The 67,893-nt window shown below is 40.8% G+C and overlaps 1 protein-coding gene across 12 annotated transcripts; it reads left to right on the top strand.

Moving 5' to 3' along the window:
* Positions 1-10,440: 10,440 nt before the first annotated feature.
* On the top strand, positions 10,441-56,646 carry LOC106876253 (uncharacterized). Of its 12 annotated transcripts, none has more exons than XM_052975504.2 (4): positions 10,441-10,938; positions 22,799-22,921; positions 45,596-45,930; positions 54,214-56,646. In XM_052975504.2, exon 4 carries the CDS (start codon positions 54,219-54,221, stop codon positions 56,181-56,183), a length of 1,965 nt encoding a protein of 654 aa, XP_052831464.1. In that variant the 5' UTR covers positions 10,441-10,938; positions 22,799-22,921; positions 45,596-45,930; positions 54,214-54,218; the 3' UTR covers positions 56,184-56,646. The 12 variants fall into 12 exon arrangements, with proteins under 12 accessions (XP_052831464.1, XP_052831461.1, XP_052831465.1 ...); XM_052975501.2 differs by having other exon boundaries at positions 45,496-45,930; XM_052975505.2 differs by having other exon boundaries at positions 22,799-22,926.
* Positions 56,647-67,893: the final 11,247 nt, after the last annotated feature.

The raw sequence follows: 67,893 nt of genomic DNA, 5'->3' as shown, positions 1-67,893 counted from the left end.
ATATATATATATATATATATATTAAAGCATAAAGTTAAAGTCTGGTCATAGAGTGATCCGTGGCTTTGCATGCACAAAACCTACAGGCTTGTGGACAACTCATCAGACTCTATACAATGACAAATTCATCTTTTTACCTTGTGGAGGGGGAGAAATGCTAGGACAAACATGTCAAAAGAGCTAACAGAGAAAAAAGTTATCGAGGACGGGTTATCTCCCCTTTTTTAGGTTGTTGCTGCCTTTTTTGCTAACTCTGTATAATCTTTGTTTCAGAAAATAATAATGGCAGACCCTCAGCCTGCTCAAGAAATGAAGGCTGAGCATAGTGATTTTGAAATATTTCAATTTTCAAAAAGTCGCCAGATCTTTTGTCTACAAAGTTCATAAGGAGTAGAGACTGAAGATGGAAACATATCACCAGTATCAAAATGTAAAAAGCATTCTAAATGTTTTGAAATCATCAGAACATCTGAACATATCCAACAAGTTCCACAGGCTGTTAATTACAATCCCAGGAAATCCATGAGGTCAATTGCGAAAAAATCTCCATATATCAGAAGGAACAATCAGAAATGTTTTACGTGAAGACATCAGATATAAGTCTCATATCATGAGGAAAGGTCAATTTATGTCACAAAAAGCCAAAAAAAAAAAAAAAAAAAATCGCTACATCAGATCTAAAGGGCTCTTAAACAAACTGAAAAATCCAGTAGAAGAAGATTTTATTTGGTTTTTCTCAGACGATAAAAGCTTTGACCAAGATCAAAACGTTAGCAGAACAAACGACAGAAGGTTATGTGCAGACCCTTCTGAAGTTCCAAGTGTTATGCATACAAAATTTCCTGCATCTGTCATGGTTTTAGGGGTTGTCAGCAATGAAAGACATGTGATGCCTCCTTACTTCTTGCTGTTGTTCCTGTTCTTGTTCTCGTTCTTGTTCTAGTTCTTTTTGTTCTTGTTCTTGTACTTGTGTTTGTACTTGTACTTGTACATTTACTTGTACTTGTATTTGTACTTGTTATTTTACTTGTACTAGTTATTGTACTAGTACTTGTTATTGTTCTTGTACTTGTTATTATACTCGTTATTGTACTTATACTTGTAGTTGTACTTGTTATATTACTTGTACTTATTATTGTACTTTTACTTGTACTTGTTATTGTACTTGTACCTGTACTTGTACTTATACTTGTTATTGTATTGTACCTGTACTTGTACTTGTACTTGTTATTGTACATGTACTTGTTATTGTACATGTACTTGTTATTGTACTTGTACCTGTACTTGTACTTACAACTTTATTTGCACTTGTACCTATTTTTTCTTTCCCTATTTCCCTGTAAAATGATTTGGCATTGGATTTGAACATCTTATTTTGCCTGTAGAATCTGATTCTTTTCTCAAATCTGCGTATTCTCTGAGCCTTCGCTTGAACATTCTGTTTCAGTGTTTCATTCGCTGACATTAGTTCTTCTCTTGTTGAGAGTCCATATTTTCTCACGATCTTCCTGCCTTTTCTTGATCTTATATCATTTCCAGAGATGAGCTCAGTTAATATTGATATCTCCCTTCGCAACGATTCAATCTCAGTTTCAATTCTACTCCTCCAGTTTGATTTTCTTTTCGAATTTGATATTGTTGGCTTTTTGGGTGTTAAACAGCGTCTTTCGATTACCTTAGCAACAGAGTAAATAATTTCATTTAATTTATTAAGATCGGGTTTTAGTTGTGGTATGATCTCTTGTGTAACACAGTTGCCAATTTTTATTTGCGTTTTATGTTGGTGTGCATTTGGGAGTTTATGGAGTGGTTCCCTTTCATTCATATTTGTATGCCCTACAACTGCAAGCTCATTCAGAACTTCCTGCTTCATTTCAATGATAGATTTTCTGTGTTGTTCAGCAAATACGTGGTCTTCAAATTCTGTTTCGACATCATTTTCCTGGCCGTTTTCCCTAGGGTCATTATATTCTCCTTTTTCTTCAGGCTCTTGTGTGGGTTCGGCAGATGATCGCCTTGTGGTCCAACATTCCTCTCCTCTGCTTCGTTATTTCTTTCCTGACTTATATTTAGGTCATTCTCTACCACTTTTTTAATAGAGGTCAATTCTGCATCTGTGAGTCTGGTATTTCTGAGGATATCTCTTCTAACATTTGCTAATCTGTTTTCATCTAGATTTGGTCTGCTAGCTGGATTCCGGCTCCTCCAAATTCTGTAGGAGTTTGCGGTGTGGCAAAGTAATGAGTGTATATTACTTCTTTATATTCTTCCCGGTTCCATTTAGTTCTTTTACATTTTTGATTTTGTGGTCGTTGTGGTGGTGAACTTTGGGGGCTTAAGTTGAGACAAATCCCGTCTAAGTGACCTTCCAGGTTTGTATTCGGGGAAGATACTCTGCCATTTGAAAATTTTTCGCCGTCAGGCTGACAGCCTCCTGACAAGCGAGCTTCCAGAATAACCATTGGACAAGCGATTCGGTGTACTGTTTGAAATTTTCTTTTCTTTTTAAGTAGAGTTTAATTATTATTAAATTTTCATTTTTTTAAATATTTTTTATTTATTAATTTTTTAATTTGTTTTTTTTCTTACGTATTTTTTTTACCGCATACTTTTCCGCGTTAATTTTCGCATCTGTCACCGCTTCATACTCGTTTAGTGTCTCGCCAATCAGGTCAATATGCCTGTGGCTCGACACCATCACGGTGACGTCATCGGCATAGGCAGACACGCTCCTTCCACATCCCAGATCACGCGGGACGCCCCTCAAAGCCTCCAACTTCCGCAGTAATGGCTCGAGAGTCAATACATACAGAAGGGAGGAGAGAGGACACCCTTGGCGAACCGAACGCGAGATGTTGAACGGTTCCGATAGATGGCGGTTCACCCGTATGACCGAGCAGACGCCGCTGTATAAAGCAGCTATCCACCCGCGGAAGACCGGACCGAAGCCAGCTGCCTTGAGAACAACTGCCAGGTATCGATGGTCGACCCTATCGAAGGCTTTAGACTGATCTAAATTGATCAAAGCCCGCAAACAGACTTGTTTGCCAAGACGCCCGCAAACAAGTCTGGCATTGACGTATAAAGCTCGTAAGGCAGACCATCCAAACCCGGCGATCTACCTCTCGTGCAGCCTTTCATCGCTTCCTGTACTTCCCAGGCAGATATCGGTCCTTCGCAGCACTCGGCTTCGCTGGTCGAGAGTTGCGGCAGGCCGTCTTGGTACACACCGAAGTCTGTTCCGTCGTCCGTCCTACCGTCGTCCCGAACAATTGAGCAAAGTGCTGCTGAAAGGCTGCACACATCTGCTTCGGTTCCGAAATCTCGCAGTCGTTCTGGTCCACCAAAGACCGAATGGTCGCTCTGTTGCCACGCTTCGCCTCAACCACGCGGGCCCATAAGACTGCCCGCCAGCCTTGACAGCGGCTGGACGTGTTCCTCGCTGCTCTGACCATTCAGTAGCTGAAAGCCATAGAAATACTAATATGACCCAGCTGGACAACGGCGAACAAAAAAAAAAAAAAGAATAACTCTCAAAGACTGGAATATATACAATATCCTGTGAGTATTTAAAATTCCCTTCAAAATAAGTTAAGAAAGGACGCTGAGGAAGGACGCCGGCAAGAAAACGTGCTAAGGAATTTTCGGTGCATAACTGTGTTAAACACAGAGTTTAAGTCTTTGGTCAGGTTGTTAGCGAAAAGGTTAGCGATCAGTTAGTTGACATCCGCGACAACTGGACGTCAATTTCACGAGCAGGATGTCCCGTTCCGTTGATCAAACCAACTGGAAACATTGCCGGAACTGATGGAGTGCTAGTTAAGGTTATGTTTAAATAAAAAATTGGGGCACCGAAAATATTTAAATTTGTATACATTTTGTAGAATCATCGAAATCGCATATGTTTAAAACATTGAAATCTAATATGATCAACTTAAAAAAACTTTTTCAAAAATAGTCTTAAACTATTACGGAGATGTACTTGCATAGCAAGTGAACTGATCTGAGATCGTGTGCTGGAACGAAAACAATTGCAGTGTGGAAGGTGTTTATAAGTCATTTAAGAAATACAAAATAACCGTTAGATTCACTTCAAATATTATAACACCTTCCAAGCTGCAATTGTAGTCTTAAACTATGCTGATAATTAATAGCATGTAGGGTCACTGTATTTTGTTAGGCAACCATAATATACTACCTAGGATATTAAAGACTTAAAAGTAAATACTATATCCTACCTGTGCAATTCAATCACTTTTTAAAAAGTTATCTCTACAGATTTTCTATAGAAATTTGAGCCAGTACTGAAATTGACAACGTTTTGTATTCGAATACATCTTTGTAAACGATGGGATCAAAAATAGAAAAAGATGTATATGCATATTTCAGGAATTATTGCTTCTTCTTCAGCACCACACCCAACTCATTAACTATTAACAAACACAATGCCTGGATGGTTAATGGGTTGGATGTGGTGTTGAAAAAAGAGCAATAACTCCTGCTAGGTGCATATACATTCATTACTTATTAGAACCAGCACTGAACGTATACGCATATTCGTATACTAATACGCCTATGCAAATACTCGTATTAGTATACGAATATTCGTATACGAAAGACCTTAATCTTCAATGCTGGTTCTAATTTCTATAGAAAATCTTTAGAGATGACTTTAAAAAGTGAAATTGTTCTTTTACTTGTTTCAGTCATTTAACTGTGGCCATGCTGGAGCACCGCCTCAAAGGGTATTTTAGTCGAAAAAATCGACTCCAGAACTTATTCTTTCTAAGCCTAGTACTTAGTCCATCGATCACTTATGCTGAACCGCTAGATTACGGATATGTAAACACCAACATCGGTTGTCAAGCGATGGTGGGGGAAAACACAAAGACACACACACGCACACATACACACACACACACATACACACACACACACACACACACACACACACACACACAAATATATATACACATATATACATATACGACGGACTTCTTTCAGTTTCCATTTATCAAATCCACTCACAAGATTTTGGTCGGCCCAAGGCTATAGTAGAAAACACTTGCCTAAATGGTACTGAATCTGGAACCATGGTGATCAAGTTTTTAGGAGATTTACTATAATTTAAATTACTTCGCGATGTTACCATTTATTCCTCAAGTCTTCAAGCTAGGCAACGCCAGGTATTCCAGCTCGTTAAATAATATATGGAACTCGTACCAAACGTACTGAATGTCAGTTTTTCGTTCCCCCACTCACTCGTACACACACACACACACACACGCACACACACACACACACACACAAGCACACATACACACACATATAGAAATGCGCATACATCCATCTACACAAAAACATGCTTACATACAAACAAATGATTACATTACACATACATATATACCGCTATGATTGACCGCTAGCTCCAAAAGTTTTTTTTAATTCTCTCTCTGTTTATTTCACCCTGTTCCTTTCTGTTGAAGAGCGTAGGCTCGAAACGTAAAATACTTTCTCACCTTCTCGAGCATTAAACTAATACACCTATTTGTTGTTTATACACCTATCGTCGTCTTTTGCTTTTCTGAAAATTTCAACTATATATACATATATATACGCATAAATGTACACATACGTCTATCTATCTATCTATCTATCTATCTATCTATCTATATCAACACGACATGCCCCTGCCCCCTTCCGATTCCTCAGAACTTTCGTCGGAAGACGAAAGTAATGAGGAATGGCAAATAGCCCAAAAAGGAAGGAGGAAGAGGAGCAAAAAAAGAAAAGCAAACACCAACAAAGCAGGGAGATACACAACTCCCGAAAACACTCCAGACACCAACACAAGCACACACAACAACAACACAAGCAACAAAACCCCAAAAGTAAACACACACACTGCTCACTGCCATCAACACAAAAAACTCAGAGTTGATGGAATACATCAACACAAAAACAAACATAAACGAAGACATAAAAACCAGCAACCACCCGTACACAACACCGCCAGAACACATCAAAATACTACACATAACACCGACCCTGCACCACACGCAAAAAATCCATTTTTCCCAAGGCAGTTGGCAAATGCCAAAAATACCTGGCGAAATAACTGTACAGTGATCTCCTCGAAGAAAACCCGAAGGAGGAGACACACACACAAAAAAACTCTCGAACGGTAAGTGACTCTCTGTTCCTGTCTTTAGAACCTAAATACTCACATCAGGATTATGCTCAAGATTGGTTGTGTAAATGCGCGTGGCTTGGGGTCCCCTTGGAAACAAGGGCTACTACACGACATAAAGTTACATAAACTAGAAATCATAGCCATAAGCGAGACCAGACTCCATGATCCGCGGGCCCTAATGTCCATGTTTGGAAGACAGTTTAACATTTGTTTTTCTCCCTGTCTGCCGAGAATGGGCGGTAGTGGCACGGCGGTACTCTTTCGCAAGAGTCTGGATCTCGAAGTAAAGACAGTATTCATAGACCCGGAGGGTAGATTGGTTGTTCTGGATGTCGACGGCAGCGATGGGTGTGCTTTTCGACTCATATCAGTCTACGCACCACCTTTAACAGGTAGGCCGGATTTCTTTCGACGTCTAGAAGTATTCCTAGGAACGTCTCGTCCTTTACTTTTAGTGGGGGGTTGGAATGCTACCTTGGGCACGCATCTAGACTATGTGGGCAGAGATAGGAATAGACGGGGATGCAAATGCCTCAAAGACCTGCTCAGACGCTTTCAACTGTCTGACAGGTACCGACTCGACAACCGGAATGCCCCAATGTGGGCATGGTGCAACCACATCGGGTCGTCGAGATCGTATCTAGATAGAGTACTGTGTAGGAGAGTAGATAGAGATAGCATAGGGTGTCCACAATTTCACATAGTCAGCTACACGGATCACAAACGTGTACGCTAGACTTAGATAAGACACATAGGCAGGGCCCCGGTTACTGGAAACTAAACACGTCGAGACAGGTTTTCAGAGACCGGATCAGTACGTTAGTAAAGAGGGCTTTGACGGGAGCCATCATCAATAACAAATGGTGGTTTGCCCTCAAGAGAGCAATAAAAGCAGAAGCGGTTAGGTATAGCAAAGCTCTAGCCATAGACAGAAACAGAGTAGAGGGTGAGCTAATTAAGAAGCTAGAAGAGGCAATTAGACGTGGCATCGCATCCGCCGTTTTGGCGGCGAGGTTGGCCCTAGACCAACACTTCAACGCCAAACACGAAGGGTGCGTTGTCAGGGCTAGGATGCGTGCTCTAAGGAATGAAGGTGTCGGAGGCACAACAGGGCAACAAAGCCACCATTCGGTCTCTGATGGACGAACAGGGGCGCGAACTGCTTGAGCCAAGCAAAATGTGTGAGGCCTTTCAGCAGCACTTTGCTCGACTGTTTGGGACGAGTGGCGAGCGAGAACGCAGGGTGAACTTCAGTGCCTACCTGCACAACCTGCCACGACTCTCGGCAAGAGAGGCGGAGTGCTGCGAAGGTGCCCTCACGGCGGCGGAAGTGAGGGACGCGATGGCGGGATGCTCGAGGGACAAATCTCCGGGTTTGGATGGTCTGCCCTACGAGCTTTACAACTGTATGCCAGACTTGTTTGGAGATGTCTTGGTGGCGGTGTACTGCAACTGGCAGCAGAACGGGAGCATTCCCGGTTTTGTGAGCCGGGGAGCCATAACGCTGCTGAAGAAAGATCCAAACAAGGGGGACGTCATAGATAACTTTAGGTCCATCACTCTGCTCAATGCAGACCTGAAAATTTTGGCCAAGGTATTAGCCAAACGGTTGGCGCTTGTCATCGAGAAACTGGTCGGCAAGGCGCAAACTTGCGCCGTGCCGGGCCGGAGCATCCATGACAACCTCCATCTGATGCGCTACATCATAGAGCGGGTAGTTAAGGAATCTGGCATGGGTGGGGCCCTGATCAATTTAGATCAATCGAAAGCTTTCGATAGGGTAGACCATCAATACTTGGAGGCTGTCCTCATAGCGGCCGGCTTCGGTCCCGTTTTCCGCGGCTGGATGGCTGCCTTGTACAGAGGCATTCGTTCGGTAGTTCGCGTCAATGGACATCTATCAAGACCCTTCGACGTTGTACGTTCGGTCTGTCAGGGATGCCCCCTCTCGTCGCTCCTGTACGTATTGACTCTCGAGCCACTACTGCGGAAGCTGGCGACGCTGAGGGGCATCCCGCGAGAGTTGGGATGCGGGACGAGCGTGTCGGCATACGCGGACGACGTCACCGTCATAGTGTCTAGCCACGTGCACATCGAGCTTGTTAGCGAGACACTGAAAGACTACGAAGCGGTAACAGGAGCGAAAATCAACCGGGATAAGTCAGTGGGCTTGCGGCTCGGCACCTGGAGGAGCAAGCCCATGCCGTCCAGCAGCGCCTCCGTCGTGGGACGCTGGACTGACGGTCCGGTCGAGTTGCTCGGGGTCTGGTTTGGTCCGGACCTCCATGCGGAGAAGAACTGGGACGAGATAACGAGAAGGGTGGCCACTCTAGCCCGGCAATGGGCCGAGAGGAAGTTGTCCCTAAAAGGTCGGGTGGAGGTGGCGAACACGTACATCGTGTCCGTCATCTACTACCGCCTGACCGTCGTTCCTTGTCCCGACCCTACCATCACCAAGCTGGAGCGCAGCCTCTTCTGCTTCTTGTGGAAAGGAAGCGTTCCGGTGGTCAGGCGATCCGTTTGCTGCCAACACCCGTTAAAAGGAGGACGGAGCATGCCGTGGTTGATGATGCGCAGACACGCGCTGAGACTGCGACATCTCCGGCTCTACGTAGACAGCGGTGAACAGGTGTGGTCACCGTTTGTGCGGCGCGCTTTCCCGCAGCTCGTCTCCATGACCGAACTGCAGTCGTGGATCAAGAAGAGGCCGAGGAAGGGCGAATGACACCGTGAGTGTCGCGCTGCTCTCCGGCAAACCCCGGGTCGACCTTGAGCGACTGCATCACAACTAACGCATTCTATAGTGGATTAGTGGAGGGAAGGTACGACGATGATCTCGGGGCGAACCTGGGCGTCGACGAGGAATACCTGACCCGCCTGTTTATGACGACCTTCGGGCCGGGACCTATGGACAACTTCCAGAGATCCCTGGCCTGGCAGTGTTATCGAGAAGCACTACCCGTTCGAGGTAATCTCTACAGGCATGGCTCGAGAAACACGGGGCCAACCTGTCCGAGATGCGGGCAGAGCGACGAAACCGTTCTGCACGCACTCGTACAGTGTCCCACCATTTCCGAGCTGTGGGCTTACGTCGAACAACTGCTATCGCGTGTGGGACGAGTCGGTCTATCAGCCGAGTCTATCGTGAATATTGTCGCGCCTCCTTCCTTTAAACAGGAAGGAAGAGCTATTTTCATCGTCCTTGTGGTTACGGCGAAAGAATGTGTATGGTGGACGCGTCTGAAAGGTCTAGAGACAAAGACTTTCCTCTCTGGGCAATCTCTCATCAACTTCTTCAAGTATCACCTGAAGAGGAAGGTGAGAGTAGAAAGGGAAGTCTTGTCTAGTGAATTCTTCAAAAAATGATGGGTGAATGTAGCAAGAATGGCACGTGTGAATGACGGAGCCACCTTGAGCATAACCCTATAAAGGAGTAAAAAAAATCCAGGAAAAACAAAACAAAAAGGCAAAAGAGAGTCACTTACTGTTATAGTTTCTTCAATAACAGTGACAATATTGACCAAGGTTACCGTGGTCTTTTCCGTAGGCTTTTCTTTCCACGGCTAAACCTAAACTGTCCTCCCCTTTTTTTACACGAGAACATTACTGTGATACACGGTCCCTATTGATCGCTTTTTTTCCCCGATCCCTTTTGATCGAACTCCCCCCTTTTTTCTTTCCTACGATCCCTTTTGATCAACCCCCCTTTTTTTCTCTCCTTCCCCCTCCCCAAAAGAAACGCTCTACATTGTATTTGTCCCATTTGTGTTGAGCCCTGTGTGGCTAATAAAAGAATAGATAGATGGATGGATGGATATCCATCCATCTATCTATCTATCTATCTATCCATCCATCCATCTATCTATCTATCTATCTATCTATCGTCCGTGACAATTTCGGCTGAGTTGTTGCGTGATTGAGTGTATGTGTGTGTTTGCCTATATTTATGTGGGTGGGTGTGTATGTGATTGACTGAAGAACGCATCTCTCTGAATGACATCTATTGTAAAGTCACCAACCCTCTACCACTTCACTTAGCAACACTCCACACCAGTTCTCTTCATCCTTCTGTTTATCTGTTACCAGCCCTCTACCACTTCACTTAACTATCCACCTCACATCAGTCCTCTTACTGCTACCTCTTGTCCTTCAAAAGTTGTCCATCCGTCCATTACAATTTTATAAGTTCTATGATAAAATAATATGTGCTAAATAATGCGCATGGCACTAACAGAAACGCTGACATAGTCCATGCCGAAAAACTTTTATCAAAGTCAGTTTTATTTCGTACTAACTGGAGTGAAAGAACTCATAGTTGAGTTACCATTCCATTACTCACTTAGTTTGTGACATTTCTGCACACCAAGAATACATATACTCAAGGAATGGTCCCATGTCACCAAACAAGTTTAAATGAATGTTTTCCTTCCACTTTTACAACTCCTCTTAGTTCAGTAATTCCGTTCTTATCCTCCAATTCCACTCTCATCTCAATTTTTTCTTTCACCTCACCCTCTTCTCCTCCTCCTTTTCCTCCTCATACCGCTCACCTTTCCTTCTGCCTCATCAAGTTTCTCTCTCTCCAACTACATACAGTGCACGTAGGAATCTCACGTGGTCTTGCGTTCTTCATGAGTTGCAATCAGTTTTTCTAACATGTAAAACTCTGTTGTCTTTCATTTCACTCCTGTCGACTTTTACCTGGAAAAAGAGCTGGATTTTTCACTTTTGACGGCAAGTTCACTGTACGGTTTTTATCGATTTTACTATACATACACACACGCACCCCCACCCACATATGTAAGCATAGGAGTGCATATGTGTGTGCATATGTTTGAGTCAGTGTACAGAATTTTATGCATGCCTTTGTGTAGGCATGTATATGTATATGTGTATATATGTATGTCTGTGTGTGTGTGTGTGTATCTGTATACGTCTGTAAAAATTGTAAAAATATGCCTAACAGCGTGTCTCAGTGGTAAACAGTAACACTTATTTTAATGTGATGTTCATAAATGATATTCATCTCACAGGTTGAAGTACATTTTTGTCGTTGATTCTACCTTAACGGAGATATTATATATATATATATATATATATATATATATATATATATATATATATATATACATACATACATTCAATTCTCATTTTGCACGGTTTTGAAATAACACGGTCCAACAAAAAGAGCCGATTATTTATTTTTTTTTGCATTATTTTCTTTACTTTAACACGGTTTAAACATCTGTCCTTGTGTGACCACGGAATTTATTGCAAGTGGCAAGTAAAGGATTAAGTAACGTTAATCAATTATAATTTACAAAACGCCGAAACTCTACGTATTAAGTAACAATTTAGCGAAGTGAAATATAATCTAATCTATTATTTCCACATAGTGATCCCCCACTCTCAGGTGTGGGTACTGTACATACCTCTGGCTGTGTGTAACCGCTCCATCAGACGGCACGAGGAAGCAGTCGTTAGCATCGGGTCTAAGACGAAAGACGTGTCGCATGTTTCTTTCATCTTCTTCTATATTTTTTATTTGTGATCGTTATAGTGATAACCTACCCCAAAATGTCGGTTGACACATCTAAGAAAAATAAAAGAGCATCAATTTCTTTGGAGACCAAGATCAATATTTTGCATCGCCTTCGTGAGGGTGAAAGTAAGCTTTCTGCCTGAACGAAGCTACGATTAGAACGATCAAGAGGATTCATGCTGCCATTAGATCTGTAGCCTCTGGAACAAAATTATCTGCAAAGTCGTTGTCAAGGGACATGACTCAAGAAAAAATGGAGAAAGCTCTAATAATATAGATAAAAGAAAATTTTAAAAAAAAGGATACCAGTAGATGGTAAAACCACAAAACAGATGGTATTACGATTTTACAAGAAGATTAATGACCTGGAGTGCGTTACATCTGTCTTATGATAAAAAGAATGAATTTGCTGCAAGTTCGGGATGGCTTACGAAGGACACGCACTGCATAATATCAAAATAAGAGGTAAAATTTCATCTGTAGATAAGACTGCTGCTGAAGAATTTCTTCCAAAACTAACCAAAATAATTGAAGAAGTCGGTTACATTTCAGACCAAGTTTTCAACGCAGATGAAACTGGTCTCTTTTGGAAAAAATTGCCTAACAGAGAAAAGTTCTTGTTATGTAGCAACGCTTCAGGAGATTGTTTGTTAAAACCGATCGATTGTTTGTTAATTAATCGATCAGTTCATTGGCGAGCCAATAAAAAATCATGGATGACAGTAGAAATATTTACTGAATGGTTTAACAACTGCTTCGTTTCTGAAGTAAGAAGACATAAGATATATTATGAATGAACTAGAAAAAGATGATACACTTTCAATCTTTAAAGCATGGAAAAAATTTACTATAATTAATTGTGTTAATGATGCTGCCCTGGTTTTATCCAAATTAAAGCCATCCACCTTAAATGCATGTTAGAGATCACTTTGGCTAAAAAGCCTAAAAATCTCGTATCTAATACCAACACGAACGAATTACATTCTATCATCACTTTGTCACATCAGATTGACAGAGAAGATTTTGAAGAATTAACAATTGACAAAGCTCCTAATGAAGAACGAATTATAGTGAGTATTTCAGAGAATGTATATAATTCCACGTTAGTTTATAGTAGTGATGATGAAGAAGAGGTTCCACTATCTGCAAGTACAATTCTAGAAGGACTCCAAATAGCCAATAAACTTGGAAATAATTTTCTTACAAATAATAACGTAAAAGCTGAGACATGGCGAACAACAGTTAAGTCAAATAAGTAAATACAATCATTCATCAACAGATGCTTACGTAGTATATTTAAAATTAGATGGCCCAAACACATAAGCAATATGGAGCTATGACAAAGAACAAATCAAGTTTCGATTAGGGAGCAAATCTTTAAGAAAAAGTGGAAGTGGATTGGTAGCACAATTAGAAAAGACACACCAAATGTAGCGAAAAGTGCTTTACAGTGGAATCCAGATGGATAAAGAAAGAGGGGTAGGTTTAAGAACTCGTGGCGTAGATTAAAACAAAAGGAACTAGAGAAAGGGGAACATTCATGGCAGAGTATAAGTACAGAAGCGAAAAATTATGCGACATGGAATTCAATTATAAGTGGCCTATACTCCGCGTTGGAGGGTTAAAGGCAAGAAAAAAAATAACAATGTTGAACGAGCTGTGCAATTCCAACGTGATTTGAAAATGATTATGCACGTTATGAAGAATCATATAAAAAACTAATAAAAACAAAATCACAGCGTCTGATAACCGAATTCGTATTCAAAACAAGTGAAACAAAAGAAACCCAATATGTTAATTTTATTCAAGATGCACATGAAGATATATTACAATTAAATGTTTCCGATGACGAGAGTGATTTTGCGCCACCGAAAAACAACAGAAAGCGGGCACGTTTATATATATATATAAAATTCATTTAATTTGTATTTGAAAATTAACATTTTTTATTAAATATATTTGGATGGAATCTATCTCTAATTTTCATATCTACACTGTATATTTTTACACGGTAGTCTCTGAAACGTATCCCCCGTGCAAAAAGAGAATTGAGTGTATATATATATATATATATATATGGTACTACTAAAGCAGAGTGGTCCCGAACGCGCAGTCGCGCGTCCGCGCTAGCTAGTCGTGAGTGGTCGATCCTAACCCTAACCCTAACCATAACCCTAGCCCTAACCCTAACCCTAACCACATGTATTCATTTGCACACGCGCACTTTTTGTAGGATCGACCACTCATGACTAGCTAGCGCGGGTGCGCGTTCGGGACCACTCTGCTTTAGTAGTACCTATATATATATATATATATATATATATAAGCATAGATACATGTATGTATGTGTGTGTGTATATAGATTGATAGATAGATAAATAGATAGGTAACTTTCTTTATTGGCCACACAGGGCTGAACATAGAAGTGACAAATACAAAGTAGAGTTTTTTTTTTTCGGGGAGTCGAAAACAAATAAAAATAAAAAATAAAAATAGGGAAAACGATCAAAAAGGGATCAAAATCGTTTGGGATATCCAAAAGTCGAAATAGTACAAAAAGTTCCCAAAAGTGGGAAGTAAATCCGTGGAAAGAAAAACCTACGAAAAGACCACGGTAACCTCGGGCAGTAATGTCATACAATAACACATTTACAAGTATGTAACTCTCATTCTTCCTTTGTTTTTTTTTATGGTTTATAGGATTATGTTCAAGGTGGCTCCGCCATTCACACGTGCCATCCTTGCTACATTCACCCATCTTTTGTTGAAGCATTCGCTAGACAAAACTTCCCTCTCTACTTTCACCTTCCTTTTCAAGTGATACTTGAAGTTGATGAGTGAGTAACCAGAGAGGAAAGTGTTTGTCTCTAGTCCTTTCAGACGCGTGAAGCACACATTCTTTCGCCATAACCACAAGTACGATAATAATGGCTCTTCCTTCCCGTTTGAAGGAAGGAGGCGCGACAATATTCACGATAGACCGACTTGTCCCACATGTGACAGCAGTCGTTCGACATAAGCCCATAGGTCGGAAATGGTTAGACACTGCACGAGTGCGTGCAGAACGGTTTCGTCGCTCTGACCGCATCTCGGGCAGGTCAGCCAGGTGTTTTTCGAGCCATACCTATAGAGCTTATTCCAGACGGGTAGCGCTTCTCGATAGCACTGCAAGGCCAGGGATCTCTGGAAGTTGTCCATAGGTCTCGGCCCGAAAGTCGTCTTGAACAGGCGGGTCAGGTATTCCTCGTCGATGCCCAGGTTCGCCCCGAGATCATCGTCGTACCTCCCCTCCATTAATCCCATATAGAATGCTTTGGTTGTAATGCAGTCGCTCAAGGTCGACCCGGGACGGCATAGTTGCTGGAGAGAAACGTGACACCCTCGGTGCCATTCGCCTTTCCTCGGCCTCTTCTTGATCCACGACTGCAGCTCGGCCATGGAGACGAGCTGCGAAAAAGCGCGCTGCATAAACGGCGACTACACCTGTCTACGCATCATCAACCACGGCATGCCCAGCCCTCCTTTTAGAGGGTGTTGGCAGCAAACCGATCGTCTGACCATCGGAGCACTTCCTTTCCAAAGGAAGTGGAAGAGGATGCGTTTCAGTTTGGTGAGGGTAGGGTCGGGACAAGGAACGACGGTCAGGTGGTAGTAGATGACGGACGCGATGTACACATTCGCCACCTCCGTCCGACCTTTTAGGGACAACTTTCTCTCGGCCAATTGCCGGGAGAGAGTGGCCACCCTACTTGTTATCTCGTCCCAGTTCTTCTCCGCTTGGATGTCCGGACCAAATCAGACGCCGAGCAACTCGACCGGAGGCGCTGCTGGACGGCATGAGCTTGCATCTTCAGGTGCTGAGCCGCAAACCCACTAACTTTTCCCGGTTGATAGTCTTTCAGTATCCCGCCGACCAGCTCGATGTGCACGTGGCTAGACACTATGACGGTGACATCGTCCGCGTATGTGGACACGCTCATCCCGCACCCCAGTTCTCGCGGGATTCCCTTCAGCGTCGCCAGCTTCTGTAGTAGTGGCTTGAGAGTTAATACGTACAGAAGTGACGAAAGGGGGCATCCCTGACAGACCGAACGTGCGATGTCGAAAGGTCTCGATAGATGCCCGTTCACGCGAATTACCGAACGGATGCCTCTGTACAAGGCAGTCATCCAGCCGCGGAAGACAGGACCGAATCCGGCTGTTATGAGGACAGCCTCCAAGTATCTATGGCCTATCATATCGAAAGCTTTGGATTGATCCAAATTGATCAGGGCCCTACCCATACTAGGTTCTTTAACTATCCTGTCTACGATGTAGCGCATCAGATGGAGGTTGTCATAGATGCTCCGGCCCAGCACGGCGCACGTTTGCGCCTTGTCGACCAGTTTCTCGATGACAAGCGCCAACCTCTTGGCCAAAATTTTCAAATCTGCATTGAGCAGAGTGATGAGCCTAAAGTTATCTATTACGTCCCCCTTGTTTGGAAGAAGATTCTTTGATAAGAGAAAAGATAGGAGAAGAGAAAGATAGAAATGTGTCTGCGCTGCACAACAGAATGAAGGAAAAGAAAGATGATCACGTGAGGAAAGGAAAGATGGACGCAGCGTTCGCTACCTTACCTCGTCTGGGCCTGACGTCCCTCCCTGTTTGTATTCGTTTCGTTTAGTTTATTGTATGTCCTGTTTTTGTTACCAACTTTGACCCTCTGCAAATCCCAAATTTTATTTTGGTTCGCAGGTGCAACTGCCTTCAAAGTTCATTGCTCGGAATAAGGAGTAGAAGGACAGCCGACAACTGATGAAGGGTCGTTTTTATGTTACTGGCTTGTTTCCATTTGTTTCTCTCGTTTTTTGCGTACCCAACGTTATTTTCGTATTTCATGTTGCTTATACATATGTATGTATGTATATATGAGTCTGTATATATGCATACACACACACACACACACACACATACATATATATATTTATGTGTTATATTATTATTTGATTGAACGCCACGCAGCCATTTCCAAGTAATTTATATATATATGTGTGTGTGTATGTGTGTTTGTGAGTTTGTATAGACACACTTACAGCTACAGGCATGGATAGGCACTTTGAGCAAATGTCTTCTACTATAGCGTCAACCAAAGCCCTTTGAGTGGATTTGGTAGACGGAAATTGAAAGAAGCCCACCATATAGTATGTATCTATGTATGCATGTGCGTATGTATCTGGCTCAGTAGGAATGTAGATATGTATGTGTAAGTATATATATATATATATATATATATATATATATATATATGTCCGGCATTCGCCATGATAGATCGCTGACCACTACATTTATATTTTTTTCTCCTTGTTTCTCTCCTTGTTTCTTTCTGTGTTCCCTTCAGTTGAAGAGCGTAGTTCGAAATGTCAAAAACTTTCTCTATTCCCGAGCGTTAAACTAATACATCCATGTGTTGTTTACACCACCTGTCTTCGTCTGTTGTTTTTTTCGTAAATTCTCCCATATATACATATATATATATATATATATATAGGTGAGAAAGTTGGTATGTGAAAGCACGTGGTTGGATGTATAAAAGATAAACAAGAGTGAAAAAACTACAGAAGGCTTGTGTTACATGGTTAAAGTATATATTTAAATTGTTCTGTCAGAAAAATGTTACAAAATTTTGGGTATATAAACATTGTATTTGGAGAAATAACCGGTTTCGTGTTGTCTTTTCAAATTTCTCTACTTGTATCGTAACATGTCTTCGCTCCCGTGTGTAAAAAAGAGTTCTAGATAGGGGGAGGTAATCAGGGATTTCTTCCGGTATAAGGGAGATAATCGAAATGTAAGAGGTGGTAGATTTTGATTAATTTACCATGGTTTGGTTTAGAAGGAATAGTATGTTAGGTTTTGTTCTATATTTTTTCCTCTCAGTGAGGTGAATTTCCTTATTTAAAAGTATTAGCAATGGTGAAGTTTGGGTTTATATTTTTGAATGAAGAAGGTTTCCAAGCGGCACAGGAGATGGGGGGATTTTGCTCTACCCCAATGTGCTCGCCAGCGTAGGTCCCTGCTCCCGTAGCCTCTAAAAGAAAGAGGAAAAAGAGGAGCAGAGGACAGTCGGTGGATGCCCCTGTGCCGCAGACTGAATCGCTGGCGGGATGTGTGCCACCAGTAGAAAAGTGTGCCGCTGACGGAGCCGCTTGAGGCCCCTTCCCGTGAGGAGGAGGAGTTTGTCCTCCTTTATCACTGGAGAGGGCCTGTAAAAGAATTCTTGGACGGACTGTGCGACCGATAACGTAAGTACTCGGATTGCACAGCCAGTCCAGTATGGCCTCCGCAGGTGATTGCGGAGGTCGTACAATATGAGCTTTTGTCAAAGGTCGCCATGACCTTTGACAGGAATGAATTTACATTCTTCTTCACGGGCCCCGACTTGTCGGTGCAAAGTTGTCTGCAAGCGGCAAGTCAACTTGCTTGGGGGCACCGATGAAGTGGATTGAATTGAACCTTGAAACATTAATTGTGTTTATATTGATTGTGTTTAATATTAATATTAATTGTGTTTATTATTGAACTTATTGAACAATGTTTTCGAGGGGTTATCGGTCGGCGGGCGCCGGTTCCCTCCCATTTTTATTTTCTACTTTCTTTATCACCTTCATCTCATCAATGTCTGTGTCCAGCCCGCAGCTACTTTATGTCTGTCTGTTCTTGTTTGTCCCCTCTTTGTAAGGCCTAAATGGCCAATCTAAATGAAATAAAGTAGCTTGCTTACCAGCTACATGGTTCCGGGTTCATTCCCATTGCGTGGCACCTTGGGCAAGTGTCTTCTACTATAGCCTCGGGCCGACCAAAGCCTTGTGAGTGGATTTGGTAGATGGAAACTGAAAGAAGCCTGTCGTATATATATGTATATATATGTATGTGTATGTATATGTTTGTGTGTCTGTGTTTGTCCCCCAACATCGCTTGACAACCGATGGTGGTGTGTTTACGTCCCCGTAACATTAGCGGTTCGGCAAAAGAGACCGATAGAATAAGTACTAGGCTTACAAAGAATAAGCCCTTGGGTCGATCTGCTCGACTAAAGACGGTGCTCCAGCATGGCCGCAGTCAAATGACTGAAACAAGTAAAAGAGTAAAAGAGTATATACACATACTAAACCATCAATATATATATATATATATATACATCAAAATACACAGATGGATGTACACAGACTACATACATATATATGTAAGACGTAAATATGTGTATTTGTGTGTATATTCTTATGCTCCAAATATACACTTTACCTGTCATTATACCGAATCCTGTTTTATTGCATTATTTCTTTTATCTTACTTCCATTGTACTATTTCTAAGCATTTTTAATTATCATTATAATTTACCATACGCTCTTTATTATTATCATATTATATTTTTCCTGATTTATATAATTTTACCAATTCCATCTTTATTATTATCCAAATTCCTTTTTATAACCCCACCCTTTTTATTATAACCCCCTTTTTCCACTTAAATTTTTATCTATTATCATCTCTCACTTACTATTATCACTTTCCTTTCATATAATGGCTTATGGTATGCTATTGATTGTATACTTCCTTATTTATTTAACACGATGATTACCATCCTTATTCCTACCCTGGGTGCAGTTCTTTTTGATGTGACCAGGTTCCAGGCATTGGTGACACTTGGGGGGGGGGCGTCCCTCAAGTATCACCGGGTACCTGGCCCCGGCCATCACCAAAAATTCAGGGAATATTAGGTCACCGGCCGACTGGGTCCAAAGGGTCAGAACTGCTTTTGACCCAACCCAATCGGTCGCGGCTTCCACCCTGCCACCAAGGAACTTGGTTCCACTGCCACCCAGACCTCTACGAATGGTCTGTTCGATCCATTCGGACCGAACTCCGGGCAGCAGCCCACATACCCAAACCCTCATTATTTTCTTCCCACAATATGTGGGAAGGAGCAAGATCTTATCCCCTTCTAGGGGCTGACTTGCCGCATTGCAAGCTTCTTCAGAGGAGCCAAATAGCAACCACACCGTTGCATACTTGACCCCCCCTGGAGATGTAATAACTTTTAGCTGGCAAACAGCTTGCCAGCTCACTCTCAATTATATCCCTGTCGAAGAGGGCAATGGCGTCACGTGACCTCGAATAGGTCCGCAGTACCACTGTCCTCTTCTCCAGGTCTTCCAGCCACTGTTTGGGTGGGACAACCTCCCACTCCAACATAATGTTCTTTTTTCCTGCCATGTTTTGGGTGCAAGAAAACTAGCAAAAAGAATGTCAGTAAAGATTGTTGTTGTTGGCACTCCGTCGCTTACGACGTCGAGGGTTTCAGTTGATCCGATCAACGGAACAGCCTGCTCGTGAAATTAACGTGCAAGTGGCTGAGCACTCCACAGACGTGTGTACCCTTAACGTAGTGCTCGGGGATATTCAGCGTGACACAGTGTGACAAGGCTGACCCTTTGAATTACAGGCACAACAGAAACAGGAAGAAAGAGTGAGAGAAAGTTGTGGTGAAAGAGTACAGCAGGATTCGCCACCATCCCCTGCCGAAGCCTCGTGGAGCTTTAGGTGTTTTCGCTCAATAAACACTTACAACGCCCGGTTTGGGAATCGAAACCGCGATCTTAAGACCACGAGTCATTGCACCTCCACAATCAGTAAAGATAGAACAGCAGAAAGTTCGAAACAAAGAATTTAATCGAATAGAAAAAAAAGGAAGGAAGGAAGAATAAAAAAAATAAAAACAGTCCAAAGCACAGCAACTTCGATCTTCCGGCCAACTAGTATATCCACAGGAACACAGCAACCGGAGCAAAGGGTCACAAATTACACCAACAAAAATTGGTAGAAGAAATTCCACAATACAATCTTCCGGCCACCAGTATTCCAGGTGAAATAGCAGGAACACAAAAAAATCCTTCACAAATTGTTAGAATTTTCAAAATTTCACAAAAACAACAATTCTCGCAATTAAGTGAGACACAAAATTTTTTCACAAAAAGTTCTCAGTCCGCCGTTATGGTGACTCGAATACGCCCACCAATAACGACGAACGAGAAACACAATTTTGCTTACTGAGTGAGCAACATCTTAAATTCGCCGAAAGCAGAGGAAACTGCCCCAGAGCTGGGCGAAATTTACTGAAAAAAAATTAAAACACAGTAAATTACATCCATCTCAAAAAACAATTACATCTACCTCGGCTGACTTCACAAATTTTCAATTTAGGACGTGCAACTTCGTGGAACTGTAAGAAGCAACTGAACTCCGGAACCGGAAGTTAGCAAGCTACTTAATTTCATTGAAATTATCCACAAGGGCTGTACATAGAGTAGTAGCTGCGGGCTGGACAAAGACATTAATGTGATGAGGATGATAACGAAAGGTGAATAAAAATGAGAGAGGCACCGGCGCCCGCCGACCGATAACCCCTCGAAAACATTGTTAAATACAAATCCAATAAAAGTCAAAAGTTCAATGAAAGTTCTTTTTAAAGATCTAATCTTCCTCGCCATCACTGGATCTCGCACAGGCAGGCCCCGAATGACGTAAGTAAAATCCTCTTTTTGACAGGACCTCCATGACTTCACTATGATTTAAAACCTCCACAGCCACCTGTGGAGGCCAACATGGATGGTCTATACATACCGAGTCGAAACGCTCTCGGTCTAATAGGCCATCCAGATACTTTTCAACGGGCCCTCCCTTGGGGTAACAGAAGATATACTCCGTTTCCTCATCACCAGGAGGGACCGCAACCTGCTCTGTCAGTGGCGCAAATCCCATTGACAGAGCCTCCCGATCCATCTCCCGTTTCTCCTTTTTCTTTTTTTTTACTGGTTGTGGGGGTTGGGGCATCCTTCGGCACACCCGAGATGTCCTCCTCCTCTCCCGCAACCTCTATTTCTCCTGGTGAGCAACTACATTTTCTTTTTTCCTCTGCTCCGGGGCCTTACCTCGGCCCTTGGGGCAGTTCGTTTTTAAATGGCCGGATTCAAGGCACTTGTGACATTTGGGAGGACGTCCCTCAAGAATTACTGGGTACCTTGACCCAGCCATCCTTAAAAAGTCCGGAAACACCAGACTAGCAATCGACTGGGACCAGAGAGTCAACACCGATTTTGACCCCTCCCAGTCAATTGCTGGCAAAAATTTTATATTGACGAGCTTGGTTCCGGTGCCGCCTAGACCCCGGTGGTAAGAATCCCCTATCTACTCGGGTTTTATTTCAGGTGGCAACCCGCAGACCCAATCCCTCGTTATTTTTTGTCCACAATATGTGGGCAGAAATAAAATTTCTTTGCCCTCAATGGACCCACTCGCAAATTTGCGAGCTTCACTCAGGGAGTCAAAAAGCAACCACACGGTTGCGTATTTGACTCCCCTTAAAATATATTTAAAGTTTGTATTAAATTTTTTAAGTTCTTTTTCAATAGTGGTTTGAGGAAAGACAGTGACGCTATCCAACACCTTTGAGTAGGTTTGGAGCGTCACTGTTCTTTCGTCCAGTTCTTTCAACCACTGCTTGGGTGGGCACAATTCCCACTCCAAGACAGTGTTTATATTTTGAGGTGCCATGTCCGTTTAAGAAAAATAAGAGTTCAAAATAAATTTTAAAACAGTTCTAAGGGAAAAAATATCACAAAAATTAAAAGGATGGAAGAAAAAAACTAAACAAAAGGAAGAGACAGAATAGAAATAGATAGTAAAAATAAAAAGTCACAGACACTGAATCTTCCATATGGTACTCCAAATAGGTGCTCCGAGTAGGTACTTCAAACGTTTTCGGCTAAAAATGCCAAACGAAAAAAAAATCTTCACAGCTGTAGTGGAGCGAACACGCCCACCACAGACAGCAAACACGCAATTTTGTTCGTAATGAACACACATAAAAACTCGCCAGAGGCAAGCGAAAATGCCACAGAGCTGGACAACAGTCTACTGAAAAATAAATAACAAGCAATAAATTGTTGCCCAGCTGAGCAACAAAAACGACTTACCCTGGCGAATTCTTCAAATTGTTCTTTTTTCTTTTTTTTTTTGGACAGAGCCAAAACTCATGTTCACCTTGGTAAACTGTAGGCAGCAACTGAACACCGGAACCGGAAGTTAGCAAGCTACTTACCACACAGCCACTCCTGCACCTACTAATACTGTTGTAAAATATTTATGTAATGTAGCGTGAAAATTTTAATTTTAATTTTTAATGCATTAATTGAATTATATTTCGCATATAATTATTTTCAATATGTATTTTGAATTCGCTCTTCGATTTAAGGTTTTCTTCGATTTTTATAACAGGATGAATTTATATCAAATTCATTTATTTTGTTTATTTTATTCATTGCATGTTTAAAACTTAATTGAAAGGACCAATGAAACAAATCCATATTTAAAGATGTATCCTTTAACTAGTTTTGATTATATCGTTATTTCTGTTCTATTTTAACAAAACTGTCCGACGAACGGGAACGTGAAACTCTGAGTAACAGCTTTTGTTACATTTCTGCTGCTTTAAAATAAAGCATATATATCAAAATAAGCAACAAGGATATCCAGAGGTAATGCAGTACGATCGTTTCAAGCAACTCCATTTAATTGAACAATGCAATCATTACATCAATTTAAATGCAGAGTAATCCTCAGCTGCATAAAGACATAGAATTAAATTAAATTGTGGTAAGATTTGGTATATACTGAAAAGTATTCAAAAAATTTTTAATCCTTTTGTTATAATATTCTTCTTAATAATCTTCTGAATAACCCTAAATTTTAACTTTATACAATATGGCAATATTGTTTAAAATATTTAACTATAGTACTCCATGACAAATTTTCTCCCTTTAATTGTCAGCTAACATCTTGAGTTATGATTGCTTTACCAAATCTCATTATATTACTTCAAATTAATCTTGATGATTTTACGGTTATACCCACTATGATTTGTGTCGACTCCCTCATCCCCCTTCCTAACAGACACTGCTTCTTGTTCTTTGGTCTTAGATTTTGATATACAAAGATTTGATAAACAAGACTATAAATTAAAACACCCCAAAAAACAGTGCCAAGCTAGATTTCTAACTAGTCTTTCTTCCTGATACCTTAGTAGCTTCTAAGCTGAAATGAAGACAGCATGTTCTTTGTTTATCTCTTTACCTTCTTGGAGGTTTTAGGTAAAATTATACTAATGTGTCCATCTGTTTTAATTTAATTTAATTCTATGTCTTTATGCAGCTGAGGATTGCGCTGCATTTAAATTGATATAATGATTGCATTGTTCAATTAAATGGAGTTGCTTGAAACGATCGTACTGCGTTACCTCTGGATATCCTTGTTGCTTATTTTGATTTTAATCACCTTATTTTGAAATTGTATGGATAATACCGTACTAAATTCTGGTGCCTCAACTTAAGTAGCTAATTCATCTAAATCTATCTGTCTATCTATCTACCTATCTACCTATATATATATATATATATATATATATATATATATATATATATATATATTAATATTTAGCTGAAGTAACAATGTGATTCAACGTCCGTCCGTTGGCACTTATCAAACTTATATTAGGTTGTCAAGAAAGTTCTTGCGGTTTTTAACCTTTAAATTCAGAGGCACATATCTCGGCTCAAACAAAACTTTATTAATCGAAATAAACACCATCAGAATCAACACACTTTTGCCAACGCGAAGCAAGTTTATTTATGCCAGTAGCGTAAAAATCCTACGTTCTGGTGGTGATGAATTCATTGAAGGCGTGTTTGGCATCTTGGTTTTTGAAGCATTTCTCACGCAGGGAATTGTCGAGATGCTTGAAAAAGTGGCAGTTGGTAGGCGAGAGGTCTGGTGTCTATGGCGGATGAGGCAGAATTTCGTAGCCCAATTCGTTCAACTTCTGTAGGGTCAGTTGTGCGACGTGCGGCCGAGCGTTGTCATGGAGAAGAATTGGTCTTTTCTATTGACCAATGCTGGCTGTTGTTGTCGGAGTTTCTTATGCATTTCATCTATTTGCTAACAATACTTCGCTGTATTGGGAGTAGCCATGGGAACGAGAATTGGCCCGAACTATGTGAACGTGTTCGTAGGATATGTTGAGGCCCAAATATTCTCATGATTCACTCGTCCCACTCCCGAACTATACAGTTGTTTTATTGATGACTGTAGCGGTTCGACCTCACTCCTTCTTCTCTTTTGTCCAATCTTTCCATCCTGCCCTGAATTCTCCTGCACTATTTCCAACACTTCCGTCGCATTTCTCCACATTTCGGTCAAAATACATCACTCACTCCGCTCTCACTACCTCCATCCATAACAAACACACCGACTCACACTCCTACCTTAACTTCTCCTCCCACCCTACCCACACCAAGCTATCTATCCCCTACTTCCAGTTCTCCCGTCTGCGCAGGCTCTGCAGTGACACCATGACTTTGAGACTCAGTCTCAACTGATGGCTCGCCACTTCATCCTTCGTAGAGATCCCCTCACCACTATCCACACAGCCCTAACTAGAGCACGTTCCGAGGACGGGTGCTTCTGCTCTCTCTCTCTCTACTTGCACCCGTCTCACCATTGCCCGTTGCCCATTTTCCATCACATACCACCCCTCCACACTGCCCCTCCAACGCACCATTCTCCGAGCCTTCCTGTGACTCCAGTCCGAAACCTACACCTCGCACATCTTCCCTTCCTTCAAATGATCCCACAACCTGCGTGACCTCCTGGTCCACAGTTTCTTCCCTAACCCCTCCTCCCAGCCTGGCTCGTTACCAAGCTCCCGCCCACGCTGCCGCACTTGCCCCTACCTCTCCAACATCACCATCCTCACAGATACCCATCATCGTTATTATCATATCACCAACTCCTTTACCTGCACTTCTAGCAACGTATTTACTGCATCTCCTGCTCTTTCTGCTCTTCTCTGTACATCGGTCAAACGTGTCGCCGCTTGGTTGACCGGTTCGCGAAGCACCTCCGGGACATCAGACTCGGCAATGACACCCCGGTCTCGTGCCATTTCCGCTCTACCGGTCATTCACTACAACACCCGTCTGTGTTCGGATTGTCTTTGTATAGGGGCCATCCAGACTCCCGTCTTCGTATTGAACAGGAATTAATCTTCTCTCTTCACTCCTTTGCGCCATATGGGCTCAACTCCCCTCCTCTCTTCATATGATTCCCCTCACCTCCTCTCTTCATCTGATACCTACTTCCTCTCTTCACTCCTACTCACCTTGTCTCTTCATTGCGTTCTGGGAGACCCGCAACTAGCAGAACTGAGAAAAACATCGCAGATGTGCGTACAGCTGTGAGGGGAAATCGACGAATCACCATCTGTAACTTACCAGAGGACGTGCAGATTAATTACGGCTTAGTTCAGTCCGTCATCACCGAAAATGTGGGTATGAAATGCGTGTCTGTCAAGTTTGTGCAAAAACTGCTTTCAGCTGACAAAAAACCACTCGGGTTTGAGTTGCACAAGATCTCCTTGATTGTGTTGAGAACGATGAAAACTTTCTGAAAACTTTGCGTAGGTATCACCAAGCTTTTGGCAAAATTTGATGCAGATTCTCTGCTCATCTTTCTCTGTCATGGTCAATGCGACGATCACACGCTACACACCTTCCTTCCAAGCACTGGTGTAAATAGCGAAGGTGAGGTAGGACGTTAAAGCTTAGTGCGCGTGCACAGCAAAGTTCAAGGTCAATCTGTGCCAAACGGCTTCACTCTGCGTGCTTTAGCTTCGTTAATATGGCAGCAGTCCGGGTACTTATTGATTAGACCACATACGTGCGCCCCCCCATATATCCATATATATATATATATATATATATATATATATATATATATATATATATATATACGGTAGTACCTGGGTTTTCGAACAACTCTGATCACGAAGAAATCGTGATTTAACTCCTGTCTTTCTCATATCCATCCAGTTGAGTAGTGCCTCGGTTTACGAACGTCTCTGACCACGAATAAATCGTGCTTTATATATCTGTATATATATATATATTTATTGAACACAGAGGGCTAAACATAGAGGGGACAAACAAGGACAGACAAAGGGATTAAGTCGATTACATCGACCTTAGTGCGTAACTGGTACTATTTAATCGACACTGAAAGGATGAAAGGCAAAGTCGACCTCGGTGGATTTGAACTCAGAATGTAACGGCAGACGAAATACAGCTAAGCATGTCGCCCAGCGTGCTAACGATTCCGCCAGCTCGCAGCCCTACATATATATACAGAATAAGCAACAAGATATCGAATAGTGATGGAGTAGGACCGTTTCAAGCGGCTCCTTTTAATTGAACAATGCAATCATTACATCAATTTAAATGCAGCTGCACAAATAAATAAATGCTCGAAATGAGGAGTAGATAGACAGCCGACAACTGATGAAAGGTCGTTTCTCTGTGTTTACTTGTCCTGTTTTCTATTTTTTTCTCTCGTTGTTTGCGTATTTAACACATTTGTTTACGTATTTCATGTTGTTTGCACAGTTAGTGACGTTCAGTACCAATAATACATATGTATATATATATATATATATATATATATATATATATATATATATATATATATATATATATATATATATATATATATATATATATATATATATATATATCTTTATATATAAAGCTGAAGTTGTGTGTCTGTGTGAAGCCTTTTAAAAGGTTTATAGTAATCCACATTTTCCACTTTTTCGTAAAAATTTTTACATCAATGGAATTTTCTCGATCTGAACTTTCCAGTGCAGTAATTAGATTTTTAAAATTCTGTTTACTTTGTGTGATTTAAGGGAAATTTGACTGTTGTTTCTAGCAATTTTTATATTTCTTCCCTTCTACCTGGAACGGCGTTCTTACACACGCGCTCAACAGAGAGAGAAAGTGATACATACAACGTCATAGATTAAACTTTCTTCTCAGTATTCTTTACTTATTTTTCATAACATTGATACGTAAAAACACACACAACCACACATACGTAATCTGTGACAACAACATACACATTGCTCCCGTTCTCTATCTCCCCCTCTTCCTCTCTCGCTCTCTCAAACACATACACGTGGAAGTAAAAACAATCATTCACGTTCGTCAATGTGGCATAACTACAGAGTTGTACCCACCGAATTTGGAAGGTCATAGCTTTCAGAAAAATGAATATTTTTTTATGAAATTTTCTATGCATATATTATTTATTATGTAGATTCGGAATATACAAACATTTTCGGTGAAAGTGTTTTGGGAGGGGGTGGGGGACAATTTTCGGAAATTCCACTTAAATTCCTCTTAACTTCCAGTAAAATGAATATTTTTTCGTGAAATTTGCTACAAAAATACCTTGATGTATGTACATTTCGAGCATGTAGGAATCTTGAAGGAAACAACTGCAGGTTATTTTTGAGAAGTGTTCCCCCACAAGGTGATGTTTCGGAGCAAGTCGTCCATATTTGTTTCATTTTTCTCTATTATGTGAGTAAGTGCATCCATAGGTTTCTAATGAAGTAATAGGCAGTGAAGAGAAGCCGTCATAAGAAAACTTTTAACTACCTCTATTCCTTTCTCACCCTCTCTCTACCTCTTCTTCTCTCGCTCTCTCAAACGCATACACGTGCAAGTACACAATCATTCAGTAAAATATAACTCATGTTCGTCAATGTTTTGTAAATATACCACGATTTTCACTAGGGTATTAGGGTTAGGGTTTTAGGACCGGGGTTAGGGGTTAGAGGTTAGGGTTAGGGTTAGGATTAGTGCTACGGTTACGGTTTTAGGGTCAGGGTTAGGGGTTAGGGTTTAGGGTTAGGGTTACGGTTAGGGTTAGGATTAGTGTTACGGTTTTAAGGTCAGGGTTAGGGTTAGGGTTAGAGTTAGGGCTTAAGGTTAATGTTAGGGTTAGTGTTAGGATTAGGTTTAGGATTAGGGTTGGGTAATCGTGCGGGTGTTAATCTGAAAAATTACAGATATGTGAAAAGTACCGACCCTGCCATCTATTATAACTTTTGTTGTTCTGTTTAATATATACATAGATTATGCCTCCAAAGAAGAGAGTTTGCTGGGGAAAGAAAGCAACCGGTTTAAAATGACAGCAACAGACTGTAGCAATTCACCACATTCCAGAAGCTACTTTGAACATAATGCAAAATGGTGCATCAACATCTACTGCCCAATCTGATAGAATTCTGGCAGAACTGTGTAGCAACAGATCACCAGCAATTGCTTCATCACAAATTGCCGTCCTAGCTCCTGCGAAAAGGGATTACCCTGCTATGTATAATCAGGGCAGCGCAAAAAGTTGTTTTGCACAAGCATTTCTATAGCCAATTAGACGGATGAAATTTACATACGCTTAATAATGTTACACAAAACAGCCTTCAGACTTTCCCTATTAATTTCATCGTCTTTTGAATTATGAACATATTTACATCATAAAGGTTTTTTCGTTGTAAGGCTTTCTTTTTTAGTTGATTTTCACCTAGCAAGACTTATCGTAGATAGCGTAACAAGTCACACCCGGACAAGGTCGGGTTATACTGCTAGTATATATATATATATATATATATATATATATATATATATATACAAATCAAAAGTAAAAAACAACAAACGGAAATAGTTAAAACGTATCAAGCAAGAAAAGGACTATAGAACAACAACGGCAAACAGGACAAAACAAAATACACGTATCATTTGCAGCCAATTGCTTCTTCAGTCGGAGTCTGGAATGTCTACGTAGTTTGGCTCAATCCTCTTCGATCCTACTCGAAAGCAGAAAATTACTATTTCTAAATCTCACAACGAGAGATATTCAGCAATAGTACTTTGGAGTAAAGATTATTTGCAAACATAACATGGCAGTCCTGGTTTAGGACGAATGTTGCTTTGATTTAGCTCCAGGAGACATCGTCTCCAACTGGCTCCACGACACGATCTGTGTCCTTATATTTTTCGAACAAGGGAATCCAGCATCCCTACTCAGCTCAAAACAATATTTGTGTATCGCGATTTCCGGGTTATTTCCCTTCATCAGCACAGAATAATTGTTCGGCTAGAGGTGAATTTTTTATTAGGATAATTAATATCGTACATAGGGGGGACAAAACAGGACAATACAAACAATTATTGTTATTATGAGCTTGTATTATACTTAGTTTTTAAAAATATAGAATGATATATAATCAAAATTTGAATTTTCCTTTTTTTGTGGGATGGGATTAAACCTGATGGGCTGAAAAGCAACTATACCTTTTCCTTTTCTCATGAGGATTAAGCAGAGTCACTTGCACCCACCTTTCTTACCAGAGCGTTCCACCTTTTCTCGGACTCACCTCGCGACAGGCATCTCCTCTCCAGCCCTATCTTGTTCTTGAGATGATATCTGAAGTATGTCAGCAAACCAGGGAGATGAAGGATCCTGTCACGAGTCCTTGCAATTTTGTCTTCCACACACGCTCTTTCAACACTGCACCTGAACAGAGAAAACATGCCTCACCTTCTTTTGAGAGTCCGGTTGGCGACACAATCTTTATTATAGACTCAGCTGATAGCTGTACTGTGCCTAGGTGTGACAACACGTGTTCAACGTACATTATCGAGCATGAAAGCTTCCGGCACTGTACAAAAGTGTGCTGGACGGTTTATCCTCCAGCCCACATCTTGGACATGCCGTTGGCACTGACATTCCGTGCTTGGATAACTTATCGCGAACAGGCAAAGCGTTCCTGTAGCACTGCCATGTCAGAGAATTTCGGTAATTATTCAAATACTCCGGCCTGAAAGTTTTTTGGAACAGGTTGGCAAGTTGGTTCTCGTCGAACCCCAGCGCCCCTCCTAGGACGTCATCATTTTAAAACTCTACCAGCCCTTTATACAAAACCGACATGGTATTCCCACTGCCGGCCTTGCTCGTCTTGTGGATTAGCACGAGTGCCTGTCGACACTCCTTTTGCCATTCTGTCAGATTACATCTTTTAAAAAAACCGGGTTTGAATCTCTCCAAAGAGACTGGTCGCGGAAAGAATTCCTCCGCCAGCGGAATCCACACCTTGTTACCTGGAGGTACCTGGAGGTAGCGCCAGAGATGTTTCAGCCTCAACGCATGCCTGCGCATCATTAGCCAGGGCATCCCTAACCCATCCTCTAACGGTTCCTGACAGCAGACGGAGCGCCTCACAAGTGGCTTTCCCCCTTTCCACATTAAGCGGAAGAGGAGGCGCTCGAACTTGTTTAGCCACGAATCGGGGCAAAGGACATCGGTTAGGTGGTAGGTGATTACAGATGCAAGAAACACCTGTACCACCTTTGCCCTTCTTTTCAGGGACAGAGTCCATCCGGACCAACTCCAGACTAGGGCCTCCATCCTGACTGCCACCTCGCTCCAATTCTTCTCGGTCTGGGAGTCCGGTCCAAACCAAATTCCAAGCAACTTAACAGGACCATCTTTCCAGTGACTCTCGACACTCGACGATATCGACTTGCTCCTCCAGGTGCCGAGGCGCAAGCCGATTAACTTGTCCTTGTTAACTTTTGCTTCTGCCACTACCTCGTATCCTTTGTTAGCGTCCTCTCCACAAGGATGATGGTGACGTCATCTGCATAAGCAGAGACCAATTTATCGCATCCGATTTCATTGGGGGTACGACCCAAATTCCCCAACTTCCGCAGTAATGGCTCAAGAGCCAACATGTACAGAAGCGGTGACAGGGGACACCCTTGACGAACTGAGCGCTTGATCGAAAACGATTCAGACAGGATGCCATTTATCTGAACTGTGGATTTGATGCCGCTATACATTGCGGAGATCCACCTACGGAAGACCGGGCCCAGCCCAGCCGCTTCGAGGACCGCCTCCAGGTACTGATGGTCTACCATATCAAACGCTTTACTTTGGTCTAAATGGACAAGTGCCCCACCTTTGCCGGTTAATTTACCCAACCTGTCTAAGATGCAGCGTATAAGGTGAAGATTGTCATGCATCAACCTGCCTGGAATGGCGCATGTCTGCGCCTTCCCTACAAGCTTCTCCACGACACGCATCAATCTTCTTGCTAACACCTTGGCCAAAATCTTTAACTCTACATTGAGTAGAATTATGGGCCTGTAATTACTTTTAATGTCCCCCTTGCTCGGGTCCTTCTGGATCAGCGTCACCATTCCCCGACTCACAGAGCTGGGAATCCTCCCATTCTGTTGCCAGTTTGTGTAGACGTCTGCCAGCAGGTCCCCGAACAAGTCCGGCATGCTACGATAAAACTCATAGGGTAGACCATCCAACCCCGGCGACTTGTCCCCAGCGCACTTGGCCAACACCTCTTTGACCTCCACATGTGTAATCGGTCCTTCACAGCATTCTGACTAACGTGCCGAGAGTCGCGGCCCACCAGCGAGGAAGCCCTTTAGGGACTCCCCACGCTCGGGCGTGGAAGAGAATGGTGGTTTCTTCCTAATTATCAGGGTAAAAAGCCAACGAAGATTAGGGTGGGAAGGATCCAACCGACAATTGAGCCAGAATGGCCACTGGCAGCAATTTTTACTGCAGAAAATGAAGAAAACGAAACTGAGTTTTCTTATGATAACCAGAACCCAACAAGTAAATTGTTGGGGGTATGGTTTCGAGGTTATTATCACGGTAAGTCAAAGACTATATGAGACAATTCCGGAAACACTAGAACTGCTGAATGGAGACAAACTGGATATAATGTTGGAGAGGAGACTTCCAAAGTGCTATGAATGTGGCGAAAGAGGACACATTAGAAGAAGGTGCCCGAAAATAACGGAAAACGTAGAAATGGAAAGGCAAGACGGCGTGATGGATGGAAAGAAACAGACACAGGAAAAGGAACAAAAAGCCGAGTTTGTAGAAGTCAAGTCAAGGAAGAGAGAAAGGAAGGACTCATCGCCGAAAGTTGAACAAGGAAACAAATATAAATCACTGGAACAAGTGGGATCACCAAAGAAAGAGGATAAAAGCAGAACATCACTAAATAAACATACAGACTCGCAATCACACAAACAAACAGATTCACAGACTCGTAAACACACAGACATACATATACACGGAAGCATACTAGATAACACAGAGTTGCAGAAACCTAAAAGCACAGACACACAAACACAACATGCAGACTTACAGTCACAAAAAACATGCAGACCCGCAGACAAATAAACACACAGACATACAGTCACAAAGAAACATAGAAAAACAGACGTGTGATCATGCAGAGTCACAAAAACGAAAAAGAACAGACATGCAGACACAAGAGGTGCACCGGAACAGAATATATTTGATAACATATCGGTCGACACAAAAAATAGAACTCAGCGCTCCAGTGGTGAACAATGAGGAAATTAAGAACAATATAAAATGGTAAGTAGAGATTTATTTTGAAAAGAACTGTTGAGGACTGTTGAAATAATTGAAATAACGTTACCACCCCGGAGCGGGGCTAGGGTGGCCGTCCCATCTTCATTGTATAATTTCACTATTCCATTCTTTCATGTGTTAAATGTGCCTGAATGTGTGTATTGTCTTATTCATGTTTAGCCCCTTGTGGGTAATAAAAAAAAATCATTAAAAAAATTCATAGTATATTCCATCCGGTACTTCATTTGTGTCAAATACCATTTTTCTGCATTCCGCGCTTTCTTTACAGTCTCTTATTATTTTCATTCTGTATTCTGGCACTAATGCGCCTAAAACCATTCTTTCTTTTTTCATTCCCTTCATGTCTATCACTTTTCTATCTTTCCATTGTACTAACTATTCCACCACATCCTTTTTTACGCCTTTCACTAAAGCACAAACAAAACAAGTGGGAAGGGCGTTTTGCAATTTTTTTGTATGACAGCTGTTCTTTTTTGTGTCGGAGGGGAATACGTGGGTTTGGTGTCTGCAGGGGAGGGTGGGGTTGAGAGGGTATGTGTGGGATGGGTGCGGGCTGGGGTTCACTTAACCTGTCCTTTTCCCACTTCCTCTGTTTTCTCCCCGTATATTTCCATCCATCCTCCTCATTTCTTTCTTCTATCATTTCTGGTTCCTTCTCTGCTCTTTCCTGGGTTGGCTTATTTTTCAGAGGGCAGTCGGCTCTAATGTAGCCTTGTTGACCACATCTATAGCAACGAAAGGATCTGCCTTCTACCCACACTTTCATCACTGTTTCTCCAATTGTCACCGTTTCCACGAGCAACTCCAAGTTTTCCAGCTTACTCTGTATTATTAGTTCCAAAATTCGACCGCATCAATTAGTGGCTTCCGTTTCTGTGGCTTGGAGTACCGTGACCTCTTTCTTGCTTCCTAGAAGCACAGCCGCCGCTACCCAAGCCACATCCATTTTATGGGTTGATTCCCTCCACTCTGACCTTGGACGTTCTTCTTCCAAGGTATATGGGTAGAAGGATTACCCTTTCCGCTTTCATTGATTTTGTTGAGCTTTCCCTCGCTTTCAGCTTGTTCTTACGGCATCTCAACGGTGCTGTATTGGCTTACTCTGGCAAGATACGCTATGTTTTGCCAGATAGGCCTCAACGCCTTTTCAATTTCGTCCGTCTGTTTATTCTCTATCCTTTTCTCCTTGACAGGAGATTGTATACAATCTTCCTTTCTTCCATTTCCCTTATTATTTCTTGTGGTGGTGACAATTTCACATCACCACCTTCTTTTTTAGCATATTTTCATGATTCTTCAAATTTTTGAGGCTCACCCCCTCCTTGCCACTCCAGTTACTCTCGCAAAAGTTTTCTCCTTTATAGCTCTATCCATCTTCATTACAGCTTCTTCCAGCTCCTCTTCAGACGACGACAGTTCCGAATATGACACCTCCGACTCACTCACGTCCGAACAAGTTTCCGCCATCCTTCCTCAAACTGTTGAGGGACAGCTTCACAAAAAAAACAAAAAAAAAACCCAGCTGCAACGCCGCTCACAAAATATTATAATAACAGACGAGACCACGTGGAACGAACTCACATGACCTTGGTAACGGCAAATTATCAATAAAAAGCGAAAAAAAAAATTGCTGGGCTAAAGGTTTATTCTAGGCACAAGGTCCAAACACACAGGGGACATACATAGAGATGCGGGGACAAACAACAAGTGAAAATGATTAAATGAATATAATACAATGATATGAGACGGCTATCTCTGCCCCGCTCCGAGACGAAACCATTATTTCCTTGTATACAATTAAATCAAAGCTACCCACCCCACCCTCCCCCTGCAGACACCAAACCCACCCATTTCCCTCCGACACAAAAAAGAAAAAAAGAACAGCAGTCATACAAAAGAATCGCAAAACGACCTTCCCACTTGTTTTGTTTGTGCTTTAGTGAAATATTTCTTTATTGCCTACTAGGGGCCGACAAAGATGGGGACCACACAACCTGATTTGGGGTCAGATGTTCGATATGTAATTACAATAAAAATGAAGTTAAAAATTAAAGCATATATGAACGAATGATTATACATTACAAAAAGCGAAATACGTTTGTAAGGTGCGGCTGGAGATAAAGCTGCCTGTCTTGACTCCTTTCATCCTTGTCTTCCACACCGCCTCTTTCGCTTCGCTATTGCTACTACGATGCGAAAGCAATTCTTACCTTCATTTGTTAAAAATCCAGGTGGGTCAATTTTTATGATTAACTCAGCCGACAGCTGTACTCTCCATGTGCCGGACAACAGATGTTCCGCATAAGCCCACATTTCCGATACTTCTGGACACTGAACAATAGCGTGCGGGACGGTTTCTCAATCCCGCGTATACCATGTCTTGCAAGCTTATCCCAAACGGGCAAGGCACTTCTGTAACATTGCCAGGTCAAAGATTTTTGGAAATTATCCAACGACCTCAACCCGAATGTACGAAGGAACAGGCTGTCAAGTTGAATATGCCAGAGACCAAGACTCTCCCCCAGGCCATCGTCACATTCAGCATCTACTAATCCTCTATAGAAGAATGCTGTAGAATCCCCACCGCTGGTATTACCCAAGCGACGGAATAGCAAGAGGGCCTTACGGCACTCCGTATGCCATGCACTCAACCTCGATCTACGAAAGCACCAGTCTTCCCGTCCGCAAAAACTAGCGAACTCGGGTAACATCTGTCTTGCTAGCGGAGACCACACCCGTTCACCATCCAGGAGAATCCAGAGATGCCTCAACTTCAGCGCATGTCTGCGCATCATCAATCAAGGCATTCCTAATCCTCCTTTTAACGGTCTTTGGCAACAGATAGAGTGTCTCACAAGTGGCGGAAGAGCTGTCTCTCCAACTTGATTAACCACGAATTCGGGCAAGGAACGACGGTCAGGCGGTGGGTAATGACCGATGTGATAAAAATATTAGCCACCTCCACCCCCACTTTCAGGGATAGCTACCGCCAAGACCAGGTTTTGACTATGGAGGACACCCTGCTCGAAACCTCATACCAGTTCTTCTCTACCTGGAGATCTGGTCCAAACCAGACCCCTAGCAACTTAATCGGTCCCTCTGTCCAGCGTACAACGACGCTATCTGAAGGCATCGACTTGCACCCCTCCCCCCAGGTGCCGAGTTGCTAGCCGACTGATTTTCCCCGGTTAATCTTTGCTCCTGCCACCGTCTCGTAAACCTCAATAGCCTTGCCTACTTCATGTAGGCGTGCCATTGTGGTCACGCTGATGGTGATGTCATCCGCAAAGGCTGAAACAAATTTCTCATATCCTGGCTCTCTCGAGATGCCACTCAACCTTCCCAGTAGCAGCTCGAGAGCCACCACATACAAAAGTGGTGAGAGCGGACATCCTTGGCGAACCGAGCGTTTGATACAGGACGGCTTTGAGAGAAAACTGTTAATCCGAACTATCGAGTCAATGTTGTGATACAATTGAATGATCTATCTAAGAAAGCCAAGACCCAAGCCAAACTGCACAAGAACAGTCACCAGGTACCGATGGTCAACCCTATCGAAAGCTTTAGATTGGTCTAAACGTACCAATGCCCCACCTCTGCTAGATCTATCCCCAAACCTCTCTAAGGTATATCTCCACCTTATCTAAGGATAAGGTGGAGATTATCCTGAATGGTATATGTCTGTGCCCCACCCCCATCAGACCATCCGCGACACGCGTCAACCTTTTTGCTAATACCTTTGCCAAAATCTTCACATTTAACAGAGTGATGGGCCTGAAATTATCTAAACAGTCCCCCTTGTTCGGTTTCCATTCTGACCCACATCTCCACTCCTCGGCGTACATATCTGGGGATAAACCCATTCTGTTGCCAGTTCGCGTACACATTGGCTAGCAGGTGCCCGAACAAGTCTGGCATACACTTATACAGCTCGTGGGGAAGACCTTCCAGTCCCGGCGACCTACTCATGCCGCAGTCAGCCATAGCCTCTATCACTTCCCCAGGCGTGATCGGCCATATTCTATGGTTCATTTTAAGGCGTACCACCATTTGTTATTAATGATGGTACCTGTTAACGCCCTCTGAATTAAATATTTAATTCGCTTTCTGTACTCCTCAATCGCCAAAAGGGACGTATTGAGTTTCCAGTACCCAGATCCCTGTCTATGCATCTTATCTACGTTCAGCTACAGGTAACCACCTTGTTACTGTAGCTGACTGGATAAAACTGTGGACACTTAACTATATCTTATCTACCTTTCTAATCAAAATCCTATCTAAATATGATCGGGAAGACCCGTCGCTGTTTGACCATGTCCACAATGGAGCGTCTGGGTGTTCCAACCTATATAGGTCTGCCAGATGGAAATAGCTTAGCAGATCCCGAAAACCAGGGTTACACGTCCTATCCTTTCTCGAGCCAATACAATCTACGCGCGCATCGCAGATTGTGTTTAAAGTCTCCTAACAGAATGCGACGTGGCTAGAAATTTACCTAGGTCACGAAAACATTCACTTTGTGGACTAATAAGATTGGGTGCATTAACTGCAACCAGCCTGACTGTCTTGCCGCAACTGAAAGTCAAGTCCAGAACGATCAGCCCGCTTTCTGGATCAGAAAAAAAAAATCAACTTTTTCTCTGAAATCCGGTTTCTTTTTAATAGGAACAACACCCCACTTCTACCTTCTACCTGACACGGAAAAACGTATTTCTCGTAGCCGTTCAGGAGGGGGAGAAGATCTCTTGGCTCTCTCAACCAGGTTTCTGTAGCAACAATTACATCTAAATCCCTGCGACCTGATGTCATTTAGGAAGCGTCCTTGTTTCCAGCTCGACATCAGGCCACGTACATTCAAACAACCAATGTGAATAGCCATAAAGTTGTCTTAGTTTTTTAATTTGAATTATCAGGTGGAGGAGGAGTTTTCACCTTTTCCTTTTCGTCTTTTCGCGGGATCTTACGATAATTTGTTCTGTAAAATTCTGAGTCTTATTTGAGACTTCATATACATCATAGTTGGTAAATTTCTCCGAAATGTTATCAACATTTTTTGCAGTCTTTAACAATTGAATGTCTCTCATTAGCTCGGTATCTTTAGTATATGCGGCTATTATGCCTTTTTCCTCTTTTTCTCTTCTGGCAATCTTTTTTGGTTGTTGGTCTGTAGTAGTCGCTGCTCTCGGTTGAGTTGTTGATTGTAATTTTCTTTTGTTTGTTTTCTTCTTCTTCTTCTTCCTTGTAATTCTTTCGAATGTGGCCTAATTGGCCACACAAAAAACATCGGGGTTTTCCGCCCTCAACATATACTATGAGGGCCTCCTCCCCTATCTCAATTTTCTCGGGAATCGCTTTAATTGTTTTAGGTTCCGCCTGAATGAGGAAATTGACTGTTTGATCAGTCCAGTTAGCTTTTTCGGTGACAGCAGCCTGGAGGAGAGTAATTTTCTCCTCCTGGTTGATTAGGACTGCCACCACCAACCACATAGGATCCACTTCCGGTGGGACCCTTGTGATTTTGATTCTGGACGTTCTCATCCTCATATAGGTGAGGATGAGTGCCATGTTCGTCTTCAGCGTTTCTACTGAATGTCTTTGTGCTATTTCTTTGCTAGTAAGCCTTACTTCCACCGTTCCAAATTTCCTGCCTCTTGTCAGATAAACCACGTCGCTCCAAATTGGTTTCAGGCACTTCTCTATCTTCTCTTCTGTAATTTTCTCAATTCTTCTTTGCAACGGGGAATCAAAAATTCCATTTTTAGTGGTCGATGACATGTAATTCTTCCTCCCAACGAGGGAATCAAAAATTTCTTTATCAGTAGTTGACCTCTCGCCAGACGACATGTAATTCTTCCTCTCAACAGAGAAAACAAACATTTCTGTTTCAATGGCAGGCTCCTCGCCAGACAACATTCTCCCCCCCCCCCCACCAACGGGAGAACGAACAATGCGGGCTTTCTACAAGTACTTAGACAGTGCTTTGCAAAGAAAACAGTTATTAACAAATTCGACAATTTAACAAGAAACAGCAGTTATTAACAATAAAAAATAGCAATTTTGACAACGAACGAGGAACTCTCCACACGCGGTTATTCTTCTAAAGACTCTAACGACTATCCTGTCTATATAAGATCTGTGTGAGCCGTCGTTATTACTCCATGTCCACTGTGGAACGCTCGGCTCATCCAGTCTGGAACGGTCTACTAGATTATAGCAAGGGCAGTTATGATAACCACAACCCAACAAATAAATTGTTGGGAGTATGGTTTGGAGGTGGTTTTCACGGTAAGTCAGACAGTATACAATACCAAACCGGAGACACTGGAACTGCCAAACGAGGACATGCTGGATATAATGTTGGAAGGGAGACCTCCAAAGTGCTATGAATGTGGCAAAAGAAATCACATTAAAAGAAAGAGCCCAGAAATAATGGAAAACATAGAAATGAAAACGCAAGAAGGCGTGATAGAGGAGAGTAAACAGACACAGGAAGAGGAACAGAGAGCTGATTTTGAGGAAACTAAGTCAAGGAAGAGAGAAAGGAAGGGCTCATTACCGAAAGTTGAACAAGGAAAGAAATATAAATCACAGGATCAAGTGGGATCACCGAGGAAAGAGTATAAAAGCAGAACATCACCAAAGAAACATACAGACTCACAATCGCACAAACAGACAGATTCACAGACGCATAAACACACAGATATACATATACACGGAAGCATACTAGATAACACAGAGTTGCAGAAATCTAAAAGCACAGAACTTGAAATCACAGACACATAGACACAACATGCAGACTTACAGTCACAAAAACATGCTGACCCACAGACAAATAAACACACAGATATACAGTCACAAAGAAGAACAGACGCCTGATAGTACAGAGTCACAAAAACAAAAAAGAAAGACATGCAGACGCAAGAGGTGCACAGGAGTAGAATATATTTGATAACATATCGGTCGACACAAAAAATTGAAAGGAAAATAACTAAACTGAAAGGCATTGTTAAAGTGGACCTCTCGGAGGGTTACAATAAGGAGACGAGATGGATTTTAATGAAAAAAGATAAGTATAGAAAGTTAAAAGAGGCTTTTCCATTAGATATAAACCAACTGGGGCCCGAGGTGAATTTCAAACCCATCGCTCCAATGGTGAACTACGAGGAAATTAAGAACTATATAAAATGTTAAGTAGAGTTTTATTTTGAAAAGAACTTGAAATAATTGAAATAACGTAACCACCCGGAGCGGGGCTGGGGTGGCCGTCCCATCTTCATTGTATAATTTAACTATCCCATTCTTTCATGTGTTGATTGTCCCCGCATGTGTGTATTGCCCCATCTATGTTTAGCCCCTTGTGGGTAATAAATCAGTTACAGGATTTACCTATTTTCCCTTTTTTTTAAACAAAATGTTTAACCAAATATTTTTCTGTCTTTCACAATTTTTAAAATAAATCACGACTTACCACTTTATCTTCTCCTTTTTGTCCACATAATTCACCACCGAGGCACGAGGTTCAACATCCACCTCCGGCCCTAGTGGATTCACTCTTTCATAATGTCTTTCAATTTTGAAATTCTTTTAACTTTTAGGGAGTCCTATTTCATTTAAAAACCTTGCTTCTGTTTGTGTCTTACGTGTTTGTGTTTTTTGTCTCTGTATGTCTAATTTTTGGCCTTCCTCTGATTGTGTCTCTGTGTCCGTGTGTCAGTGTGTTTGTGTGTCAGTGTGTTCGTTTGACTGTGATTCGGAGTGTTTCGTCTGTATTTCTATGTTTTTAGGTTTCCGTAATTCTGAGTTATCTTGTTTCTGTTCGTCTATACTTCTGTGCTTTTGCATGTTTGTGTGTCTGTGGGTCTGAATGTATATGTACTTGCAAGTCCTTTACTGGTGATTCTACTGGTAAATTTTCCCCGTTTCTCGTCGTAGGTTAGATTACCTCTTCCATTGTTTTGTAATTCTTCAGTTCCACTATCGTTGGTGACTTCCTCCTCTCTCTTTTCTGTTTGCTTTCACCTCCGCAAAATTCCCGTCTGGTTCTGTTAACTGTTTCTGTTGTTTCTCCACTATTATATTGTCCTGAATACTCTCCTCTACAATTTCCACTGCTGCTCTCGGGCATTTCTTTCGCAAGCGCCCTCTTTCACCATATTCGTAACACTTTGTGGGTATCGCGATTTCCGGGTTATTTCCCTTCATTAGCACAGAATAATTTGTTCGGCTAGAGGTGAATTCTTTATCACAATAATGAATATCATATAAAGATTGGACAATACGGGATAATACACACAAATAATGTTATGATGAGTTCCAATGTAACTTATGGATTAAAAATATTGAAGAAATATATATGTATAATATATTTTAACTTTACTCTTTTTTTTGGGGGGGGGGATTATACCTGGTTGCCTGAAAGGCCCAGTAGCTATCCTTTTCCTTTTTCTAATGACGATTAAGTAGGGTTACTTACATCCACCTTTCTTATCACAGCCTTCCATCTTTTTTCAAACAAGCTTCGCGATAGAATCCTCCTCTCCAGCCCTGTATTGCTCTTCAGATGGTATCTGAAGTATAGTAGCAGTCCCGGACCGGAGATGAAGGATCCCGTTACGACTCCTTGCATTCTAGTCCTCCACACACACTCTTTCATCACTGTAACTGTAGAGAGAAAACATTCTTCACCTTCGTTTGAGAGTCCGGTTGGTGGCACAATCTTTATTATAGATTCAGACGATAGCTGTACTTTACCCAGATGTGACAACATGTGCACTACGACAGTGTACAAGAGCGTGTTGAACGGTATCCTCGCCCAGCCCACATCTTGGACATGTCGGTGGCACTGACGTTCCGTGCCTGCATAACTTTTCGCAAACAGGTAAAGCGTCCCTATAACACTGCCAGGTCAGGGATTTTTGGTAATTATCCAAATACCCTGGCCTGAAAGTGTGTCTCCTCGTTGTTACTTGTAAATCCCTTTCCCATCGCAGGGAAATCCTTTCGGGATGCAATGTTAAATTCCATCACAACACTTTTTAAACCTAGTCACAAATAACAAATTCACAGAAATTAATGTAATACCCAGTCACGGGTAAAAAAAAAAAGCAGCTCAATAAGTTTTCAAGATAATATTCTAAGAGAATGTTCTGCCCTGTAGGGCGAAAATTACTGTTTCTCGACGTACAACAGTTCAAAGGAAAACAAAGTATCCAAAATATGGCATACAAAAACACACAGGAACGAACTCACATAACGTTAGGTAGCAAATTCTCAATCACGACGCAAAAAAATTGTTTGGTTAGAGGTAGTTTCTTTATTTGAGCAGACAGGCTCTTACAAAGAGGGGACGATACATGGACAGACAACAACACAGTAGGGTACATAAAAATATATAACGAATGAAATAATGAATTATAATGATAAAATGATAAAATGAAAAATGCAATGTTTTACCTGCCCCCCCATTCGCAGGCAGTGTCATTTTACTGTTCATTTATAACATTTAACATACAGTTCATTGTTCACTTTTTGCATCGTTTTTTAAAAGTCACTATTTAAAATTTTAAACATTTTACTTATTTCATTTACATTATGTGTTCTATTAAGTTTTTAAATGCCACCACTGGTTGCAACTCATCGTACCGAACCCACCGCTCTCCTTTCTCCCCCACCTCTCTCCTTCCTCCCCCACCTCTCTCCTTCCTCCCCACCTCTCTCCTTCCTCCCCCACCTCTCTCCTTTCCCCCCACCTCTCTCCTTTCTCCCCACCTCTCTCCTTTCTCCCCCACCTCTCTCCTTTCTCCCCCACCTATCTCCTTTCTCCCCACCTATCTCCTTTCTCCCCACCTCTCTCCTTCCTCCCCCACCTCTCTCCTTTCTCCCCCACCTCTCTCCTTTCTCCCCCACCTATCTCCTTTCTCCCCACCTACCTCCTTTCTCCCCACCTATCTCCTTTCTCTCCCACCTCTCTCCTTTCTCCCCCACCTCTCTCCTTCCTCTCCACCTCCCCCCCACCTCTCTCCTTTCCCCCCACCTCTCTCCTTTCTCCCCACCTCTCTCCTTTCTCCCCCACCTCTCTCTTTTCTCCCCACTTCTCTCCTTCCTCCCCCACCTCTCTCCTTTCTCCCCCACATCTCTCCTTCCTCCCCCACCTCTCTCCTTTCTCCCCCACCTCTCTCCTTTCTCCCCCACCTCTCTCCTTTCTCCCCCACCTCTCTCCTTTCTCCCCCACCTCTCTCCTTTCTCCCCCACCTCTCTCCTTTCTCCCCCACCTCTCTCCTTTCTCCCCCACCTCTCTCCTTTCTCCCCACCTATCTCCTTTCTCTCCCACCTCTCTCCTTTCTCTCCCACCTCTCTCCTTTCTCCCCCACCTATCTCCTTTCTCCCCCACCTCTCTCCTTTCTCCCCCACCTCTCTCCTTTCTCCCCCACCTCTCTCCTTTCTCCCCACCTCTCTCCTTTCTCCCCCACCTATCTCCTTTCTCCCCACCTATCTCCTTTCTCTCCCACCTCTCTCCTTTCTCCCCCACCTCTCGATTTCTAAACTTTTTTGTATAGTTTATCATAGTCCTAATGTGTTTTCCTTTTGGTATGTCTTCCCGCTTTACATCATTATTACCTCCTGAAGTTCCTGGTATCGGTTTCTCATCCCTCTCTGTATCTCTCTCTGTATCTCCCTCACTCCTTCCTTTCTTTTCTGCACTTATTTTCTCCGTAATAATTCTCTTTGGTATGGCTGGTCTTACCACTGACTCTCCTCTATGTTCTCCTTTCTCTTTTTCAGCAGACTCTTGGGTGGCAAATTCACGTTTTCTTCTCTCTTCTTTCTTTTTCCTTATGTATACTTTTCTCCCACATTTTCTGTCTTCTTTCCGCCTACTTGCATTTGTGCCTCAACTCTTTGTTCTTCCTCTTCCTGATGCTCTTGCTTTACTTCCTCTTCGTATTTCTGGGGACACCTCGCTTTCATGTGTTCCCGTATTCTGCAGTAGTGGCAGATGGGAGGTCTTCCCTACACTACCACTCTCAGTTTTACATCCTCAGGCAATAAATCTCTTCTGTGATTTTATGCAAATCCGTTAAACTGATTTGGACCGTCACCTCGAGGCCGTATCCCCAACAGTTTACCTCTGTTCTTGTAACCTTGAGAATTTTTGTTTCTTCCTCTGTATTGAAGAGGCTGCCACCAGCCACGCCTCATCAATCTCTGGGGCACTCTGCCAGTCCTAACTCTGGCCGCACGTTTTCCACAGTAGGTTGGCAGTAGTGCCCAATCTGACAACCTCAACAGCACAGTGGAGTACTTTATCGCGTCCTTTTCGGTCGCGAACCGAACCTCCACTGCGCCGTACTTCTTTCCTCTAGTATAAATGTCCTTTAGGCATTCCTCCACTGTTTCCACCTTTTTAGTTGCTTTAGACAGCATTCTATAGATTACTGTCCTTTTCGTCGTCTTCTCTGTCACATCTTTAGGCAGGGTGAGCCTCAGGCTGGTACCCTCCTTTGCGACGAGTTCGTTAAACTCCTTCAATCTTTTCTCCTCAAATTTCACTTCTCTCACTTGTAGTACATCCGCAGTCAAACCCTTTCCGGTTGCTGCAGCATAAATACCGACTGGTTGGGTCTCCATTTTCTCGTTTGTTGCAACTTCACCCATAAATGGGGAAGAAAACAATTAAGCAAAAATAACAATTCAAAACTTCAATTCATTAACAGTAGGTACGAAAGACCTTCAACAAGCATCAGCAAAGCGATTTACACGTATACTTAAACACAAACTTCACTCAACTCAGGGTTCCAGGTCACTCGTCGCCATTGTTCAGCTAGAGGTGGCGCTGCCAAGTTCCAGTTCGAAATATATAGTTTTCAAAGTGTTGTGTCGACGCCTCCAAGCGAAGAAGTAGGATCGCCCAAGACATAAATAGAGGTAGTCTGGCCGCGGTAGGGGTTCAGTAGCTGTTGAGTAGCAGTCGAGCAGAGATCATCCGAAGGTGCTAGATAGCAGTAGCTTGAGACATAACACAAAGTGACAACTAGTCACTGATCTATAAATTAGAAAATTACTATTTGTAAATTTCACAACGAGAGATATTCAACAACAGTACTTTGAAGTAAAGATTATTTTAAATCGCAATACACAGATATTGTTTTGAGCTGAGTGGGGGTGCTGGATTCCTGTATAGCCAGCTGGAGACGATGTCTGCTTGGGCTAAATTACCGCAACATTCGTCCAAAACCAGGACTACCATGTTATGTTGGCAAATAATCTTTACTCCAAAGTGCTGTTGCTGAATATCTCTCGTTGTGAGATTTACAAATAGTAATTTTCTAATTTATAGATCAGTGACTAGTAGTCACTTTGAAAACTATATATTTCGAACGGGAACTCGACAGCGCCACATCTACCCGAACAACTTTTTTTTTTGTTGTTTTTTGAAGAACTCTGGCCGAATTTTTTGTGCGAAACCACCATTGTTGGGTGGTAGTGAATAATTGAGAAAAATGAGAAGTTATGCAGAAGCTACTGGAGGTCGAGTTCCCCTAGACCCAAGTGTGTTGAAACAGGAGATATTACAGTGGAATGGAGAGCTGATAAAGAAATATAGTATTATGGTAGAGAAGAAAGGGTCAAATATAAAAATGACCCTGCCAGAAGAGGAGAAAATGGAAAAGAAGACGGTCATATTCAGAACATTTTCGAATAAAAATAGAATTGAGCACGCGCCGCAAGAAGAAATAGAAGAAATTGTGGATGAAAAGGAGAAGATGAAGTGGTAAGTCGTGATTTATTTTGAAGACTTCTTTCATTATTGCCCACAAGGGGCTAAACACAGAAAGGACAACACACACATGTGGGGACAATAAACACATGAAAAAATGGGGTAATGAAATTATACAATGACGATAGGACAGCCACCCTGACCCCGCTCCGGCGTGGTTACGTTATTTCAGTTATTTCAAAAACGTCTTTCACAGTTCTTTCAATTTAAATCGCTACTTAACACTTTAAGTTCACCATTGGAGCGCCTGGTTCGAAATCCACCTCGGGCCCCAGTGAGTTTATGTCAGATAGGAAAGCCTCCTTTAACATTTTATACTTGTTCTTCACCATCAACACCCATTTCGTCTCTTTATCATAACCCTCCAAGGGCTTACTTTAACTGTTTTTCATTTTTTCTCTTTTCCTTTCTATTTTCTGTGTCTATATTATGCTGCCTCTGTTTTTCTATATTTCTATATTTCTATATAATAATAATAACAACAACAACAACAATAATGATAATATTCACAGACACGACAGAGCTGGGACCTACATACACTGGAAGCTATGCCAACACTATGGAATAACAACAAAATAAAGATGGTATAGGCACACATCAGAAAAAATCACAGAAAATGAGAAAGCAACCATACTTGAGGATATGCCAATACACACAGATAGAGAAATTAAGGCCAATAGGCCAGATATAGTTGTCAGAGATCGTGAAGAAAATAAATGCTTTCTAATTTGTTATACCCACACACAACACACCACCAGCACACATACTTTAAACATATCGTGTCGACCGGGAGCGGGCGGTGGGGGTACTGCGGTGCTATTTTGGAAAGGCCTGGATTTGAAAATAAAGGCAGTCTTCCTGGATCCAGAAGGTAAGTTGGTGGTCCTGGACGTCGATAGTAGTGACAGCGCTGTCTTCAGACTGCTGGCTTCTTACGCTCCGACAGGAGCAGCGCAGTCGGATTATTTCAAACGTCTGGAGGTTTTCCTGGGTACTTCTCGCACTTGAGTGCTAGTTGGGGATTGGAACGCTGTCTTAGACGAACGTATCGATAGGGTGGGCACGGGAGCATCTGATAGGAGAGTGGGGTGCAAGAGCCTCGCCGACCTGCTCAGACGCTTTCAGCTGTCCGGGACGAACGGTAGGACGGACGACGGGACAGACTTCGGTGTGTAACTGGACGGCCTGCCGCGACTCTCGACCAGCGAAGCCGAGTGCTGCGAAGGACCGATATCTGCCTGGGAAGTACAGGAAGCGATGAAAAACTGCACGAGAGGTAGATCGCCGGGTTTGGATGGTCTGCCCTACGAGCTTTATACGTCAATGCCAGACTTGTTTGCGGGCGTCTTGGCAAACGTCTACTGCAACTGGCAACAAAACGGGAGAATTCCTGCTTTTGTTTGTCGAGGAGTGGTGGCTTTGCTAAGAAAGGACCCAAACAAGGGGGACATGATAGGGAACTTTAGGCCCATCACTCTGCTCAATACAGAGTTGAAGATCTTGGTCAAGGTGCTAGCCAAGAGATTAGCGCTTGTCGTGGGCAAACTAATCGGCAAGGCGCAAACATGCGCCGTGCCGACCAGGTCTATCCATGACAACCTCCATCTCATGCGCTACATCATAGAGAGGGTGGGTAACGAAGCTGGCGCGGGTGGGGCTTTGATCAATTTAGATCAGTCTAAAGCCTTCGATAGGGTCGACCATCGATACCTGGCAGTTGTTCTCAAGGCAGCTGGCTTCGGTCCGGTCTTCCGCGGGTGGATAACTGCTTTATACAGCTGCATCTGCTCGGTCATACGGGTGAACGGTCACCTTTCGGAGCCGTTCAACATATCGCGTTCGGTTCGCCAAGGATGTCCTGTCTCCTCCCTTCTGTATGTATTGACTCTAGAGCCATTACTGCGGAAGTTGGAGGCTTTGGGAGACTTGATTGGCGAGACACTAAACGAGTACGAAGCGGTGACAAGTGCGAAAATTAACGCGGAAAAGTCAGTGGGCTTGCAACTGGGCACCTGGAGGGGCACGTCCATGTCGTCCAACAGCCTCGTAGTGCGCTGGACAGACGGACCCGTTAAACTGCTCGGGGTCTGGTTCGATCCGGACCTCCAGGAGGAGAAAAACTAGGAAGAGGTGACGAACAGGGTAGCCAATCTCACCCAGAAATGAGCCGAGAGGAAGTTATTCCTGAACGGTCGAGCGGAGGTGGAGAATGCGTACATCGCATCCGTCATCTATTACCGCTTGACCGTCGTCCCTTGTCCCGACCGCTGGTTGGCCAAGCTGGTACGCTTGCTCTTCGACTTTTTGTGGAAGGGTCAGGTACCACTGGTCAGGCACTCCATCTGCTGTCAACATCCGCTGAACGGAGGCCTTGGCATGCCATGGTTGCTACGACACCTCAAGCGTTTCCTGGACGGTGAACAGGTGTGGTCGCCGTTCGTCAGTTACGATTTTCCGCAGCTCGTTTCTTTAATAGAGCTGCAATCCTGGATCAAACGTAGACCGAAAAAGGGCGCTTGGCACCTCGAGTGCCACCAAGCTCTCACCGCCATCAGCCAGGCGAGCAATGTGATCGGTAGTAGCTCTACTCTATCGTTCTGTAGAGGGTTAATGGAGGAAAAGTGCGACGACGTTCTCGGGGAAACTCTAGGCGTCGAAGATAATCAGTTAAACAATCTGTTCGGAAGAATATTCGGAAGTGCCGTCAGCCGGGCCTGCCCGAGATGCGCTCAGGACGACGAAACCGTTCTGCACGCACTCGTCCAGTGCCCGAGTATTGCTGACCTATGGATTTATGTCAAACAGCTACTGTCACGTGTAGGACGGATCCGGCTATCAGCTGAATCCATCGTGAAGATTGACCCGCCCATCTCCATTAACCGGGAGGGCAAGGCAATTTTCCTATGTTTAGTGGCGGTAGCGAAAGAGAAGGTATGGTGGACCCGTTTGAAAGGGCTAAAGTCAGACACTTTCCTCTTTGGCCAAGGCCTCATCAACTTTCTCAAGTTCCACTTGAAAAGGAAGATGAGAGTAGAGAGAGAAGTGCTGTCTCATAGCAAATTTGTTGAAAGATGGGTGACTGTTGGAAGAATTTGCCAGTATGAACGGACCAATTCTGAGAATACACCTGTAGAAAAAGGTAATATTTTTATTTACTGACCAGGCTCCCGTGGCTTTTATGGGTTTTTCTACGTGTAACCTTTCGAAGTGCCTCCCCCTATTGGGAGTTTTATTTGTTATATCTTTCTCTGTTTTTTCTACTGTTTACACGAACGTTTTCTTTTCGGACAAAACCCTTTGTAACGTTCGTCCTGTCTTTGTCCTTACATGTTCTTAATTTATATTAGCCCTTGTGGCCAATAAAACTAGAATTTATTATTATTATTATCATTATTATTATTATTATTATTATTGTGTGCTTATTAACTATGTTACCACCTATATGGAGTTTTAATATAATAGTGTGCACATATACGTATGTTCTGCACACATACAGACACACGCACACAAACACACACACGCACACAGACACACACACACACACACACACAAACACACACACACACACACACACACACACACACACATACTTATAAGTATATATATATATATATATGTATTTATGCATGAATATAATGACATTTTTTATATATTTGTGGGTAATTATAATTATATCTATATCCGTTTGGCTTTTTTCTCTCTCTTTGCACCGGTATGAGTATATTTATTTTTGCACGGCGTCCTTTCCTTCAAGTACACACTCAAATAAAACAACTTCAAAAATAACTATAATGCCTTTATCTATGTATACTAATTTGCAGATATATCCTCTGCTTACGTATTAGTATACACCAACAAATGTTTCCCCTTATAAGATTTTTTATATGACATTATATATGAATTATTTTGTATGTTTTGTATACTTATGTGCACCCACTAGTCAGGAAAAAAGTTTTTTCTTATATTCATAATGCATAATAACCTTCTATTACTTGAATACTTATTACTTACATAATATTACTATATATTTCCCTCTCACGTTATGCCAAGCTAGCTTCTTAACTCGTACTTTTATTTATACCTAAACATAGTCAATGTATTACATATCGAGACTTATAATTTAAATTTTTTTTCTACCCTTCATTCCTAGCACTATTATCTCTCCTACATTTCTACATTTCAGTTTACTACATATAATTAAACCTATGAACGTTGTTTTTTAATATTTATTGCCACTGCAAGTATTTACTATCTAAATCTGTAATATTAACAACTAATTTCCTATTTTTTAAAACTGTTTACCTTATATTTAATACATACAAACGAATATTAGTTCTTACACAAAGACAACTCCATTTTACGTAGCTCTTTAAGCATTTCTACCCACTAATACTTGTATTTGTTACATTCTAGCAGCCACCTATATACTACATTCTCTAGTTTAATTTCATTCTCACACACAATTTTTGTAAATACACACTACACCTAATATCGTTTATATCCTAATTCAAACATAACTCTGCTTTTCCACTGGACATTTCTATAAAACGTCCTTACATACATGACTTATTTGGAGTTTGAATGAATCATCTACTTACTCTTCTATAGAGAGAACGTCTTATAAAACCTTTTTCACTTATATTTTCAAATAACCGTTAGTTGCCTTAGTTTTAATTTATACATAACTAGACTCGCATTTTTTTATTATGATGCTCGTATTTTTCATAAGGATAAATATGAATATCCGAAAATATTCTTTTCTATTTCCTCTATCAAATCCTCTGTAATAATAATTTCTTGTTTATACTTCTTGCACTGAGGGGGACAGTGATATATAATTAATTTAATTTAATCAAATTAATTTAATTATTTCTATTCTACCACGAATTTGCATGTTTTAATATCGCTGTTTGAAACGATCGTATGCATGAATTAAAATGCTTTCAAATTTTAACATCTCTTCTCGATTTTTAAGGAATTTATTGAGTTTTATGGGATACCTTTCCATAAATTGACATAACACACACACACTGTATATATATGTATGTATATATATATATATATATATATATATATATATATATATATATATATGCTAGCTGAATAGCCTGTTGTTGCCAGGCAGTTTTTACAATAGAATGTCTCATAAAAATTTTTATTTATCCCATGTCAGAGCATGCCTTCTCCGACAGATAGGCCTATTAATCAGGACAGATTTATGCAATTTTTCGACAAAAGACTTCATTCAGGATTTTCTACAGGGGTTTGTGTTGTTCCTAAGTGGGTAGGACTAATAGGGTCCACTATAGGTGGAGGTAGACCAGTATGGTGGTTGAAAAGATTAAGTCCAGATTGAAACTAGTGCAAACAAACTCACCCATGGTATAAAAGGAACAGAAAAGTAAAATTAGTTACCAGGGACTTTTAATATATATATATATATATATATTTGAAGATAAGCAACAAAAATTCAATAGGTTATAGCAGTACGTACGTTTCGTACAAGCTCCATTTATTCATGTAGTGAGAACACCACATAGAATGTACAATGAAAATGTACTCCTCAGCTGCATAATGAGATTTCATTTTAGAAAGTCATTTTGAAGATGTTTGCAAAAAACAAGAGTAAGAGAAGAAAACATACCATCTCGACTATGCTGCTGTTTAACAGACTAGTGAATCAAACAAGAATTTAAAATATCATTGGAGGGATAGTAGTAATTTCAAATTTAGAGGAAGATAGATTAAGTAGTGATGGACAGCAGATTAGGGGTAAATCAAGCATGAGGGAAAAAAAGGAAATGGAAGGACAATACCCTAAGGAGTGGTAAGAATTTGGAAAAATTTAAGGTAAGGTCAAGGTATTAAAGAAATATATCTATTCTACAGTATAATTAGAATAATACAATGAAACACTAAATTACTAAGTTTAAAACTATAGGGAACAATAATAATTAGAACAAGATAAACATATCTAGTTAAAATAAGATATACATTAATGTGGGGTAGCATTATTTATGAGTAAAACCATAATATTAATGGCCAAAACCTGAACAGAAAGAAAGGGGGGAAGAAGGAAGAGGAAAAAAGGGAGAGGAATAAAGTTAGAAAAACAGGACTAAATTAAGAGAATTAAAGCTAAGGTTTTCGAAAAAGTAATAGGTAGAAGAGACTCAGAATTACCTAGAGAAAATGTAGGAATACTATCAGTGGGTTGGGAAAGGTTAAAATGTATTCTAAGTTTATATTAAAAGTTATAACTCAAATAAAATAGTTATTAGTCAGGGAAATGAGAGAAACTAAATTAAAAATTAGCAAGATTTACTTTTTAAAAAATATTTACTTTTTAAAATATTTAAAGGTGCGGGAGTAACAATGCACACATAGAACCCTAAGGTCAGATCTATTGTTAATTAGATTAGGATTATCCTTAAGTTTAAAAATTTCGTAAATTTCCATAGAGCACAATCCACAGCCATATCTTCTATTTCTATAAGGTTGTGCTCTCCTGACGATTTCCCATTTAAGATTAAAATCGATACCATTTTCCTTCAATTCCCAAGAGGGAATGGGGAGTGGGGCTTGTTTGTAGTTTGTAGAGAAAACATAAAACGTGCCTGAAAAAAAAAAACATGGTATTTCCTGCCAACTAAAACACACGAGGAACTATGAAAGAAGGCGAATAAGTACCGGGGATTGAGGAAAGAATAAAGAATCAACAGTCGATCGTTCTAGAACTCCTAGAATAAAAAGGCAAACACCTGAAAGACTTTCCCCTCTATTCATTACTAAATGTCTTTCCCTCTTTTTTATTGTTAAAAGTAAAGAAGCTAAAAAAGATCGATCGTATTTCAGTCTAATTGTCACTGTAAATGACTGAGGCTTTCTTTTCTCTGTTTCTATCGCTTCACTCCTTTTCTCTACGGTTAAGAGAGTGAAGGTGCGTGATTCAGTGGTTAGGGGTATTCGGCCCATGATCGTAAAGTCATGAGTACGATTCCCTGCGGAGCGCTGTTTTTTGAGCAAGGTACTCTATTTCACCATGTTGCAGTCCACTCAGCAGGCTAAAATGAATTGTAGCTGTAATTCAAAGGGGCCAGCCTTGTCACATTCTGTGTGAGGTTGAATCTCCCTGAGAACTACCTCATCGTATGCATGTCTGTAGAGTACTCAGTCACTTGCGCGTTAATTTTACGGACAGACGATTCGTTGATCAGATAAACAGGAACCTCGTCGTCGTAACCGACGGAGTGCCATTTTTAAAAAAGAGTGAAAGAAAAGGAAATGTTCCATATCATAAGACAATAATGTTATGTGTTTAGTATAAGCAGTGAAAGTTAAGACGAAATAATTTCTACTCCGTCGTGTATTCGCCGTCGACTCACGCTCGGTTTGATACCAACAGCCTGCACATCGGTGTTCATTTGGGGGCTTAACCTCCAGTTCTGTGAGACCAACAAATACCGCTGTTAGGACTGGATTAATACCCATAATCACCCTAACGACTAAAAAAATTTTCCTGCCCCTATATAGGATCTTTTTTCGTTTTCTTCCAGCCCCTTGAAGGTTTATCTTGCTCCAGCCCACTCAGTTGGCCAAAATGAGTTGTAGCTGTAATTCAAAGGCACCAGCCTTGTCATATTCTTTGTGAGGTCGAATATCCCCGAGAACTACATTAATGGTATGCATGTCTGTGGATTACTCAGCCACTTGCGAGTTAATTTTATCCTCGTATGGTAATGAAAAGTGAAAGTGTCATCCTATATTTGTTGTGTCTGTATCTATGTATCAACTTTTCTTTCGATCTATGTGTCTACTGTCTCTCACTTTCTCTCTTTCTCTTTCGCTTCCTCTGTGTCCTTCCTATCTCCCGCTTTTAATTAAACAATGTGTGTATGTATCTGTGTGTCAAATTTTCTTTCGGTCTATGTATCTACTTTTCTTGCGATGTAATAAACATTTAGAAACACAAAACGAACGCCGTCACCACTCACTGTCTCTTTCACTCTCTCTTTCTCTCTTTCTCTCTCACTCTTTCTTTCTCTCTCACTCTTTCTTTCTCTCTTACTTCCTCTCTGTCCTCCTCTCCCTTGCTTTACCACTGACTTCTTCCTTTGAAGTTAGTGCGGCACACACCGCAGGTGCGTACAAAAAGAACAAGTTGGCATATTAATGTTATTGATTAGGTAACTACGTCTAATATAAATGTGTAAGTGTTTATAAAGTATTTCATTGTTTTAGGTAAATTTTAAAATAAAATATCTTAACCTTTTTCAGGTTTCATGAGGAATAAAGTGAAAGAAATGAATAAAAAAGCAATAATTCCCATTCTGTGTTTGGTTACCACAATTTCCATATTTGTTATACGGAGTTTCAACCTGAATAAGGAAAGCATGCAATTGATAGAAATGGAAATTAACAAAGGATTCTTGGTTGATTCGAAAACGTGCAGGATACCAAATATTGATCCATTCGACATTTCTGTACGTAAATATTTCTCGATAAGTAAATGGCAACCCTGTCCAGGTAAAGCTTCTTTGACATACCAAGAGGATAATATTTTGAGAATTAATAAAACTGTTATCATACAAAGGTATAAAAACAGTTTTCATTCATGCAAAGTATATCCAATAGTGAGGAATGATACTGACGATAATCATATCGACTACCTGAAGGAATCTTTACAGTTTAAATCAGATGTGAATATAACTCATGAATTTATTAGAGTTCAGTGTTTTAATAGAGACAATAAAACAATTTACACAAATTTCCACGCCTTTGTCCAGATGAAAAAATTACGGCCTAAGGATATGAATCCATATAATATTGGTTACGATGGCATTGACTCTTCAAAAGATTCTATGAAAAACATTGATTTTTCAAACATTGTAGAAAACAAACTTTCACTGAATGTTCTTTTAATTGGAGTTGATTCAGTTTCACGACTGAACTTCATACGACAAATGCCATTAACTCGTCAGTTTTTATTAAATCATGGCGCTATTGAAATGTTAGGTTACAACAAAGTGGGTGATAATACATTTCCCAATATAATACCATTTCTTACTGGTAAATACCTAGAAGAACTACCTGAATCAAAGAAACTGGAATGGAAGCCATTTGATAAATACGATATAATTTGGAAACATTATAATAAATCCGGGTACGTTACTATGTTTGCAGAAGATTCAACATCTGGGGCAATATTTAACCACTTGAGATACGGTTTTAAGAAACAACCAACTGACCATTATTTGAGACCATTTGCACTTGCAAGGGAGAAACAAAGTTCTCTTTGGTCAAATAATAATTTTTGTTTTGGTAATCGAATGGAACCAGCTATTGTTCTACAATACGCATATGATTTCATCAGAGTCTACAAGGATAAGCCATATTTCACTTTAACGTTTATTACACGTATTTCACATGATGATATGAATGCGGCTGGACGTGGAGATTTTGAATATCTGAGGTTCCTTAAGAAATCTTTCAAACAAAACCTACTAAACAATACTATTTTGATTTTCTTTTCTGATCATGGAATTAGGTTTGGCTTATTTCGCAAGACTTATGTTGGTCGACTAGAAGAACGACTTCCTGCTATGTATATCCTTCTACCAGAGTGGTTCAGATACAAATTTCCGACATTCTGGAATAATCTCAAAGTAAACACTCACCGATTGACAACACCATTTGATATCTATGAAACCCTACAAGATATTTTGGATATTGAAAAAGCAGCAGAACATTATAAATCTAATGAAATTGACTACAAAAATCTAAAACGCATCAGCCTGTTCAGAAAGATACCTTTAAATCGTTCTTGTGAGGCAGCACGTATTAAACCACACTGGTGTACATGTCACGTCTTTACTTCAGTTGCTCTTAATGATACCATTGTAATTATCGTAACTAATTACCTCGTGAATTATATAAACAACATGACATCAAATTCTAGTAAAGTGTGTGCCAGGTTAAAATTACAGGAAATCAAAAATGCTGAAATTTCAGTGATGAATGACAAGGTACTTTCCTATTTAGGTAAAGGAGTTCAGACTTATAAGGATTACCGAATTATTATGCAGACACTTCCCGGTGAAGGTTTATTTGAAGGATCAGTAAGATATTACAGTGACAATGAGCAATTATCATTGTTGGGAGAGATTAGTCGAATAAACCGCTATGGACATCAATCTGACTGTATTCATGACTTTATCCTGAGGAAATATTGCTACTGTAACAAATAACATTCTTTAGTCCTGTTTTGGCAATGTCTAATTATATTAGAACATATCAAACTACTTAAGTTATTTTTTTGTATTTGATGGTCTCTATATCTACAATACCTAACAACATGTTTGATGCGAAACGGTTTACATTTTATTGTGGAAACTGTCTAATGTATTAGAAGTTGATGTAATGTTGCACACGAATTATAGGATTTCGTAAATGTGTATTTTTTTTTTAACATCGCAGCTGAAATCGCTGTATGACAGACGTATCGAACACTATTACGTTAAAGGTTGGAAACAATCAACCATATGTGAGTTGTCTACAACATATCATCTAATCGAGACAGTAAAACGTTACTCTTTCCCTCTCTCCTCAACATATACGAGCGTGCATATTTTGTATATGTGCTCATGGACGTGATTTGTGTGTCTGTTTAAAACTGAAAAATAAATATTCACTACATGTTTTGAAATTTTAGTTTATTTGTAATTAATTGATTATTCTCTCCATTACAATTCAGAGTTACATGTAAGTATACATGTCCACTTTTTCAAACCATTTCCAACAATATTTCAGTAACTGAAGCGGAGTACTGAGTTTTTTTTTTTTTACTTTTATATAATAAAAACGCTATTCTCACCCCACTTTTATTGATCACTATCTATGAAGCAAGAACAATCAGTTAAATATAAAGAAACATCGGTACCTTTTCTCTTTGAAGAACAAACAAATTGCATTTAAGAAACTTTATAACATACGACTCTCGAAAAGTGCAAATGTAATCAAATACATGACCTCTACTGCAAGAGATTAATCACCGAGTTACCCGAAGAGAAGCTTGTATTCTAAGTCACAAGTGGCAGATGTCATTCTAAGGCCTTCAAAGACTTTCAATCTGATCTCATCACTCTGATTAAAAAGTAGGTTTCCGACGCCACATCAATTTCTTCCAGTAATTACATAAAACGTGTGAAACAACTCACGACATCCGCATACATTCCAGTTAAAACAAATTTTGTATTCGAACTAAACTCCATTATAAAGGCCAACTAAAGTTTAAAAAATCCCAAGTGCTGCCATAAACTCAAACAATAGAGATATACTTTTTCAGTTTGTAGTAGAAAACTGTGTAGACAACTTCGTTATCTTCAAACCTTCCATCACTATTAAGGATCAAACAGCATTTCTCGGTACAGTTTCAACTGCAGGTTAATAAACTCACCCAGAAAAAATGTTGATAGCGTGCAAGTGCATACCCGATGCAAATAGCTTTAAATTCAGATTATTGCAAAGAAATGACAGTACCCTTGCTTTTTAATGATTTCATAGTATAAAAAACAAACCTTTCTGTCCATTCACCCAATGAATAATTTTTTTTTATCTATTTCCCATGAAATCCCTTCTCCTTGGACATCAGGACATGATTTGACTTGATACATAGATAATAATGAAGGCCAGTATGATAAAGTTTCCTGCTGTGGGGTGATTTTTAGTTTCACCCGTTTTTGACTTTCCTTAGATCGTAAAAGCACGTCCAACATACAATCTCTTTCACCAAAGCAATCAGATACGGGAAAACTGGTTGTCTGTCCAATTATAGGACTGTGGCATAGCGATCTCCACGATGAACGCGACCGATAGCCAGATTACTCTTGCATATGACAAGACACCGGCTGCTCGACGTGATTTTAATGAGTCAGCAATACTGGGATAATGTTAAGTCTTAGCCAAGGAAGAACACTTTGACAGGCATGATAAAGTTGGTGGCTTTCATATATTGAAATCAATGACAACACTATCAAAATACCAACGGAAAAGAAATGGTATAACTCTCAGCCAGAAAATGTCTCTAAGAACGATAAAATATACTCTGATCCGAATATTGTTACGAAGAACCACCATAGGAGTAAGTGCCTCCTAATCGACATAACAGTTCTAATGATAATGTATTCTCAAAGATAGTGGAGAGTAATTACTCAATTATAAAGATTTCGAAGTAAAGATAACTAAAATTTTGAGGCTGGAAAGAGGAACATTAGGTCACCCAACTCCCAATCACAATATTAGATGCTCTGGGACTAATTAAAAACATGAATAGAAATGCATAAGCATAACCCCATAATATGACTATAAACAAGAGAAAATGACACCACGAGACACAGAACACATGATGCATAGACTATTATTAATTGATTGAAAAAGGCAAAAACCAAAATGAAACAATTTTCATATCCAGTTACAACAGAGTTGTGTTCGGTAATGAAAGCATGCAATTATATTTAGGCTACTGAATATGACTTGTAAGAAGAATTATTTTTAATTGAAGCACAAGGCTATCGACCCCAGTATTTGGCTGGTACCTATTTTATAGATTCTGGGGGCGGAAATGAAATGAGAAATTAATTTCGTCAGGATTCGAAGTCAAAACGTAGAAGAGCGGAACGTAGAAAACTGGAACATATATCCCAAATATTTTGTGTAACGCTCTAATGATTCTGCATTCCGTAAGAATCAATATCTGTATAAACATTGGATACTGAGGGAACACTGCATGAATGAATCAGTCGAAGTACATCAACAAATATATGTCAAAGTATATTAATTGTTATATCAAAATGCACACACACACAAACGCACGCTCGCGCGCACTCACACACATAATTACAAATTAAAAGCAGCTCTAGTAATGTTTACATTGTCGGTTGCTCATATATAATGTATGTATTTTGTTTATATGCTGAGGGATATCGTCTGGGGAAAATTCCTTATACGATGACGAATATTAAAGGACGCCGGGTGTCCCAGACCAGGCGAGGCAACTCGCCCCGAAGGGATCGAGAATGGAAGATACGAGTATTTCACCAATTTTGTGACTTATCATTGCAATGTACTCAGATCACCTCAGAACGAAACGATTGTTTGTATGTAAATAGAGTAAATTAATTTGCTGATGTACGGCGGTGTAGCACATATGAAATAAAATTAAATTACACACTTAAAGCAATATCAGTCGCACATGCATAGTGTATGTGTTTTGTTTAAACGCTCATTTGCTGCGGGACAGCATCCTGGCAAAGCTCCCTACACGACACTGTTAAAGAACACCAAGTGTCCCACACAAGACCAGGCGAGACAACCCGTCCCGAAGTGATCGACAATGGTGTATATTGATATTTCGCCATTATTAAGGCTCCTCAATACCATGTGTTTGGATCACCTCGAAACGAAAGAAATCGCTGGTCTGGGACATATATAACTGTTCAATATTTGGTAGATTGAGGCTAATTTCTACTGCATCACCTGCTACACTTCCGTGTTGCTGGAGTGTGTGCAGCATTATGTGTTCTTTTCTGATGTTGGGAGTGTGCGAACTCTTCTCGGTACTGTATTGTTTTTTTTTTCCTTGAGGTGTGGTGCTGTCTTTTGTTGTACTACTGCTTGTATTCTGTGTTGAGTGTGTGATACTTTGGTTTTTCTAGCTTGCTGCTAGGGGTTTATTTCACTGGGTATACGCTGTATAGAGTGTGTCTTGTATTTGTGGGTTGTTTTGTTTAGGTTGTATTATTGGATGGATAATGTTTTGCGTAGGATGTGGGCTGTTCCTTGCAGTGCTATTTTTTGGACAGTGTGTAGTGTTGAAGATCTAGGTATAGCTTCTACATTTTTTTGTTCATATGATTTTTTATCATGTCCAATGCTCCAATTATTATCGGCATTGGTTTTACCTTCATGCCACACATTTTAAATACTTCAATTTTGAGGTTTTTGTACTTCGACAGTTTCTCCACTTCTTTTTTGACAATATTTTGGTGAGAAGGGACTGCAATGTCTATCAATAAGTAGGTGTTTTTCCCTAATCCTTGACCATTAAGTCTGGGTGATTAGCTTTTATTTCTTTGTCGGTTTATATCCCAGATGATCGTTGTCTTGTACCTTGCTTGGCACATGTTTATACCACCTGCTGTCAGTTTTGATTTTGGAATGTTGGCATATTGTCCAGTGGATGTAACCGCTTGCTTTGCCGTGTCTTTATATACACATTCTGCATTCGGTGTTGTGGCTTGTTTTCATTATTTTGGTTTTATAATTGTTTGTAATCAGGCATTGGTCTTGTGCAGCGAGAATCAGTTCTTCCGTTTCGGCTTTTAGTCCAGAGCTTTTGAGTCATTGTTGGATTTTACATAGGCTCACTTCCTCTCTGTCAAGTCTTGCAGGGTATTGGCCATGAAGTCATTTTTCTTTCCATTTCTTCTTCAGTATCTTTTGTAATTCTGTTTCCATGTTGTTTTTTGTCTCTCTGACCATTACTGCTATGTTGTCATCTGAGGTTAGTGTGTCAGCGTAATTTACTTCTGTTTTGTATTTTGTCACCTCCTTGTGTATAGACTAAAGCGGTTTCTTTTTATCAGGTGAATTTATTACATGCCACTCTATGTTTCTAAGTACTTTGTTTCTAAGTACTTTGCTAGTCCAACTGTTGTTATTTTATAGTAGTTTTCTATCTGTATCAGGTCACGATCTCCTTTTGAGCGGGGTAGATATATTCTATTTGCGTCTGCTTCGGGGTGGTGACCACGGTACACTGTTAGTAGTTTTCTGGTTTTCCTATCTAGGTTTCTCAATTCAGGCTTGTTTTTTTCCTTTTAAAGTCCTCCATAATTGCTCGGTTTAGCAGAAGTTGCTCCTTACAGCCATACATTCCTCTCCGGCACCTTTTTTGTTCTTCTGATAAGACATTGTTGCTTTCTAAGTGTTTTATAAGCCGGTTATAGATGACTGTTGTCAGGGTTTTGTAGGATATTGATAGGCATGTTATTGGTCTGTAATTTTGTGGGTGCACGGCGTCTTTGATTTTGGGAATTAGGGTGGTTTGCCCTTCCAGCATCCTGTTATCAATAAATTAAACGCTGCGGCTAAGTGGTTATGGGTACTGGTGAAGTGTTTCAACTAGAAGTTGGGTGCCTTGTCTTTCCTTGGAGTTTTCCAGTTGCTGGTACTCCTCAGTATGTCCATGATCTCTTGGCTTGTGATAGTGGGCCATATCTGTTGTTCTATTGTGTTCTTCCTTTCCTTTTCTCGACTAATTCACTGAGCATCTTTATTGTGTTTCTTTTGTTTGCTCCATATTGCTTCCCAGTATATCTGAATCGCTGATTTTGTTGGCATGGCATCTATTCATATAGTTTTTTGTTTAACTTTCAAAAAAAAAAATTGTGTTCCTCCTCCTCCTCCTCCTCCTCCTCCTCATTATTATTTAAGACGTCGCACAGTATCCCATACAGTGATGTTGTTGACTGAAGATATTGTGTCTTCCGGGGGTTTGTACGGTCAGTCAAGTCACAAGGTACTTTACGCAAAATTCGTCTAGTTCCAAGTAATGCCGATTTTTGCAATACACCTAGATTGTAGAGAAGTTGTAAAGTTTCCAGATCTTTTTTTTCAAGTTGGGTGGTATTGACCCCAATGCTCCGATGACGATAGGGACAACCTTTATGTTTGACTCTCGTAGCTGCCACATCTCGGCGATGTCAATTCTCAGGTCGCCATATTTATCAATCTTTTCTCTTTCTTTCATGATGATATGTTGATCTCCTGGCACTGTCACGTCGATTATTAGGCACTCTTGCTTGTCCCTTCTAAAGTTTGCTATATCCGGCCTTAGGGGCTTATTATTATTAAGGCGGCGAGCTGGCAGAAACGTTAGCGCGCCGGACGAAATGCTTAGCGGTATTGCGTCCGTCGCTACGTTCTGAGTTGAAATTCTGCTCAGGTCGACTTTGCCTTTCATCCTTTCGGGTCGATAAATTAAGTACCAGGGAAACACTGAGGTCGATGTAATCGATTAGTACTTTCTCCACAAATTTCAGGCCTTGTGCCTTTAGTAGAAAGGATTATTATTATTATTGTTGTTGTTTTTTTCTTCTTCAAATTTTCTTCAATTTCTCGCCGGGTGTTTTCCGTACACCTAGGGCGGTGAAGGTCATTGTATGCATTCCCAGTTTACACACGTAAATTCACAGGTAAAATATGTATTTAAAAAAGTTAATAAATAGATAAATTCATGAATGGATGTTGTTTTCACAGCGATAATGCTCTTCTCAGTACATGATTCGTTCCAGTTAACACGATGTTTTGCACTTCCTATAGGGATGGTAAGCCTGGTATCATTTTCAAATAGGTTTCAGTACCTTTTTTTTTTATCATTCCTAGAGATCCTACAATCACTGGTACGGTAGTCGCCTTGAGATGCCACGTTTTTTTCAGTTTCTATTAGCAAGTTTTTATATTTACTGACCTTGTCAAATTCTTTCGGCGCTATATTATGATCGCAAGGAATACTCATGTCAATTAATAAACACATCCTTTTTGTCTGATCTTTTATAATAATATCCGGTTTATTAGCTTTTATAGTTTTGTTGGTATGTACGGGGAAGTCCCAGAGAATCGACACATTTTCTCCCTCAGTCACAGCTTCAGGATGGTGTTTATACCATTTTTCAGCGTTTTGATTTTATAATGCCGATATATTGTCCATTGTAAATACTGGCCGACTCTGTTATGTCTTGCTTTATATTCTACAGATGCTAAGACTCTACACCCTGAGGTTAGGTGGTCTATAGTTTCAATGTCATTGTTACAGAATCGGCATTTTGGGTCAGCTCCATTTTTTTTATCACATTGTCTTGGTAGTTCCGGTTTAATAAGCTTTGGTCTTGAGTAGCTAATATGAAACCTTCACTCTCTGCTTTTAGCCCTGAGCTTCATAACCATTGATGTGTGTGTTTCTGGTCGACATCAGCTTGTTTGCTACAGGTCACATACTTGCCATGCAGAGGTTTCTGTTCCCATCTGCTAGCTAGTTTTTCATGTGCTTTTGTCTTTGCAATTAATTTTATTTTCTTTCCAGCAGCAGTTGGCGCATTTCCTTCAACCTGATCAATCTGGTAGGTATCTAAGACATCAGTAGCGAATTTTTTGCTCTCTTTCAGAATAGAGTGAGATGTTTCGGTCTTTCATGTTTTTCAACAAATTTTAGCATCCAATCGTTGGTTGTTTCAAGATATTTGGCCATTCCGATTGTTGTGGTTTTGTACATAAGTTCAAGCTGGATCAAGCCTCGACCTCCCTGAGCTCTGGGAAGGTAAAGACGATCCACGTCTGCTTTTGGATGGTGCATCTTATTACAAGTCAGTAGCTTGCGGATTTTTCTATTAATTTTCATTATTTCGCTGGTATTCCAATTAAGCACATTGAAGCTATAAAGAACAACTGGGACTGCTAAGGAATTTATGGCTAACACCTTATTATATTCATTCAGCTCAGACTTCAGAACTGCTCCAACTCTTCTATAACATTCCTTCCTAACCTTCTCTTTCATGCTTGCATGCTGGATACCAGAGCCTTCATTTATTCCTAGGTATTTATAGGTTTGTTCCTGTTCAAGTTCCTTTATTACTGTTTCGACATCTAGTTCTATTGGACTTGACTTTACTAGTTTCCCTTTCTTAAAATGGCACACTTTTCAAGGCCAAACTCCATCCCGATATCATCACTGAATCCTTTCACAGTATATAGTAGTCCTTCAAGCTCTTCATCATCTTTGCCATATAGCTTTAAATCATCCATATAAAATAGATGGCTTATTTTCTTGTTGTCAATTTTGTAGCCATACCCTGTTCTATTCAGATCACTTGAGAGTGGTATTAATGCTATGCAGAAAATTAGTGGTGAAAGTGAGTCACCTTGGAAAATGCCACAGTTTATGCTAGTATTGTTTGAGCGCAATACACCATTAGTATGATATAATTGGAGCTTCGTGTTCCATAGTGACATATTATACTTTAAAAAAATCTGAAATCACAGGAGAAATTTTGAAAATGTCCAGCGATTTCAGAATCCACGAATGTGGTATGCTGTCAAGGGCTTTTTTTATAATCAATCCATGAAGAGCTGAGATTTCTGCGCTTGTTATGGTAGTACTCAAGGATCATGCGATTAATTAGGAGCTGATCTTTGCATCCGTATGAGCCTAGTCTGCATCCTTTTTGTTCAGTGGGAAAGAGGTTATTCTCTTCCATAAACGTATATGTTTTCTCCGCTAGAATGGATGTCAAAATCTTATATGTAGTAGACAAACATGTTATAGGCCGGTAGTTTTTGGGGTCTTTGGTTTCGTTATTTTTGGGGAGTAGGTTAGTAATACCATTTGCCATCCAATGGGGAGTTTTTCTGGGTCTTTCATAATACTATTAAATAGTATTACTAACATTTTGTGTGCGGACGAGAGTGATGAGAGCCAGAAATTTGGTACTCTATCAGTACCAGGGGATTTCCACTTATGAGCTTTCGTTAGTGCCCTCCTTAGGTCGGCGATTGAGATGTCTTCCCATACCTGTTCTTGTAGATTTTTGTAGGCATCTTGGGTGTGTTTGATCCAGTCTGCATTTTCATTGTATGGTTTCTCATCACTCCAGATCCCTTTCCAAAAGTTTTCAACTTCTTCCATTGGGGGTGGATTTTCAATGGTTATTTTTTCTTTCCCTATTTCCCTGTAAAATGATTTGGCATTGTATTTGAACATCTTATTTTACCTGTAGAATCTGATTCTTTTCTCAAATCTGCGTATTCTCTGATCTTTTGCTAGAACTTTTTGTTTAAGTGTTTCATTCGCTGACATTAATTCTTCTCTTGTTGAGAGTTCATATTTTCTCACGATCTTCCTGCCTTTTCTTGTTCTTACACCATTTCCAGAGATTAGCTCAGTTAATATTGATATCTCCCTTCGCAATGATTCAATCTCAGTTTCAATTCTACTCCTCCAGTTTGATTTTCTTTTCGAATTTGGTATTGTTGGCTTTTTGGGTGTTAAACAGCGTCTTTCGATTACCTTAGCAACAGAGTAAATAATTTCATTTAACTTATTAAGATCGGGTTTTAGTTGTTGTATGATCTCTTGTGTAACACAGTTGCCAATTTTTATTTGCGTTTTATGTTGGTGTGCATTTGGTAGTTTATGGAGTGGTTCCCTATCATTCATATTTGTATGCCCTACAACTGCAAGCTCATTCAGAACTTCCTGCTTCATTTCAGTGATAGATTTTCTGTGTTGTTCAGCAAATACGTGGTCTTCAAATTCTGTTTCGACATCATTTTCCTGGCCGTTTTTCCTAGGCTCATTATATTTTCCTTTTTCTTCAGGCTCTTGAGTGGTTTCGGCAGATGATCGCCTTTCAGTCAATGTTTGTGGTCCAGCATTCCTCTCTTCTATTTCGTTATTTCTTTCCTGACTTATATTTAGGTCATTCTCTACCGCTCTTTTAATAGAGGTTAATTCTGCATCTGTGAGTCTGGTATTTCTGAAGATATCTCTTCTAACAGTTGCTAATCTAGTTTCATCTAGATTTGGTCTGCTAGCTGGATTCCGTCTCCTCCAAATTCTGTAGGAGTTTGCGGTGTGTTTCTCTTGGGTTGGCCTACTTAATGCAAAGTAATAAGCGTATATTATATCTTTATATTCTTCCCGGTTCCATTTAGTTCTTTTACATTTTTGATTTTGTGGTCGTTGTGGTGGTGAACTTTGGGGGCTTAATTTGGGACAAATCCCGTCTAAGTGACCTTCCAGGTTCGTATTCGGGGAAGATATTCTGCCATCTGAAAATCTTTCGCCGTCAGGCTGACAGCCTCATGACAGGCGCGCTTCCAGAATGACCATTGGACAAGCGATTCGGTGTACTGTTTGAAATTTTCTTTTCTTTTAAAGTAAAGTTAGATTATTATTAAATTTTCATTAAAAAATTTATTTATTCATTTTATTTTTTATGTATTTATTTTTTTCCCGCTAATCTTCATATAGGGGCCGCATTTATCATCATTAGCAGCAGCAGCAACATCACTATCAGCAGCAGCAGCGGCAGTGGTAATAGTAGTAGTAGTGGCAACAGCAACAGTTGCAGTACCAGTAGCAGCAGTAGCAGCAGTAGCAGCAGTAGCAATGGTAGCAGTAGCAGCAGCAGCAGCAGCAATAGTAGTAGTAGTAGTAGTAATAGCAGTAGCAGCAGTAGTAGTAGCAGCAAGAGCAGCAGTAAGAGCAGCAGCAGCAGCAGCAGTAGTAGTAGTAGTAGTAGTAGTAGTAGTAGTAGTAGTAGTAGTAGTAGTAGCGGCAGCAGTAGCAGCAGTAGCAGAAGCAGCAGCAGCAGCAGCAGCAGCAGCAGCAGTAGTAGTAGTAGTAGCAGTAGTAAGTGCGGCTCATTTTATTTTTTTTTCGGAGTGGGATGGGATGGGATCGGTCAAAAAGAGTTCAAATGTCTACTACTACTAACAGCGATCAACAGCAACAGTGACCTTGACCTTAAAAAAAATTAAGCAAGGGCCGACTTACACTGTTCTGTATTATTTGTGAATAGAGAAGTTGTGTTCGACCAGAGAGAATCTATTATTATTATTCCACGTGCATTTCTGTTATTGCATATCTCGAGTATTCAGGGAGAAAATAAAGGTAATATTGTAGAAATTAAATTCGGCATTTTTCCTAACACTTTACTCATTAATGCACTAGTTAATCTTAGATCTGGCCACTTCTCACTCACTACTTCTTCCCTCACTTTCTTTAACCATACTGCATCTCCATTATGATTGACTGGTTTATCCCAAATATTACTCCAAAACTTTCTAGCTTCCTCTGCATTAGGTTTTTCATCATCAGTACTTCGTTCTCCACTATTTACTTAGTTATAAAATCTCCTCTAGTCTGTCTCAAATAATCTATTCTGTTGATATTGATCTATTCTTTTCATATATCTAGAGAGCTTGCCTGCTACTGCTATGATACACTGTTTCAACTTTTCTATTACTGTCCCAAATCCTTTCTCTTTGGCAAAATATTTTTTCTCGAAGGAAGATTTGCATCTTGTGTTTCCTAACCTTTTTCAGTTTCCGGGTTTCTATTTTGCTCCGATCTTGTCTTAAAGTCTTCCTTTTATTTTGTAGTCTTCTTTTCTACATTTTCTCTTTTTTAATCTTTCCCTATGAGACATCTAATCTTCTGGTGACTACTACCCCTCTTGCATAGATCAATAAGTTAGTGTCTTTTATATTTTTAATATCTATTCTACTGATAACAGAATCTCCTTTCCAAGTCATTTCTTGTAGCTTCCTTCTGTTGGTGCCTTTTAATGCTGGTAATCTTTTTCTTACTTCTTTACTCATTACTTCCTGCAACTCATCTAAAATCTGATCTTCCTCACTTAAATCCCTTAAGTCGTTGGTGCCAGTTGTCCCTTCCTTATTGGTAGTGCTAGTGTTATTTTTTCCTTTAGGTTTTTCTTTGGTTTGAGCTGTATCTCTTCTATGTTGTTGTTTGTCTTTCCCACTGCCTGGTCTTTCTTTTCCAGTTCTTTTGTGATCTCTTCTACTTCCAATTCTGTCATCCACTTTCTTCTCCTAATAGCATCAGCTTGATCAACTAATCACTACTCGGTCACTTTAAACACAACCTTCTCTACCCAAAGTGGTAACATCCGTTTTCTATGGCCCCTTCTCTTAGGTTCACTTTCTAAGTAGCACTGTAACACTAACCTGTTTTCTTCGCTGACCCACTTCCTCGTCCTTGCTCTGTTATTTGCTGATGCTGTATTAGGATGTCTGCTGTGGTCCATTTGCCTCTTTACTGATCCACTGCCGAGCGAGAGGCCTTCTCTTAAAGGCCCAGCTTCATTTTCGCTATTT

This window comes from Octopus bimaculoides, chromosome 21 (assembly GCF_046866305.1).
Source record: "Octopus bimaculoides isolate indiv1 chromosome 21, ASM4686630v1, whole genome shotgun sequence".
NCBI classification, from domain to species: domain Eukaryota; kingdom Metazoa; phylum Mollusca; class Cephalopoda; order Octopoda; family Octopodidae; genus Octopus; species Octopus bimaculoides.
The sequence above is the reverse complement of the archived record's forward strand: the minus strand, read 5'-3'. Positions and strand labels throughout refer to the sequence as shown.

Coding starts and splice junctions, on each gene's coding strand:
- LOC106876253 (XM_089338875.1), top strand. CDS start 48,313: ATGCCATGGTTGCTACGACACCTCAAGCGTTTCCTGGACGGTGAACAG. Junction 49,076..54,213: donor GAATACACCTGTAGAAAAAG/GTAATATTTTTA, acceptor AACCTTTTTCAG/GTTTCATGAGGAATAAAGTG.